This window comes from Hyaena hyaena, unplaced genomic scaffold, assembly GCF_003009895.1.
Source record: "Hyaena hyaena isolate Hyena2069 unplaced genomic scaffold, ASM300989v1 scaffold_27, whole genome shotgun sequence".
NCBI lineage: Eukaryota > Metazoa > Chordata > Mammalia > Carnivora > Hyaenidae > Hyaena > Hyaena hyaena.
In genome coordinates this window covers 370,649-433,646 of record NW_024080659.1, presented here as the reverse complement: position 1 = coordinate 433,646, position 62,998 = coordinate 370,649, and the positions used below count along the sequence as shown (strand labels likewise).

Here is a 62,998-nt window from a genome sequence, read left to right as displayed (position 1 = left end):
AGCTAAAGAATGGCCTGAAGACCATTCTCCGCCTCAAGAGGGTCTGTCTCCATTCTCTGCCTTCCGCCCGTGGTAGACTAGCTTTCTCGGTGCTTGCCAACGTTCCATCGGTGTCAGGCGGGCCATGTTCCTGGGCTGGGGGCATCAGCCTTCCCCGGAGATCCTTCCCACCCCCGAGCAGTGGAACCCCTCACAGAGGGGGCCCAGGACAGCTTCCTGCCCCCAGCTCCTTCCTACCGCCCGCGGTGGGTTTTCACCTGTATCCCGAGTGTGCCGCTCTTTGCCCAGCTTCGGCTCGTTAGGGAAGAAGAGTCTGGGTGGGGCCGCAGGCCTGCACCTCAGGGGGAGGCTTCCTCTGGTATCCTGCTCTGTGCCCGGAATGTTTGATGAGGTCCAGAGGAAGTCTGTGGACAAGAACGTGCGAGTGGGTGTTGACTCCCCTTGTTTGCAGTTTCCAGAAGTTCTATGCTCCCGTGCTAACCCATACTCGGCCTTCGGCAGTTCTCGAACGCACTGGAAGGACTCCTCTTGCCCACTCGCACGGTGACTCTGCCTTCTTCCCTGTGGCCGCTGGTCATGTCCCCGCTGTCCTCTGAGGCACCTGCCTGCCTTATGCTTCAGGCTACTTGGGTGCCCTGTGGCCATAGCTCACAGATGGGCTCGGAGAAGACACGCTTGGAGGCGGGGGGGAGTGGGCAGTTATCCCACTTTATTATCACTTAGGCAGGAGTGGTCCTCTCTCTGGTTCTCCACTCCCTAGGTGCCCCCGGAATCCAGGACGATCTTTTAAAAACATCACTTATGCCTTTTCACGGCTTTAACCCCTCCAGTCGGTTCTCAACACAAAATCAAAGCTCAGCCTCCTACAAGGACCTTCAAGCCCCATGTGCTCTGGCCCATGGCCTCTTCTCAAACTCCACTCCCACCACACTCCATGGCACCCAGCAGCCTTGAGCCCCACTCGTCCTCGCCCTCAGAGAGGTTTTCCCTTTCTCAGGCCTGCCCTCAGGCCCTGGGCTTTGCTGTTCCCTTTCCCAGGAATGCCCTTCCCTGCATCTTCACTCAGGTTGGAGGGGTGCTCCTATTGTGCGAGCCTCAGCTCAAATGCCCTTTCCCTCTGTAGTTTCCTTTCTCCCCGATTTCCCAAATATGAGAAATCTCCAGATGATTCTGGAACAAAGGAGACACGGGAGGGAGAGAGTTCCTCCGGCTGTGTTTCTCTGGCTCCTGATATTTTACTGGGGCTACTGGCCCCTGCCTCTCAGCCTTGGCTGAACATTAGAATCCCTGGGCAGGTGGCGGTGGGGGGGAATTCTATAAAACATCCCGATGCCTGGGCCACTCCTCAGACCAATTAAGTCAGATTATCAAGAGCTAGGGGACAGGCATCGGGGGGCTTTGTAGGTTCCCAGGTGGTTGTGGGTGGAGAACCAAGTGGTCTGATCCTAAAACAGGCCACATCACCCACCGCCTGACATTCGGTCTCTTTCCAACAGGACAGGTCCCACATCTGCCTCGCAAAATACCTTGCTTCTCCTTCCTAATTTTTGTTGACACGCTCTCATTTATAGACAAATCACAGGAAAAACCCAAAACATATCCGAGGAAAGGGGCATACGGGCTTGTTAGGCATTTTCTTCTGTTGTCAGAAGATGCACCGTAGATCCCAGAGAGCCCTGAGCTTTGCTCTCGGGCTTGGGGCTTTAGAAAAATATATAATTCTTACTATATACCAAGCAGTTTTCCTAGACATGGTGCAATTGTCTTCTACAGAACAATCGTGTGAGAAGATGCTTGCAGTGTCCCCGTTTGTAGGTGAGGCTCATAGTGTAAGTGGCTCACGCAAAGGTACCGGGACCAGGGTTCAGGCTCAGGGGGTCTGGCTCATGCTCTGTCTCTCAATCACTGGACTGCACCACAGACAAGGCAGCGTGCAGCGGCAGGCCCCGGACAGGGCTGAGAAACCGCATGAACCCGTGGGTGTGGAAAGCACGAACAATCCTGGCTGGGGACCAAGTGGAAATTTTCCACCAGCTCCTCGTGAGAACCAGGCCACAATATCGGTCAGAGACGCAGGGGTCGCCCGGCGTGCCTCCGGCAAGCCTCTGAGACTTGGCTTTTAGGATCGAAGGGAAACAACCTGTGTGACCAGGATTCAACAGGAGACCAAAGGGAGCCCACTAAGCTGTGTCCCTGTGAACCTCAGTGTTCCCAACTTTGAGGACACGCCGTTCCTTTTATCTGGAATGTTCTACCTCTGAGAGGCCTGCGCTGTCTCACTTCATTCAGGTCTCTGCCCCGAAGCCGTCTTGACCTGTGTCAACAGCACGCCCACTGCCTGTCTCTCCTACACAGCCTGACACATATGTGCCCCCCACCAGACTGGACCCTCCATGAGAGGACTATGGTTTCTCACTTCCTAGTGTCCAGAACAGTCCATGCCGTTCGCCAAAGAGGGCGTCAAACAGTTGCCAAATGAATGAATTCAGGAGCCCAACAGCATCATTGCTAGCCTTTTCTAGTTTGAACATCCTACAAAGAGGCAACTTATTTACATCTCCTCCTTTTCTCTTAGCTACTGGCATTTACATCCAGTCATGACTGATCGGCTTCACCACCAGGAGAAGCAGGGAGAAAAAAATCTTTAGACCTATCAAATGTCAGGGTTGGGAATATTCCCAACCATCCATTTTAAGCTCCACCTCTTCCCGTCTTAGGGACGAGGTGCCAGGGGGCCCAGGAAGCACTGCCAGACAGCGCGGGGCCCCAGTGAGAATGCTCATCTCTTGTCACCTGAGAAGAGGCTTTCCGGCTACACAAAACTGCTTTTTCCAGAAGGCTGATCTGCTGACCGAGACAGGATTGGGGGGGTGGGGGGGGCGGTCACGGGGACCTCTCCTGGGTCCGTGTTAGTCTTCACAAATTTGTGGCATGAAGAGGCGCCTGGGTGGCTCAGTTGGTTAAGCATCTGACTTTAGCTCAGGTCATGATCTCACAGTTCGTGTGTTCGAGCCCCCCATGTTGGCTCTGTGCTGACAGCTCAGAGCCTGGAGCCTGCTTTGGAATCTGTGTGCCCCACCCCTGCTTGCACTGTCTCTCTCTCAAAAATAAACACAAAAAACTTTTACAAAAGATTTGTGGCATGAAGAGTATTTGTCTGAAACTTAAACAACCCACACATGGAGATAAAGTGCATAAGGTTTCAGGAGGATACATTTCTTCCCATGGGAAAGGTGGAGTCTGCCTCCCTCACTGGCAATAGCTGGGGGGCTGGGGACCTGGACAACTCCAGGGAGGAAACTGTCCTGCCCTGTGAAACTGGTCCAGATTGATGCTTCAGGTCTGCTCTGGATTACACTGGCCATGATGGCTGCTGCGGGAAGGGACCCTGAGCCTGTGCTAATGCATGAATCTGAGAGTCCCAGGAGTCAAAGATGGCACCGAGTGTGGTGGGCACTGTGGTGCCCAAGAACGAAGTGCTCGGTTCCCCCTCTGGAGGGCTGCATGTTGGCGGCTCTAGTAACAGCCCTCTGATCAACGGAGCCCCTCCCCCGCACCACTGCCACCCTGGCCTGCGCAATGTCGCTTCCTCAGCGAGGCTCCCACATGCCCTCCCTGTAAGATTTCCAGAGCTCAGTTACCTGAGCTTGTCCACACATCTCACAGATACTGTGTCATTGCTTATTTCCCTTCCCACAAGTTCTCTGGCGACAGGACCTGGCCCCTTTTTGCTCAGCGTCATATTCCACTTGAGATTTTTTTTTTGTGACCAGAGTCCCATGCTGAGTAGGAGTCATGTATTCCATGAATATTGTGGACCAGGCACTATGTTAAATGCTGTGAATATGAAACGACTAGATCTGGCCCATCCCCATTATTACATATCATTCACTTATTGATGGAGTCCAATACTTTTTTTTTTTTCCAACAACTTGTTCACATAACATGTCCGTCCAGCCACCTACAGGTTCTCCTCCATGTCATCCATTATCCAGGATATTCTGGTTGATGGAGACTCCCTACCTGAACACTGCTGATTGTGGCAGAGGGGGAAAGAGGGCACAGGGAAACATGCACTGGCTCTCAGGGAGTCTGCCCAAAAATTGTACAATGTATTTTTTTAATGGAAATATGTTGGATCCATTCTGTGATTAGCTCCCCAGTTCCTAAGTGTATAGTGTGCACACTTGGCCATTAGCATGATCTCTATATTGACTTTTTATCTGCTGTATGAGGGCTACCGTGGTTGGAAGGATTAGGTGGAATTTCCTCAAACTTCACCCTCCCTACTAGGACCGTAAATCAGGAAGCAGTATGTAATCCTGGGAGGATTTCAAAGAGTAACGACCCCATCAAAGAAATAAAAGATGCAGCAGTGATAATACCTATCACATTCCCACTTAACTCACCTGCACAGCCCATGCAGAAGATGTGAGAGAATGAAGGCACACTACTATAAACCTAACCCAGTGCTGTTAAATTGCAGCCACTGTCACAGAGGTACTGGCATCTTTCCGGGAGCAAATCAACATGGCACCCAGCACTAAGTATGCATCCACTGACCTGAATAACGCATTTTTCTCCCATACCAGTTTGTAAGGACCATGTTAATTCAGCTTTCTGTTCTAAAAGGCTACATACACACTGACCACTTGTTCCATAATTCATTGCTTTGGTCCACTATACTGATAACATTTTGCTGACCGGATGTGATAAGCAGGAAATAGTAAATTCTATAGAACTTTAGTAAGACAAGGGAGCTAAAGCATGAGAAATACACTCCCCAAACCTTAGGGGTCCCCAACTCAATGAAGTTTCTGGGGGTTCAGCAGTCTGAAGCCTATCAAGATAGCTTCCTCAAGGTGAAGGACACATTGTCTCAACTCGCACCACCTGTGCAAAAAGAGGCACAATGGCTGGCAGGTGTTGAGTGTGGGAGGCAGCATACACCAGATCTGTGTTAATTTGATCCATCTACAGAGGCACCATACGGCTCCCAGTGTCAACTAGGACCTAGGTTCAGGCTGTCATACATGTTGTACACAAATCCTGTGATCCAGAAGATCCAACGATATTTAAAGTGTCCGTGGCAAATAGGGATGCTTTCCGGACACTCTAGCACAGAAGGACAACAGGAGAGAAACAGTGAGAGCTCCAGGACGTGGGAGCAACTCCAATCTATGTTCTCTTCTGCAGATACATATTCTGCTTTCTAGAAATAGCTTCTGCTTGTTTCTTGCACTCAGCAGTCATGAGTTGACCATGCAGCCTGGGCCTTCCCTAACGAGAGGAGTGCTGTCTGACCTTGGCCTTAAGGCTGGGTGTGTGCAGCAGCCATCCACCATCTGGCAGAAATGGCAAATGAAAGAGTGAGCTTGGGCATGTCCAGACGGTAAACCGTATGAGTAGGTGACTCAGACTTTCAACGGACACCTGCTGCATGGCATCAAGTGTTTTTTGTGGTCAGATGACTGAGGACACTTAAGGCCTGTGATGAAGGAAAGTCCTCCAAGTGGAACTTTCGTACATCCACCTTGTCTGGAATGAGATGGGGCCAAAAGTAGTGATCTACAATGACTTGTGGTAAGTTGTTAACAGCTTGGCCTGATGGTCAAGTATCTGGAACAGGGTTCAAAGATTACTGACAGGGTCTGGTTGGGGACAGACCTCTCAAAGTGGGCACAGGCTGTTAAGATATATGTGTATCCACGTGTGCCTGCCAGAGAATCCCTATAGGGGATGCTCTTAATGACCAGGGGCACAAAATGTCCTGCCCTGTAGATGTAGTCAGCATTCTGCCCCAGTCACCATGCTTGCTTGATGGACCCATGACCTAAGTGGCCATCAAGACAGGGGTGGTGACTACAGTAGGCTCAACATCTTAGACTTGTCCTGCCCACGGCTCACCGAGGTAACATGCCGAGTGCCTGACCAGCACCCAATCCCCAGGATGGCATTTCCTAGAGGGACCAGCTATAGCAGGTTGACTATACGGGGCTTCCTGTATCACAGAGGAGGCAGAGATTTGAATTCACTCGTATTTGTGTCTAAACTTGTATTCTGAGGACGGACACACCTGCTCTGCCAGCACCACCATCCGCCATCACAACATTCCACCAATTGCTTCTGATCACAGAACCCCATTCACAGCAAAGCACATTCATGAACAGGCTGGCGCCACGGAACTAACTGTTCTTACCACATCACGCACCGCCTGGAAGAAGCTGGGCTTACTGAAGCCTCTGCCACGGCGAAAGGAAAGCCTTCTACCTTCCAGGATGATTGGTATGCATTTAACCGGAGACCATTATCGGGTGTGGACTCCCCCCAGCCCCTGCAGCCAGAACACACACGTTTGAGGACACAAGAAACACACGTGACACAGGATACAAGGAAATGCAGGGTGTGTGGACTCCCCCACAACCAGAACAGTCATCAGACTGGCCCCAAATGAGGTCTGGCCGCAGACCTCGGTGGGGCTCCTGTTGCGAAGGGCTGTGCCCAGGCGTCCACCTAGTGTGGCCACGCATCCGCTTTTCGGCTGCCATCATTAGTAAGAGGAGAGCTGGCCGGTTTTCGGAAGAAAATGTAGCTTTATTATGACATAGGAAAGACTACAAGCCATTCAGATAGAAGAGTCGATAGTTCCTTAAAATGACAGGTAAGAGGGAGGTGTAAACATCTTGGTAATAAAATCCACAGTACAATCACTGGAATCTTTTTCTTACAATTTTCATTTTCAAGGTTATAGTTAATGAAACAGTCACTTGAATTGTCAAAAGAACAGCAATTTTACCCAGGGAGAGCACACACACCAAGCCAAACTACAACAGCACGGGGCGACGTGTCGTGGGGGCGCAGGAAGGAGGCCTCGGACGATCCTTGCCCTGGACAGGAGGCCCGGCCGCTGCCTGCCCGCCCCGCTCTCCCGGTCCGGCCACTGCTCAGCACGCAGGGCAGACTCTGAAGACGGTGAGCCCGTCTCACCGTGAAGGACGTAAATGATTGCCAACATCTCAGAAATACAGGGTGTTTTAAAACCATTGGTGGGAGTGCGGGGCGGGGAGGAGGGGGAGGTCACCCAATGATCCCTTGGTGTCAGACGCACTTGGTAACGACCTGAACATGAATGCATACGGGGGTGGTCACTAGGAGATAAGAAAGCCATTTTCTGGAATTTCAAAGCTGGACTGGGAGGTAAAAGAAAAATTCCCAGGTCCCTCTCAAAGGATTTTGTTCCTAACAAGGTAAATTCACGTGAAAACATTGCCGGCAGGACGTCCCGCGGGCAGCACGGGCAGAGGGCGACCCCCGCGCCAAGAGCTCGGCCAGGTCTTGCAGTCACAGGGGAGCTTCCCCGCACAGGCAGAGCGCGCCAGGGCCAAAGGGAGGAAAGAGAGTTCTTCTGCGTCCACGCATTTACGGTCTACAAAAGATAAATGTGGCCTCACTGCTGTCCCCAGTCCTCTTGTTTTTTTTTTTTTTTTTTAATGTTTTATTTATTTCTGAGAGAGAGAGAGACAGAGACAGAGACAGCTTGAGCAGGGGAGGGTCAGAGAGGGAGACACAGAATCTGAAGCAGGCTCCAGGCTCTGAGCTGTCAGCACAGAGCCCGACGCGGGGCTCGAACCCACGAACCGTGTGATCATGACCTGAGCCGAAGTCGGACGCTTAACCGGCTGAGCCACCCAGGCGTCCCAGTCCTGTTCTTAGAGCAGCCGAGCTCCTGAACACGAGCAGAGACAGATGTGGGAAGCAGGGCTGGCCAGATCACAGGGAACCCGCCGGGAAACCCAGGGCGGCCCAGGGGGGCTAGGCTGCAAGGTGGCAAAGCACATGGCTCAGCAGTCTGCAGGCCGGGTGGGCTGGCTCGCCTGCCTTATCAACATGCAGCGGCTCTCGCCAGAAGTCTTCACAACACAGCACCCCTCCCACTCTCTCTCACTCACACACACACGACTCAGCACGTGGGGCCACTTCCAGAAATCTGCACCCATCTGTATTTCTGATGATGCCTGCTATCTTAGAAGACTTATTCCTAAAATGAGAATGAACTGAGCAGGTGCTTTTAAAAACTGTATCCCTAAGGATTTTGCCATAAATGACGCTGCTGCAGCACATGCTTGCTGTTTCACGTATTCTAGCTCCTTCCACGCTGAGCAATAACTACTCAACTCCTGCTGTTGCTACCACCTCCTAAACTGACCAGCTAATTAGCTAGATGTGGTCCATGGACCGTCTCCACGTGGCCTCCCAACTAAGGAAAGTTTGTACGTTTTTATATAGTGGAAAAAAACCCGCATGACATGTGAAAACTGTCAAATTTCGGCATCTGTGAAAAGTCTCACTGGAATGCAGCCACACTCATCTGTCTATGGATTATCTGAGGCAGAGGCCACTCGGCCCACAAAGCCTGCAGTATGTGCTTCCTGGCTCCTTACACAAAAAGTGTGCTGAGTCTGAAACAGGACTCTCCTCCTCTCCAGGCAAGAACATTCCACACTTCGATGCAGACCGGGCTCCGGGACAAGGACTGCTTGTTTCACAGACTATACAAGAGCACCGTTCCCTGCCCCACACCTCTTGGTTGGTAAGTTCTCAGAAACAGACAATCTAAACTTGGGTTTGGACAGGTGCATGCAAGGTATCTTACAAGGAACAATGCGAAGTGTTTCCATCTCCTCAAGCGGCTCCTCCCTCTCCCCACCAGCTCCGTCACGAAGCTGTTTTCCTACTACAATTCAAACTACACCAAATGTAAAGCAGAGGCGCTGGGCCAGGAAGGCAGGCCCCACTGGGGTCGCTCCCGCTTGAGCCCCACACGGGAGCCGCCAAGCAGCAGCAGGATAGAAAGTATGAGGAAGGGAAACGATGAAACCACTGAGAACACTTCATTTACTCAAAAGATTAATCTGACAGAGACACTTATTAGCTACAGCCTGATTCTCCTCTGCTGCATCCGCTGGTTAAGACCAAGATACGGACACTTCCAGAGGGAAGGGCGGAGGGGAAGCAACAAAATCGGCACCAATTCAGAAGCAAGATTCACTCTCGAAAGAATGAAGGAAAACGACCTAAACTTCAGTATAAATTCAGTAATTCATTCACGTTACTACCATTACGTTTATGAAAGTCACCACTGTGGAAAAAGAGAGAAAAGGGGAGGGGGGATAAGAAAATGCCTATTTCTAAAAAAAACGAAAGAACAAAAAACCAAGAGAGAACACCTGGGCTGACTCTTCCACATGCAGTTTGATGCTAAGTTATCTGCGGAACAGACGTGCCTGGAAACCCCAGTTAGCGTCTCCGGTTCCACAGGCTCTGGGGGGGTTCTTTGTGTCTGCTGACAAGAGGGCGGCTAAGAGTGCCCCCTATATATACTCAATCCTAAGCTCAGAGAGAAAAGTACTCGCGAAGTCCTTTGTCCTTACGCAGTGTCTTTGGCTCCTCCACTTTCCTGCTTCAATGGACCCACGATTTAAAAATAGCCCCCCACCCTGGCCCCCCGCACTTTCTTGAGGAGCACAGGAGACACGCGGGCGACGCGTCCACTCTGCCCCTGCCCACGCGGAGCATGCGGCCTTTAAATTCTCCCTTGGCGAGGTCCCCGGGCCTCCTCCCGAGTGTGACCCCCCCAACACCGCGACCCCGGGCACCCACCCAGGCCACTAACAGGCCTGGGCTGCGGGGGAAGCCGGTGCTGTCGGGGGCACTTCCATGGGGGAGGTGGCGTCACAAAGTCGGGGAGGTTGGGGATCATTCCGTGAGGCTCGGCCAACTCTCGCCTTCGTGTCTCCTGTCCGGCTGCAGATAAGGCTACTCGTATTCTAGGAACTGTTTGTGGTAGAACAGCAGGTACCTGAGGAAGCAAGGACATGAAGCAGGCTTACGATCTAACTCATGAGAAGGCAAAGCAAAGCAAACCCACCCCCCGCCCCCATCTTGCACGGCGGTCCTGGCACCCGCTACCAGTCTGACTGCTTGCTTGGTTGGGTTTTGGTTCTTAGTCCCCAAGGGGGAGGGTCCTCACCCCCACCTAATGCTCGAGCCCTGAGCCCACCCTCCCACATGCCCATCGGGAAGCCGTGAGCCCCTTCAGTCCTGCCTCCCGCACGGCTCCTGAACCCGGCTTCTCTGGGTGAGATCCCGCCATGGCTCCTAGTCCCAATCCACCCCTTTGGGTGGCCTCCTCATGCCCATAATCTGTGCTCTCAAACACAGATTCTACAGATTCTACCAAGGGCCGCCCTGCAAGTAAACACAAAGGGCAGATGCCTCAGAGAGTTCACGGCACCTGAGCCCAGCCCACCCCTGGTGCCAATGATGCCACCGACACTCTCGAGATGAAGAAGAAGGATTTAACGAAGCGAAGGGTGGATGATGATGGGCCCGGGAGGAGTACAGCGGGACAAGAAGACGGGGGCTCCCCAAGGACTGATGTGTCAGCTCACGCCGTGGGTAAAATAAATGACCGCCACCACATGGTCTGAACTAAGGTTCGATCAAGAATGACCAAGAGGTATATCCTCTCCTGGCCAGCAACTGTCCGAGGCTGGCTTTGTGTCCAGAACAAGCCTCAATACTTCAGCGACAAAGGTGGAAATCTCTGCACGGCTGTACACCTGGGACTCAGCTGCTACCCGCACGTACCCCTCGCTGTCCAGCACGTCCTCGATGCTGGCCTTGGTGATGATGGCGTCGTCACATTTGAACCACTGGTCCTTGTGCTGCCGGATGAAGCTGGTGTAGTGGCCGCTCTCCAAGGTCCCTTGGTGGTTAACTACCGCAAACAGAGAGTACCTGGTTTGGGAGCAAGGGCGGGGGGAAGGAGGGTGCAGGGAGAGGGCGAAGTCAGCTCAGCGGGACCACCGCTGGAGACCACTCAAGTCTGACGCGGCTGGAAGCCTGCATGGTGAGTAGCCCACTGACACCAAATGGGAACACCCCAGGAATGAAGGCTGGGGCACAGAGGGAAGGAGCCTGCCCAGCCCCACTGCGCTCTCGGGCCGCTTTGCAGGAACCACCTTTATGGGAGGGGGGATAGCAACCCGGCCTGGCGACACTGGAGCACACTCTGCTTGGTGCTTTCTACCACACCGCCACTGAAAAGGGTGGTGGAGGAAACAACAGAAGCTCCGGGGCGCCTGGGTGGCTTAATCAGTTAAGTGTCTAACTTTGGCTCATGATCTCGTGCTGTGTGTCTGAGCACAGTGTCGGGCTCTGCACTGACAGCTCAGAGCCTGGGGCTTGCTTCAGATTCTGTGTCTCCTCTCTCTCCCTCCCTTCCCTGTTCGTATATGCGCTCTCTCTCAAAAATAATACAAACATTAAAAAAAAAAAAAATGCCAATGAAGGCAGAGGCCAAGAGGCCCAGAATCCAGACACCGGGCCTTCGCTCTAGAAATGCAGGGGCCAGGACAACACTCATGCGGGCACAGAGGCCCGGGGAGACAGGTCAGGCTCCTACATCAGAGAGGCTTACAGTGCAGGTGTGAAGAGTCCTTTCCTAATAGGGCTTACACGTTTTCAATAGGGGCCAGTGGGCAGCAAGACAGGCAGCAGGCCACGGGCCAAGAAACGAGAGCCCTGCCATCACGGGGCCCTCCCTGCAAGGCCTACCGCAGTCCACCCCCCACCCTGCCCTGCTCACCTTGGAGATGCCCAGGGCAACTCCACAAGATGCCACTTACTTATTGTCATTGTTGAGACTATCTGTTGGCTGCTGGTACTGGCCGTTCATCCTACTCTCTTTGCTGCAAGAAACAAGAGCAAGGCTCAGCATCACATAAAGCAATTAACCAAGCAGATGCAGGGCTCAAATGATGGCACCACTGCCACGGGGGTCTCCTACACCACACGTGGCACCAGGTACATGTTAGACGGGCTTTCTAGGTCTTCCTGCAGCTCGCCTTTCCAGGGCAGGCCATCCCTGGATGGAGGTGAGGAGACGGAGGCTTAGGCTGGCAAACAGACCTGCCCAGAGCATCTGCCACGAGGCGCAGGGCCAGCCTGGATAGACCTGCCCACACCTCCCGGCAAGGAACCGAGTCTTGCCCAGGCCCTTCCAAGGATGTGGCGGCTGTGGCAACACCTTGCTGCCTCAAGCCAAGTCTGTGGTCATTTGTCACAGTGGTCTAGGAAACTAACACACGTCTAACAAATTAGCAAGAGGGTTGCCGTTATCTGGAGGATAGATTTTATGTGGCCTAGGATACCAAGGTTTGAAAACAAGACAAACGGAATCTACAACTGCAGAGACCACTGTATTTATCCGTATCCAAAATCAGTTCCGTCAGCGACTGTGCTGCTTTCTCACAGCGATCCCACCTGAACAATCTGCCAAGTGTGAAGGCTGATCAAGGATCACCAGAGAAAACCCAGAGCGGAAGCAGCACATCTGAGGAAACTAAAAGGTGTCTTGGGTTAAGATCAGGATAACAATTCAGTTTTAGCATGAACAGATATAGCAAGGTCTACACCGGCTCATCGGGGACCGGGGCCGATCACGGACCCCATGGAGCCACACCCTCCCCATCACAGCTACAGCTTAACAAACCCTTTTATACCTGGACGCCATGAAGGGGGTCATGTCCAGTTCCAGGGGAAAGGACACGTATGTGGTGATCTTCCTCCTCAGTTTGGCCGAGTGTTCAAATCGCTAGAGATGGGGGAGGGGAGAAAGAGGATGGAGCCTAAGGGTTTCCTCCGATGGTACTTCTCTGTACACTCCCAAAAGTGGGCTTTTCAGCTCCTTTCACAATTGCCCTTTGGCACGTCTAGAGCTTACAGATTCAATAACACGATTATTAACCATACAAATCTAATGTACAGGGTTCAAAAACAAAGTCTTTTTTTTTTAACGTTTTATTTATTTGAGAGAGAGAGAGCGTGAGCAGGGGAGGGTCAGAGAGAGAGGGAGACATAGAATTTGAAACAGGCTCCAGGCTCTGAGCTGGCAGTCAGCACAGAGCCCGACGCGGGGCTCGAACCCACGAACCGTGAGATCATGACCTGAGCCGAAGTCAGATGCTTAACTGACTGAGCCACCCAGGCGCCTCACAACAACAGCCTTAAAAGGATGAGATTCAAAGTGATCAACACCGAGCATACAAAAAGTAATCTTACAACAAACCCAGCAAAGTGCCAGGCGGCAGAACGCAGAAAACCCATAACGTCTGGGAGCAAAAATGAACACACTGTTCCTTCCCCCAGGCACAGACGCTCCTTTGACTAGACTCGGGCCACCAAATCCAGCCAGCAAGCTAGGAATGGTTTGGGTTTTTTATTGAAAGGGTCATAAAGTAAATCAAAGCTTACAAAACAAAGATTCTGTGTGGCCGTGAAACCTATTTACTCTCTGACCCTTCATAGAAAAAGCTGACCCACCCTGGATTTGCTCATAACACTAAAGGTCTTGTTTGCTTTTAAAAAGTAAAAGAAAAAACAAAAAACTCTGGTGTTGAGGAGGGAAGAATCTGGATAGGAGGAGAAGTAAAATTTTAGACCCCCCCCCCGCCCCACTAGAGCAACTCACATACTGTTTTCATTATGAAGTAATTACTTTTGTTCACCACAAGCCTCTCTGGGCAACAGAAGACGGGGAAAGAGTTACAAGTAACTACCCTCTTGTTTCCCCAGAGTTCTTTACGAGTCACTGCAGTCATAGAATGTACTTCTGTCCACCAAACCCAGGCTCTCAGCTGTGCTGGGCAGTAAATACGGAGTCCCCCATTGGAGTCGGTCTTCGAGACAACTTACTTTGAGATGAAAACAGGCTACGATAGGTAGTTTCTTCATGGTGAGCTGTTTAGTGGACTCCTGGTAGCTATGGCAACCACTACATTTGATCTTGGCACTGCTTCCTAAGTGCTCTGGTCTGGTAAATCTACAAGACATTTATGTTTTTAGCAAAAAAACATGGGAGAGGTAAAATAAAGAAAAAGACAGAAAAGAATTATTTTATCACTTTCCATGGGCTACTTTCCCTACTTAAAAATGTGTATAGTTAGGGATGTTTCTAATTTCACAATGAAAAAAACCAAATGGTTTCTTCCTTCATCTTTTCCTCTTATCACTTTCAAAACTATCTTATTTTTTTTTTAAGTCTGGTAAAAGATTAGTTATTTTCTAACCCTAAGACCCAGCAATTCAAATTGCAGAAAAATGAGATCATGTTCATACAAAACTGTACACAAATGTTTTGAGTAGTTTTATTTGTAATAGCCCAAAAAAAAAAAAAAAAAAAAAAAAAACTAAAAAAAGCAAAAAACCCAGAATTCTCCAGTGTACAAATGATCACACGACACAAGGGAAAACTATTAGTCAGGAAGAGAAAGGGACAAACTATGGACACACACAACTGGATGAATCTCCAGAGAATTATGATGGGGGGAGGGGTAAAAGGAGGTCNTGGTAAAAGATTAGTTATTTTCTAACCCTAAGACCCAGCAATTCAAATTGCAGAAAAATGAGATCATGTTCATACAAAACTGTACACAAATGTTTTAAAAAAAAAAAAAAAAAAAAAACACCAAAGAAAGCAAGCAACCCAGAATTCTCCAGTGTACAAATGGTCACACGACACCATGGAATACTATTAGTCAGGAAGAGAAAGGGACAAACTATGGACACACACAACTGGATGAATCTCCAGAGAATTATGATGGGGGGAGGGGTAAAAGGAGGTCCTAAATTACATGTTCTAGAATTCCATTTATATAACATTCTTGGAATACTGAATTTACAGAAATGGAGCACAGATTCCCGCTGCAAGGGTTAAGAGACGGCACTGGTGGGAAGGCAGGAGGCATGGCTGGGAGTCAAGATGCAGGGCTGGGTACCAATGTCAGTATCCTGGTTGTGACCTTGAACTTTGAATTTGAATTTTACAAGAGGTTACCACTGGGGAAAATGGTAAAGGGTACCCAGTTATTTCGTATAAACACACATGAATCTGTATCTCAAAAGTTAAATTTAAAAAATGGGAAAATGATCATTTTCTAGTGGTGGGGACAGATCACAACATAGACTAGAAAGGTTGCACTAAGAAAGTTGGCAAGATTTCCGTCACAGGTGGCGGCTACTAAAGAGAAGAACCCATAGAACAAATGTTTCAATATGACTTAGGCCACATTTTTTATGTTTAAAGCTGAAAAACAAGTAAAATTCATCTTTTCACATTGGGCCTGGAAATCTTTGTTTATCCTTTGGAAATTCTGTGATCTCACTAGGGCCAAGATGCTGTCCTGTTGAGACCAAAGCTGGCCCTGCCTGCCCCGCGAGGTGCTCAGGAGGTGGAAATCTGAGGAGAGCATGTAGATCTTGGGGGAAGGGAAGGACCAAGCAAGGCATCTGTGTTCACTGCAACCTGCAAGAACTAGCCCACAAGTGCATTCAACAAAATCCGGAGTGTGTGTAATCCTGTGGAAAACGAGCTTTTCAGCACAGAAATGGACATGGAAACCAAAGCGTGGGCAGAAGCCTACGGACTGGGAAGGGATCTGTGAAACCGACCAAGCAAATGTAACGTGTGGACCTAGTCTGGATCCTGGTATATAGTTGTTCATAACAATCAGGGTAGTTTGAATACTGGATGCCTGACCGGAGGAGAGAAGACTCTGGATACACCCGAATTGCCACAACACTACCCCATAATCCAATTTTCCAACTCTAGACAGTTTGGCCCCGGCCCAGCCAGCCAGCTCAGGAACACAGCAGGGGCCACCCCCGCTCCCCCAGCATCTCTACACACTTGTCCTGCCAGCACTGGCAATGGCGGGTTCCAGCTTGAGTACTCAGACCGGGTGTCACTACCGGGCAGAGAGCCCTGCGCACTGAGGAAAAAACACTGACTTCTGGATCTGGAAGCCCAATGCCAACCCACAGCTAAAATCAGGCCTCGGACTCTGATGGTCTGCAAACATTCAGAAAGCAAGCGCCCAGGGCAACAAACCTACCAAGCCTGGCTGGCTGCAAAGAACACTTCCTTAATGGAGCCCCCAACCTGCACCATCCTCTCCAGCGAAGGAATGAAGGCCAGACACCCTCTTCTTTAACAGGCTCCAACTCCCTGAAAGGCAGCGTTCTATGGCCTATCAATCAGACTGGGGGTGTAAACATTCCCCCTCTTCTCAAATTCTGATTCACATGCTTTATGCCAATTATATTCACTTTGCTAACTATTCTCAATTAAGCAGCTGACGAATAAGCACACTGCTTCTCACGATGAGACACTTATAAAATGTGCACCAATGGGGGCGTCTGGGGGGCTGTCGGTTAAGGGTCTGATGTCGGCTCAGGTCATGATCTCACAGTTTGTGGGTTTGAGCCCTATGTCGGGCTCTGTGCTGACAGCTCAGAGCCTGGAGCCTGATTCAGATTCTGTGTCTCCCTCTCTCTCTGACCCTGCCCAACTCGTGCTCTGTCTCCCTCTCTCTCAAAAAATAAACATTTTAAAAAATTAGGGAAAAAAAACAGTGCACCAATGCAGTATAAAATACTGAAAAGTCATCTTTTGAGCTTTTCCCATTTTTAGTTCGTCTGCAAGTTCCAGATCAGTTGTCATTTTTCCTTCCACGTGCAGTGCCCCTAGGCTGAAATACGCTTACCCTTAAATCCTTGTCATCTCCGCCAAACAACATGAACTTTCTAATACCAAATATGTCAACCAAACCTGCTTCAACACCAAGGAAATGTACTGAACAAGTCCCACAGTGCCAGACACAAAGGATACTGGGCTTCAAATTCACAGCCGTGAGTGACGAACGGAAGGACAACAGAGCCCAGGTCACAGATCTTGTCAATTATGTATCCCGGCCGCCCTCCACTCATGTTCGGGGAATTTCCAAACCCCGGTGGAAGGCAGGGCCATCTCCGTTCATGGAAGTTTACCACAAGAGCCAGGTAACTGCTTTTCCCACCCACCTACATGGTAGGCGCATGACCTAGGTTTGACCAGCTGGACGCCCGTAATGAGGCCTCTGCATCTGGAAAAATCATTGGAAAGCAGCAAATGCGGTAAGTACCTTCAGGGAGCAGCATCTCAATTGCACCTGAGGGCAGCGGGACCAGCAGCAGGCGGAAGCTACCAGATGATGGTGGCCCAGCCTCTCATGGGTGACCGCCTGTCTGCTGAGCGGGCTCCCCTTTAGCCACCCTGAGGAGTCTGTGGGCTCCCCAGTACCTTTACCCACTTAAGTTCACTAGAGTCCATTTATGCCGTCCGCCACCTCGCAAGCCCTGCGACCTGGCAACCGCAGGCACACACTCCCTGGTGTGTCTACGAGATGCCCGTCACCACGCCCTGAGATGGTGTGAGGCCATGTCCTCCGGACACAGCACACAAATGTAGGAGAACTGAGAGCAATACAGAGAGATGGAGCCCACAGAAAGGGGGAGCGTGGAAACCTAGGAAAGCAGCGGGCCTTGAGGACTACTACCCCGTTCCTGGGACAGCCTCTGTGGTCCCGCCGAGAGTCTACCTCCTCCACAAAGGGTTGAGGGCATACAGAGTGAGCACTCCCTCGGGGCAGCTACAGAGGGGTGACGGTCACCTCACCACGCCCACACCTGTTAAATATCGGGAATGACAAATAGCTCCACTTCCTTCTGCTGCTTCGTGACCTACTCCCATCTACTCCCATCAGCGGGACTTGAAAAGGGACCCTCTGCTGTGGATACAAACTACTTAGCTCCTCGGGCCCTGACCCAGCTCCATGGCACTCTGGCTTCCAAGGGGACAGCTTCCCGTGCCTCTCAGCCCAGCAAGTGCTGCCTCCTTGCCTGCTCTGTGCGCAAATTTTCAGTGTTACTGACATTTACAACTAAGTTCAACGGACCTATAAAGACTTCCTTGAAAAATGGTGAGTTTTTTTGTTGTTTTGAGTGTCCAAATTACAAGTTTAAGGCCCCATTTACATCTGGACCTATCAGTGTGATAAAGCCGATGCATTTAAAAATTCTACACCTGTGCCTTTGAGCCCCCTGACCTCCGCAGCAAGATACACACCAAGAAGCTGTCCCTCTTCAGAAGGAAGACCTCCGCTCATGGACGTATCTGCAGTGACCTTTAATTCAAGTACATAAGATAAAGGTTGCCGAACACCAAACTCAATTACAATGAAACATAGGAAGGGTTTCTAGTCTCTTCACCATATCATATGGGACACCAGCACCCTAAACCTTGACACTTGTCAAAATCGGTGGTGTGGTAAGGGGCACACACACCACCACAAATAGGCTAATAGCCTCCAGGAAGGGCCATGTGCCACAGCGAGGGGCCAGACTCGGGTGCAGGGCATCAGCCCTGGAAGGTGCGGGAACTTCAACTTGTGCTCTATGGCTCCCTAGTAAGGGACACGGGAGGTGTAGGGGCGAGCGGGGAGCAGCTGCACCGCACACAGGCTACAAGCAAAGCTGGTGAACAGAAATCAAACGTGCACACATGTGACAGTCCACGTGAGCCACCTGCAGGCTGTCACATTCTCATTTTCCACATAGGACATGTGAATGAAAATACTACCGGGGCCCTGGGGTGGCCGTAAACTTATCAGGACTTCCTCTGACCAACCACTACCCAGAGAGCTCAAGGCAAGGAGGGCAAGTGCCTGCAAGGGAAGACCATTCTCCTCCCACAACAGCGCAGCGGCCGTCTTACCTCCGCAAGCAGTCCGTGAGTGTAGTGGTTCCCGCTACATGGCTTTCCCCATTCACCACACTGCCCTCGCTGCCGGGGCTCAGGGGCCAGAATGGGGTGGACGAGCCGGGCAGGTCTAAGCTGATGTCCCAGAAGGGGTCTATTGTGGTGGAGACGCCACTAGAAGCAAGAGGTGATAAATGCACAGGTGAGGAGGGACAGCCATGTGGCGTCAGAGGCACCGCTTGGTGGACAGCACCTTGACGCCCTCTCACAGCTCTGCCCTTTCATCCAAAGGGCATCAAAGGTCAGAAGACACACGAGTGCTGCCACCCACAGCGTCCTGGGCCCCCAAGGTGGCCCTACAGAAGAACAAAATGTAAACCACTTAAGGCAAAGCTTGCTTCTAAAGCAACCGTTTCCAAACCCAGAAGATCAGCACAATTATTTTGGGGTTTTTGTGAAAACCAGAAACTCCTGGGGCCACATCCCAAGGTTCTGGATCGATGGATCTGCATCAGCAGCATCTGCGAACTGTAGCACGTGTGCCTGGGAAGTGGAAGCTGCAGGCCTGGGTTAACTGAGGCGTCCAAGCACAGTCCACGTGCCGAGAACACACTGACCAGGCGCGGCCCCACAGCTGGCAAGGCCCCGATGGCTTCCCACGTTCCAGAAGGACACTCGGCGCCACATGGGAAGCCTCGCACTTACTGGCAGTCTTGGCAGGTGACGTCGGACTGCAGCCCGCCGGTGAAGATCTGGTCTATGATGCAGTTGCAATGGTTGGGGTTGTTGGCCTTCTTCCCGTTGTCATCACCTGGGGAAAGACCGCAGCTGTGTGACTTGCAGCTGTGCCCCCAAAGTCCGCACGCTGCCACGGGCCACAGACCCAGGGGGCGAGGCCACTGCCTGCTGAGGCGGCATGAAGCCAGAAGTGCGGACACCTTTGATATAGCACAGGAAGATACTTCTTCCAAGAGGGAGACTTGGAGGGAAGAGTGGAAACAACCCGGCCGGCTTATTCTCACTTTTCTTCTTTTTCTCCACTCCCTACGATCTGCTTGCCTTCTATCTTGGCACCGAAATGTACCTAATGCCCAACAGCTGGGGAGAGTTAGGGGTTCCCTTTCCCACGTACGGAGTAACTGAATGGTTGTGCGGTGGCATGGCCCAGCAGACTGCGCCTGCAGCGAGCCCAGGGAAGCCCCCCGTCCCTGCTCTAGTCCCCCCCGGCGCCCTGACTTCAGGGAGCCCCACACAGCACTCCCGCCCGTCTCTGTTCTTCTCATCAGCTCCTGCTCTCCGGAACCTCAAGAGCAGCTCTGCTTTCTTTCCAATCAGTTGCACTGAGATAAGTACCACTCCTATCCGCTCTACTTCGATTTGTGTGCAGACACAGGGGTACACAGCTTACATGGTGGGGGACGACACACATTAGGAAATACTGTAAATACATACCGTGGGACTTTCATTCAACTAGACCATGGGGCAGGCTGTGTGTGCCTATCTCTATCTACTACACATCAAAAAAATTAAATTATTACATAAGAAGAAAGCATGCCCACTGGGTCTTTTGTCAGCAAGAAGACACAAAGGAAAATAAGCCAACAGATACCTGATGGTCATAAAACCACATATAAGAACACAGTCAAGGGCCATGAACTAGCAAGGCTGACGGAGAATTCTGACGACCATGCTTCCCACGAGAAGAGCCGGACATTTCTTTTGACGTGTGAAAGGGAACAATGTCAGAGGACGGCGTCACAATCACTGCACTGTCTTTTCGTCACACAAACGCGGTTTTAACACCAATGCATTTTCAAGCAGTTGATTTTCAGGGTAGACTAATGCTGGTTATAGAAGTTCCTCAATTATCCTCAAATGCTTGCAATAATAATGTAATAGTCTTACACAGTGGCTCTTTTCTGTCTGTACGTTATACCCTGTGCTGGGAAACCACACCTTACCTGAGCCACGAAGCACTGCTTATTAGGCTCCCCGGGCAAGCACTGAGAGGATCGTGTGTGTGTCTTTCAGGAAAAAAACAAATGAAGCACACAAAAAAGCCAGAACCCAAAGCCATGGCAGCTGATGGTAACAAGCCGCCTTATTTCTGGTTTGGCTTGCCTCTAAGATGTAATGTGAGACAAACAGGGCGTTTGTGAGAGCAGCTCAGTGACAGGAGAGAGGCTGGGAAGGAGCTGTAGAAGGCTGTTCAACCAGACCTGGGAAAAGAAGACGCTGCTCTTTAACAGAATCGATGTAAGAGGAGAGGAGCCGGTCAGGAACCCCTTACCACTACCGTACCAGCCGGAAGGCCACAGGTAACCTGGTGACTTGGTTACCCTGGCACGCTTCAGCTGCACCTGCGAGAATGCACCGGAAAGGCAAACTCCTGACCTCACTCCCGCACCCAGCGAGCCCTCTGGAGCCTGACCCACACTCAGGTTTGAGAATCGCCCGAGCTGATAACTGTGTCTGCACACAGCGAGGAGGGCAGGACGAAGAATCATGAGGGCTTGTTATTCGGTCCTGATCTCCTGCCCACTGTCCCTTTCCAAAAATTCTCAAAACCCACATGCACTTGACACCCCTGGGGAGGCTGTCACTCTCTGGGGCTGGGCTGTGGGACAGAAGCCAAGATCCAGGGCAATCCTGAGAGAGATTTTAAAAAGCCCTTGGCTGGACCCAAAAATGAACATGACTCAGGCTCAGAGAAGCACTGGTGAGTGTGCGGGCCCAGTCTGTATTCTCGGCTCTCTCTGGTACTTTGGAGCAATGACCAGTCCTTCTGGAGACACACAGGGGCAGGGAGCCAGTTTCGATGGCGTCTGGACCATAGTTACCAGACCGACTGCCACGCCGTTCCGCCCCCAGCAAGGTCAGAAGACAACACCCAGAACGTTTCCTCTGCTCTTAAAACCAAACCACGAGGAACCTCTCTGAGGTGTTAATGGCGTTTCTTACTGGGGACAGAACGCCCGTCAGGTCACCAGTGAGCCGGGACAGGCCCCCGCCGCCCCGCAGGCGCCCACCTTTGCAGTGCCGGTGCAGGACGTCCAACGCCGCGATGAGGAATTCATGGGCGTCCTGCTGCTCGTACCCCGCCAGGTGCCGGGCGTGAGTCCACACCAGGTGCAGCAGCTTGTACGGGATGTGGGGGGACCGGTGCCCAGAGTAAAACTGCTCAGAGACACACACAAAGAAGGAAAAGGAAAAAAAAAAATCAGTCAGGAATAAATATACTCTGAACACAAAGCGCACAAAATAAATTTAACAACTGCCTAGTACTTCTTCCAGCTGTTCTGACGAAAAATGGTTCCAGTTTACTCCTCCCCTCCCTTTATTCTGCAAACTGCATTTTTCTCTGAACTCAATGGACTTTCTGAATGTATATAGTGTTTTCTCCCAATCAGCCAAAATGATGAACCAGGAGCGCCCAATATGCAAAGCAGGCAGGTGGCTGCCGAGCAGGAGTGAGATGCTGCAGCAAAGGAACCGACAAAAACAGACAAGGCTCATCAGCCGGCTCCTCTGGCGGACCCTGAAGTACATTCGGGTCCTCCCGGTCACCTAGGGGGCAGTGCCAGCCCTGGTCTCCGGCTGCCACAGCTGAGCTACTTCAGCCCAGACGAGCTTTTTGGCCACTAAGTGCCGAGGATCCAGGCCAAGGATGCCGGAGCGCGGGCCCGGGCCCCGGCACGCCCTACGTGATGGTCAGGGAGACAAGGACAGGCACGAGCTGGAAGCAACCTAGGATCCAAACAGAACAGAAGCCGATGACAGAGACGTCTGGTGCAGCACACTCAGGTCTGGCGAGGGAAGAGAGGGTCCACTCTCCTTGAGAACAAACGAGGGAGCGGTGGGTGCGTCTACGCGAAGGGTGAACTCGCCACCGTATTTGTAGAGTGTCTTCCACCGACCAGGCCCCTTTAAGAAGGGCTTGTTCTCATCCTCCAAGTCAGCAGAGTACCTCTAAGTGATGCCCCCAGGCCCGACCTAACAATTCCCTTGGGAAAACAACATTCCATAGTAAACGCGTATATTAAATACTCACTGTGTAAGGTTTCAGAAATCTGCCTTCCTTCATTATGTCAACCTTCTTTTTTTAAAGGAGAGAACACAAAGGTGACAGAGGTGTTACACTGCCAGAGTCCACCGCGCTCACCTCCTGAAAGAGTGAGGACATCTCGCAGACCAGACACGAGCTGGGGCTCTGCATCTCACACCTGTGCCTGTCGGACAGGAAGAAGTCCCGCAGAAGCGGCGTGTGGGTGAGAGCCTGGACGATGCAGTTCATGAAGCACGTGTTTCCAAGGTTGATGAGCCCCCGCAGACCTGGGCAGGAGGCAGACAGGACAGCGGGGGTGACGGGCACTGAACTCCACGGCCTGCTGAACCCCGATGGCTCTGCTGTGCCTCCCTGTGCACGTACACGCTCATTCTCTTCCACTCATTCAAGAGGCAAAAAGAAATGCAGCATTTTCTAATTTTTATACCACTTTTATGGGAACTATCCTGAGGAATGTTCACCATCACCCCACTGTCACTTCAGCCATTATATTCTGATAGAACTACCCACAGATATTCTAGAACAACAGAACAGGTCAGAAAGGAGCCTGTCTAACAAACAAAACCTATTAAAAAGCTTCTAAAATGTATTCTTGAAGTCTTAGGCCAGAGAACCGTCTCACACACATACATTTCTCTCTGAAGGTTACATACACAGCCTCCACCTGGTCAGAAAAAACTTGAGTCTTTTCATAGGACAGACCATCATGGCCACACAGGGCAGGGACTGTTTCCACCCATCACCATTAGGCACACTAAGCCTACTGCAGCTCCCCACGGAGGACAGACTCTCCAGAAGGAGTTGGGGGCGGGGGGCAACTGATGGAATGAGTTATACACAGGATTAAAGAGAGCTGTACCAGGAAGCCCACCGTTTTACATCTATTGTTACACCCAGGGAAGGAAGCCTCACTGGCAGCGAGAACAGACGACCGACCACTCCAGCACTGTCACCCAGCGCAGGCAGGCACCTACCTATGGTGCAGTTAGAGGTGATCTTTCGCCTCTTCGGGTTGTGTTTCAGCAGTTCGAGCTCCCGTTTGGTTGGTTCCCAAGTTGAGAACTTCTCCCCAACGCCTGAGCAGATGGAAGACAGTTCCAGGTGCCATGAGCTTAATTTTCATCAAGTGTGTTTATAAATAAAAGTGATGGTGATATAATACTTAATCAGGATATATTTCAAAGCAGGGCATCCATAACACGAGGTCTGTCTAGAACTATATTATACTGCAACGGGCTAAAAAGAACACTTAAGAGGAGTTTCTTCTAGAAAATGTGTGGTAAATAAGCAGTTGCCTGTGAGAAGAAAAGCAATACCTCCAGTTAACGCTACTGTCACACTAATGCCAAGATGGATGTTTTCTGCAAAGCCTTTAATCCTTGAATAGAGAGACTGTAGCATCAGCCCCCCTGCGGGGGGGGTGGGGGGGGGACAGGCTGCACTTGGCATGTAGATGAAGGCTCTCCCATGAACGAGTGAGTTGATGGAGAAAATGCACTTGCAGTTTGAAGATATATCTTGTCGAACAGTTGTATCTTTGGGTACAAATGACATACACCAAAGACAACAGTGTAGATGCCAGTAAGTGTCACATTTCATCCTAATACCTGTTCACTCAAAGGTCCTTGGTTCCTTGCGACCTAAAATTCTGCAAAATTCAATGAACTTTACAAGACATAATATCTCATTGATAGATGGAGCTGCAGAATTATTTCATTTAGATGAGTTCGATTTTATTCTGGGACATGCATTTCTTAGCTCCTGTGGGTTACATGTTTTTGCCAAAGAAATAATATATTCAGACTCAGTTGCAATGGTGCTAAATTTTTGAGGGAGAATAGGAAGTTGGTAAGGGACTGTTCTCCAGAAACAATTCCAATCAATGACAGCACCTGGTTCTATTGCTTCACTCTCAAAAAATGGGGCTGTTTTAAAAGCAGAGCAACTGGGGCACCTGGGTGGCTGTCGGTCAAGCGTCTGACTCTTGATGTCATTCCAGGTCATGATCTCAGGGTTTGTGAGACCGAGTCCCACGTCAGGCTCTGCACTGACATTATGGAGCCTCCTTAGTACGCTCTCTCTCTGCTCCTCCCTCACCCACACCCATGCTCTCCCAAATAATAAATTTAAAAAAAAAAAAAAAAAAGCCAAGCAATTAAGGCCCAAACCCGTAAAACAGATACGTTCTCCTTGTGAGCGGCCATAAGAACCATCACTAGCCACCACACTCACCAGCCTCCTGGGGTAAACTACACCTATTACTACTGACACCCACGAGCATCTGCCTAAAAAAAGAAAAATAAGGAAGCCAAAAAGAAATCAATGAACAATAAAGAAAACGGCTGCATGTTTGTGCCCATCCCCGACAAGGCCCCCCTTGAAGACAGCACGCATGAGGACAGGCAATGACAGCACCAGAGGACCCCACGCTGGGGCCGCGGCTACCAGGAGAGCAGAAAACACACATTGGTCTCTGCCCCTGGTTGCTGGCACAGGGCTCCAAAAACCCTGGTAATTTCCTAAGTGATAAGAGCATTAGGAGCATCTTTTGTTCTAATGAGGGGACTCTTGGTGGGTTCCTGGAGGGGGCGGGTTGCCAGAAAGACCGAGCCTCAGTGAGAAGCTTGAAAGGAAGGTCCAGCTCCCCTCCCCGAGTACCTGTCTGGCCAGTCACCTGGCGCGCCTCCCTCGCCTCCTCAGTGGGCGCTTATGGGAGGGAGTGAGCAAACCAGAACCCAACCTGCAGAAAACTAGCTGCTATCCTATCTCCCTACACTTACTTTCTCCCAGTAAGTTCTGCCCTTCAGAGACAGGAGGACTAAGAGACAATCAGGCACATAAATCTAGGCCAAGCCAAACCTTGCAGTTTCCAAGCTTTGCGCTGTTCCTCTTTGGCAATGATTTCCATGTCTTTGTCATATATGTAGTCCTGACACAAAAAGCAGTAGATCCCGCCATACATGAGATCTATGGCTGCAAAGAGAAAGGAGGGAAGAGATCAGATTTAACTGCCAATGTAAAGGTCGTGCTTGAGGTCACAAATGAAACCTCTAAGAGCTTTAGACATTTTACTGTTTATATCATTTCCCTGCTCCTGAATCATAGCACCCACCTGTTGCAAAAGGACTGACCCCTCCCATTCAGGCCTCTATCCCAAGCAGGTGTATTTTCCCCAGAAGCTTCTGTAAAGGGCTGAAGCAGCCAAGAAAGGGAGGGGTGAGCATCCACATCTCACAAAGAACCTAATTCTCAAGCGTCAAGACCTTCTGTCTTTTCTCTGAAAGACTGGGGTTTTGTTTTTAAACACAGAGGACTTTTATTTTTTAATGTTTGTTTCTATTTGAGAGAGTAAGACAGAGCGCATGTGGGGGAGGGGCAGAGAGAGAGGGAGACCGAATCTGAAATAGGGTCCAGGCTCTGAGCTGTCAGCACAGAGCCCGATGCGGGGCTCAAACCTACGAACCATGAGATCATGACCTGAGCCGAAGTTAGATGCTCAACAGACTGAGCCACTCAGGGGCCCTGAAAGAGTGGGATATAAAACAAGGGAAAACTTTCATGGAGTAGGATCAGCTCAAAAGGATTCTTGGCCACCTGACACACATAACAGTTAAACTACATCTACAATTCCAGACAGGATTACAAAAAGGAGCGCACCAGCTACTGGCCTACTCTTACTTCAAAGGCAGCTATAAAATACCCTCTAACCAGACTCTTGACTTCCTGACCCACTGCTGCTCTCATGAATTTTCTCAACCACTTCATCTTAGGCTCTTAATTACCACATTAGAAAGTAAGATAAAGTCCTTTAAGCACCTAGAATAAAGGTACTATCTCCACTCAACAATTAAAAATAATTTTTTCGGGGGGGCCTGGGTGGCTTAGTCGGTTAAGCGTCCGACTTTCACTCAGGTCATGATCTCGCGGTTCGTGGGTTCGAGCCCCACGTCGGGCTCTGTGCTGACTGCCAGCTCAGAGCCTGGAGCCTGTTTCAGAGTCTGTGATTCCCTCTCTCTCTGACCCTCCCCTGCTCATGCTGTCTCTCTCTCTCTCTCTCTCCTAGAAATAAAAACATTAAAAAATTAAAAAATAATAATAATAATAATTTTTTTCGGCTGAGATTCACCAAGATGTTTGACAGGCAATGCAGCATGGAGGAAAGAGCAGAGATTTACAAAAAAATGGGAATTAATCCCAGCTCTGCTATGTACCTTTATGGACCTTTGATAAATTACTCCACTTCTCTGAGCCTCAGTTTCCCCTTTGGTGTAACGGTGATAGTAACAGCACTTAACACCTTCTAGGTTTGTGTGATAAATTTATAACGTCACAGTACACCTAATCATAATCACAGCACTCATCATATCCCACGCCCTAAGTCGCCACGACACAGATCAGTACCACTGCGGTGGATCTCTGAAGTCCTGTGTAGCAGGTGTCCTAAGGCTCAGTTTAAGAACCACGTGTTGGGGCGCCTGGGTGGCTTAGTCGGTTAAGCGTCCGACTTTCGCTCAGGTCATGATCTCACGGTTCGTGGGTTCAAGCCCCGCGTCGGGCTCTGTGCTGACTGCCAGCTCAGAGCCTGGAGCCTGTTTCAGTCTGTGACTCCCTCTCTCTCTGACCCTCCCCTGCTCACGCTGTCTCTCTCTCTCCTAGAAATAAATAAAATAAAACAAAACAAAACAAAACAAAGAACCACATGTCTACTCCTTGCGGCTCCCCACAAACTGACAAATTTCTTGCAAGTTCCTTGAAAGTCCCCCTCAAAGCTTCACCAAGAGCTCGGTTCCTCCTTGGCATTTCATATGCCTTGAATGGGAAAGTTCCTGGTGTGGGGTTACCAAAGCCAGAGACATACTACGATGAGGAGGACAGGAATTTTCAGGGAAGCAGAGGCACAGAAACTATGCCAGGGGCGCCTGGGAGGCTCAGTCAGCTTTGAAGTGCCCAGCTCTTGACTTCAGCTCAGGTCATGATCTCACACTGTTGAGATCAAGCCCCATGTCGGGCTGTGCATATAGACAGCACAGAGCCTGCTTGGGATTCTCTCTCTCCTGTCTCTCCTCTACATGCTCTGTCTCAAAGTAAACAAAAATAAACAAAGTGCCAAGCATGTGGCCAACAGCCCAACTACCAGCCTGGGGAAGGCACATAAATAAATATTTCAGTGTGTGTTCCAGTCTGTCCTAGCCAAGCTCTTCCTCAAAGCACCTTTCCACACTCAGCACTCACTGTGTAAAACTAATGAGGTCAACCAGGGTGCCAGGAGCACTCAGTGGGGGAAGAACAACCTCTTCAACAAACAGTGGTAGGACAATGGGAAATCCAAAAACAAAAGAATGAAGCTCAACCCTTATATCATATACAAAATAGAACTGCAAATGATCAGCAACCTCAGTAAAATGCTACAAGTATAAAACTAGCAGAAGAAAACACAGGGGCTAAGTCTTTATGACCTCAGATCTAGCAATGGACTCTTAGACTTGACAACAAAAACAAGCAACTAAAGAAAAAAAGAGGTAAGTTGTATTTAATCAAAACTAGACTTTCTGCACCAAAGGACGTTATTCAGAAAGTGAAGACAACCCACAGAATAGGAGAAAATGTCTGCAAATCACATATCTGCTAAGGGTTCACTATCCGGAAGATATGAACATATATTTCCAATGTGTGTGTATATATATATTTCCAAAATAAAAAATACATATATCTCAATAAAATAAGAGACAAACAGCTCAACCCAATTAAAAACATGAACAAATGACTTGAATAGACAGTGCTCCAAAGAAGATAAACAAAGGATCAAGAAGCACATGAAAAAAATATTTACCATCACTGGTCATTAAGAAAATGCAAATCAAAGCCACAATTAGACACCACTTCACACCCATCATGGTGGCCCGTTATTAAAAAAGAAAGAAAAGAAGCATCAGTGAGCATGTGCAGAAACGGGAACCGTCATGCACTGCTGGCGGGAACATAAAATGGCGCAGCCACTGCGGGCAAGTTTGGTGGCTCCACAGAAAAGCCAGCACAGAAATACCAGAGGACACTGCCGTTTCACTCTAGGTATACATCTAAAAACATGCAAACCTATGTCCATGTAGAAACTTACACATGAGTGTTTATAACAGCATTATCATAAGAGCCAAAAGGTGAAATCAACTCAAATACCCATTTAATGGACAAAAAGATGAACAAAATGCGGAATATCCACACAATGGAGTGTTACTCAGACATGCAAATGAATGAATTATTGATACACGCTACACCATGGATGAGCCCTGAAAACATGCTGAGAGGCACAAAGCATCATATATTGTACAAATTCCTTTTATGAAATATTCAGAATAGGCAAATCCAGAGACCAAAAGCAGATTAGTGAGTGCCAGGGGTTGGGAGGTGGAAAGAATTAGTTTCTGGACGTGGGTGTTCTTCTGAGAGGGTGAGAAGGTGGTTGCACAATGTGATGAGTGACTAAATGCAGCTGGACTGGATGCGCGTTCAAATGTTTCACTGTACATTATGTGAGTTTCACCTCAACATAAAATTTAAAAGCTCAAAGCAACACCTCTTGTCAAGGTAGCTCCCCTGGAAAATTATTTCATAGTCCAGATGAGGGCACACTGGCTTCCCTGGGAATTCCCAAAGCCATCAGCCCAGAGGCACCGTGCATGCACCATGCAAGATCCTTTTCCCTGTGGTAGCAGGGTACCCTTGGGAATGGAGGGAAAACACTGGCAATTTGTAAGTGAGCTGACACCCTGCACCCACCAACACATGCTCTTTGGGGGCAACTAAAGTAACTCTTTGAAGACACACAGAACAAAGCTAAAGGCATTACTTTTATACCTTTGTGGCTCATACGGAGAAATCGGGAGTCCCCTTGTGACTCAACATAAAAAAAAAAAAAAAAACCTGCATGAAACTAGAAGGTATGAACTCAAACAGCTCCAAGTCTGTCACCTTACTCTACTGCACCAGGCCCCACGCTTAGCGGGAATTCCAGTGCCATTTAGGACACTGACTGGTACAGGTGGAAGTACACCAGCATAGCTGAGCGACTACCCCGAATGAAAGTATGTTCTTTTCCCTTAAGTTGTATTTATTACATTGCATTTTGGCAACTTTATAGGGCAGGACCTCAAACCGCTGTCAGACCCTCCTTGTCGCATGCCATACTCACCTGTCCTTCCACGAGACCTTCAGCAATGACTTTATTCTACTAATACTCTATTTTTAAGTACATCATCCACGATATTCAGACAAGACTCAGTTTAGGCCTCCCAAGCTACTCCAGCTAAAAACTGGATGCCTGATGAAGATTCTCCTAATAATCCACTCCAGGTCCCAACACCGTAACTACCAAATATCCCCTGGGAGGCAGAAGACCTGGACCATACGGAAATCGAGGTTCCTCGCTCCCCATACCACTGCTCAATTACTCTGCCCTTGAACATCCTGAAAAATACTCTGTATAAAAGGATAACCAAAAGATCAGCAGCCTAGAAGGTGCTCTGGAGACAACGGGCGGGAGCAGCAGTGCGATGCACGGGGTGGAGGGCGAGCAGGGGCTCTCCGTAAGTGAGGGAAAACGGAGACCACACCCCCAGGCAGGACCGGGGCTGCACGTCCCGTTTTTCTGCTCCAGCGCTTTTCTACTTCAGCCTCCGTCTCCCGTGCGTGCCACCCTCCTGTCCACCTGGACACAGAAACTCATTCTCGCTTGGTTAAACATGCCGACACATGCAACCTCCAGTATATTCATGGACCTGAATCCAGCAAAGAACTGGATCTTTCTCCATTTCAAGGTTTTGTTTCTGAAAGCAAACCTTCTAAAACTTACTCATTCCACAGAAGTAGAGAACAAGGTTATCAGTCGGTTGATAAAATGAACACATTTCTGAAGTGATTTTTATAGATGATTCTGGTTAACAATGAAATTCTTTAGATAGTTTTTTTTTTAATATATATATATTTTTAATGTTTTATTTATTTCTAGGAGAGAGAGAGAGAGAGACAGCGTGAGCGGGGGAGGGTCAGAGAGAGAGGGAGTCACAGACTGAAACAGGCTCCAGGCTCTGAGCCGGCAGTCAGCACAGAGCCCGATGCGGGGCTCGAACCCACGAACTGCGAGATCATGACCCAAGCGAAAGTCGGACGCTTAACCGACTAAGCCACCCAGGCGCCCCTAGATAGTTTTTTTTAAGGGCACATATAGTTCCAATTCTCCATAACCCTTTAGGCACACAGAATCAGAGCCCAGGCCTAACAGGAGAGCGGCTTAATGGGTCTGGTCTGAGAATCATATAGGGCAGGCACTTCTCATTCATACTGGTGAAAGCAAAGGTCTACATGAAGTGAATCCTGCAGAATTCTCTCCCGTCCACACGGTCCTGACCAGGGTCTTCTGCTTCTGGTTACTCAACGCAAGAGGAGACCACGAAATACCTTGCTCCTCCATGGGCAAAGCTCATGACCAGCAATCTTGGCATGATTAGCTCTCCTTCCAAAAAGGCCAATGAGCTCAATGTCACAACCTAAACTCCTAGCTCCAAGCAGCCTTTTTACTCATGCTCACTCCAAGTTATTAGTTACAAATGAGTCCAGTAGAGAGGACTGAGTCAGTACATTCCATTTCTACTACTTAAAAAGGCCAAAAAATACCTTTAACTGGAATTGCTGAGCTGCCATGAAGCAATAGTCCTTTGGCCTGGACCTTGTGAAAGTGACTTTCCTAAGGACAACCTAAGAGCCTCACCATCACTCAGGAGAAAACATTATACTAAAGTAGAGAGACACTTAACTAACAGGGTCAGAAAATAAAGCCCAGAGCAAAACTCTGCTTCATGTAATTTCCAGAATGTATGACAGCTTGAACCTGCCAAGTATATGAAACAATTTATCTTGATGCCCCAGTGCTGTTAGCCTTTTTATGACTCTATATTATTGAGAACCATGAAAATCCATCATAGGAAGCAATAAAAATCACTCAACTCCATGCAGGCATTAATAACTAACACTGCTGGGCTCCTGGGTGGCTCAGTCGGTTAAGAGTCCAACTCCTGATCTCAGCTCAGGTCATGATCTCACAGTTGGTGGGTTCAAGCCCCACACTGGGCTCTGTGCTGACGGTGTGGAGCCTGCTTGAGATCCTCTCCCTCTCTCTCCCTCCCCCCAGCTCATGTGCACTCTCTCTCTATCAAAATAAATAAACTTAAAAAAGAAAGAAAAAAGAAGTCTTAAAAAAATTACATCACATCTAAGATCTTTCTTTGCGAATTTTTGCCTAATCTAACACTTAACCATGGTTTTAGAGGGAAAAGGACTCTGATTCTCCACCAAAGAACAAGCAGTTTTCAGAGAAACCGCTGAAACAAAGAGCCTTTGGAATCTATCATTTCTTGTGACCTAAGACCTGAACACCCACTTCAGAGCCTCGAGGCAAGTCGAGTGCAGAGCCCCACTGAGTTCCGTGTCTCCTCGCCCCCGGAGTTGCACAAGGACTTCAGACAGGACCCCCGATGAGCCGGGAGCCACGACTCAGGGAACAGCAGGCCGGGGGTGGCCATCCCCGTGCTAGGGACACTCGTCAGAGGGCGCCTTACCCAGGTTGTGCCGCTTGGACTTCGCATGCTCGTGAATATGTTTCTTTGTGAAACAACCAAAGAAGACACAGTGCAGGCAGGAGTGGAGCCTGTTCAGGTGGACGCCACAGACGTGACAAACACACGACTTCGCCTGAAATGGAGAGAAGACAATTAAAAGCAGCACATGGCACGACAGGCTTCCTTAGCAAGAAAGTGGTTCAGCAAAGTGACTAATGTGGGGAAAGGAATTCACAGTCTCACTGGACTAAGATCCTTTGTTAATCCTTTCAACTGCCCCAAAAGGTACTTTAGCTCAACACTAGCTCCGTGTAAGAACGTTCGAATGACCAAAACCCCTAAGCTTCTCAGATGTTTGCCACATAGAGCTTGAGGAGCCATCAAAGTCTTCGTGTTCTCCTCCCGAGTCCCGGCAGGGAGCCCCCACCCTCTCAGCTCCTGTGCCCACCCCAGCCCGGGGGCTCCCAGCCTAACCACCCTTACCATGGGTGTCACTGCCTGTTTGATATTCCAGGTCACAAGGCCACAGCAAAGTTAGAAGCAATCAACCAACCAACACACAGGGACGTGAGTCAAAGCGATAAAGAAAAAGAAACAGTCTGTTGCCAAGAACTAGACCACAGAAACCCAAAACTCTAATCTCAGCCATTTCGAGCTGTGATGATTCTTATACACCCAAACCACCCAAGAATGCCACTGCTTTCTCACACAATATGGCAACTACACCGTAGTAACTATAAACTCCCTGCCAATTATCAAACTCAATTTCCAACCTCTGAGATGACACCACAGAATAGAATTCTCCTCTGTTCTGACGGGTGGGCAGGAAGCAGGGAGATGAAGGAAAGTGGAAAATGAACAGGGTACGGGGCAGGGAAGGTTACAACAGTAACAGGTGCCCACACAAGCCAGGCATACTACCTGCAGCACGCAGTCTAGACACTGGTGCCAGGGGGTTTCAGAGGATTTACCTCATTGAGTCCTCACAACACCCCCCCACCCTCACCCCACCCTGGGGGAAGGCTTTAGGCTCTTCTGACATCCGCAGAAAGTTACTGTATATGCTTGTGACCATGCAGGGTGCAGTACACAGGGAGAACGTGGACCAGGACGTGCCTAAGCCCATCAGCCCCCTCACCCTGGAGGCAGCCCCTCCTAAGCTTTGCTCACTCTGCACACACAAGATCAAGGCCAAGTGCCAAGCCCAGTGGTGACAGGCTGTGCCTTCACGTAGAACAGAGGGTGTGGAGGGAGGGTCAGGTCTGGGGACTAGGCTCAAAACCACATTTACATAAAAGACGAATCATGGTTTTTACTTAAATGGAAATCGTCTTCTGAGGAGCTGCACTGGGGACATGGGGGACATTAATAACCTCGTCCAGCCTCCAGGAGAGGCGGAGCTGGTGCAGGTGAGCTGGGCAGGGAGAGTGCACTGACATAACTCCTTAAAGAGCCTAGTGGCTGAAGCCCGAGGTCAGAAGACAAATCAGATAAGTTACAACTGTACACACACTGTGGCCAGATAACAGACATTTCTATACATCAGGTTCTCGTTTCTACACATCAGGTTCTCGGGACGCCCACCCAGCAGGGAACTGGGGAAAGACCCAGATCCTGGCCAGCAGCGTGGGATGGAGCAAGCCCCGCAAGCCCCAGGGTCATTCTGGTGCTCTCATTCTAGAACCACAGCGCCACACCACTCAGCATGTCACTGCTGATCCATCACCTTTCAACTGCAGGTAGTTTTAGCTCTGGACCTAAATCCAAATCTGATCATTAAAACCGTATTTCTTCTTCACGAATCAATTACTCTCAATGGTTAGTACTTATTTGTTTGTCTGCTTGTTAATACACAAAAGCTACCTCTGAGAACTCTGTAAGGTTTGGTCCCAATGCCAGACATCCCAAAAGCACCAGCAGGGACACGCGGGGCCTGATAATACTTTGCGCGAATGTGGGACGGTGTGGGGTGTTTCCTGCACATCACAGGATGGTCAGCAGCCGCTCTGGCCTCCAGCCACGAGATCACAGGCAGCACCCTCCTGCGGCCTGAGAGCCACCACTCTAAAGCAATGCCACAGGATGCTGAGGTTTACGTGACACACTTTTCTAAAATGCCATAATAACACAGATCGTAGTTATAGCCCCTGTTTATTCTTCCAGTGATAAATCAAAGAGATTAATTCACTATAACTGTTTCCAGGAATACAGAGGACATTTTTAAATTACATACACAGTTATATTTGATGTAAACAAAGGATACTTTCAAGTAACTATAAAGCAACAGATCCCTGGAGATTCTTAGTTAGAACTACAACCTAGAATCTATTTGCTACTCACTACAATTACAGATATAATTACAGAATAGGAAAGATTAAGAGGTATCCTTTATCACTCAGGATATTTTAAAGGCATTATTGTGATTTTTAATAATTGTTCTATGAACTTGAAACAGCAAATCCAATTCTATTTATATAACAAGAAAATTCAACAGTAGCATTACCCTGAAAATATTAAGTTTATCTGATTATATAACTATAACACTAATTTTCCCTTAAAGTACACAAAACCGTTTTAAAACAGATAAAAATTAAGCCCTGATTTTTAAATGTAAAAATATATCACCTGTTGTTTTGCAGAATTTCATGAAAGAACAACCTGCATAAAGAAAAAAGATCTTAGCTGCACAAAAAGAAACAAGCAATTACAAAGAAATAGATCAGCTGCAACTAAAAACATGGTACGGGTGCCTGGGTGACTCAGTCAGTTAAGCCTCTGACTTGTCTCAGGTCATAATCTCATGGTTTGTGGGTTCGGGCCCTGTTTGGGCTCTGTGCTGACAGCTCAGAACATGGAGCCTGCTTCAGATTCTGTCTCTCTCTCTCTCCCCCTCTCTTTCTGCCCCTCCCCTGCTTGTGATCTCTCTCTCTCTCTCAAAAAAACAAAACAAAACAAAAACACCCACAAATAAATAAACATTTAAACACAAAGAAATTGACCATGTCCTGATACCATCAGGTCAGGGAAAAAAAAGCCTAAAATATAAATACATACATGTTTCAATATTCGGCTTAATCCTTTTCATTTAAATAAAGTTTATGCTCAACATTAATTTTTTTTAAGTTTTATTCATTTTGAGAGAGAAAGCATGTGCGTGAGTGGGGGAGGGGCAGAGAGAGAGAGAGAGAGAGAGAGAGAGAGAGAGAATGAATCCCAGGCAGGCTCTGTGCTGTCAGCACCAACTGAGCCTCCCAGGTAATCCGCACCCCCCTCCCACCACCACCACGCTCAATCCTCATTTCAAGGCAACAAATCAGGTTTTATTTAACTGGTGGTCCCCTCACATGTTCACCACTGATGTATGTCACAAATCTATTATCTGTAAACACCAATGACTTGGCACATACCCTGGCCATGAACAATTCTTGAACTGGGTGCTTGAACATAAATGGGCACCTTTTATAAGCCACTGACTCTTAACACCAAGGGGGTCACGTGAGAAAGAATGGGAGCCAGCTTGCGGAATTCCCACTAGGCAATTCCGGTACAATTTGAGTATAATAACGAATAAGAATGGATTATGGGGCACCTGGGTGGCTCAGTCAGTTAAGCATCAGACTCTTGATCTTAGCTTAGGTCGTGATCTCACACTTCGTGAGATGGAGCCCCACGTAGGGGTCTGTGTGACAGGGTAGAGCCTGCTTGAGAGTCTCTCCCTCTCTCTCTGTCCCTCCTCTGCTCTCTCTCTCTCTTAAAATAAATACTTTAAAACAAAAAAAGGAATGGATTATACACTGAATAAAAAAGAATCCCCAAGTCCATTCTGATATTACTACACACATACACACGATCTTAACAGTCTTGTTCACAGGAGAATTCCAACTGATCAATGTGGTAGGAAAGACAAAGATACAATTGCAAAATCTTCATTTTATAATCATCATGGTAATAATGATTCTTGCCTAAATGAGCCATGGATGCTAAAACCACAGAGTAGAAAAATATTGGGTCATTCACAATAGTCAGAAGGAAGAAGAAACAGACCAAATGTCCACTAAAGGATGAATGCATACACAAATTATATCTACACAATGGAATATTATTTGGCCATAAAAGAGAATAAACTTTTTCTACAACATGTATGAATCCTGAAAACATAATGCTAAGTGACAGAAGCCAGACACAAAAGGTCATGTATGCATGATTCCATCAATATGGAATGTTCACAATAGGTAAATCCAAAAAGACAGAACAGAGATTAGAGGTTGCCAGGAGCTGGGGGGGAGAGAGAATGGGGAGCAGATAAAAGTGATTTGAACATTGGTAGAAATAGGATGATGACTGTACAACATTATGAATACACTGAATTGTTCATTTAATTTTTAATTTTTAAAAATTTTATCTTAAAGAGAGCGAGCATAAGCAAGAGAGAGAGAATCCCCAGCAGGCACCATGCTCCGCGTGGAGCCCAATGCAGGGCTCGATCCCATGATCTTGGAGTTATGACCCGAGCTGAAATCAAGAGTCTGATGCTCAGAATGAACCACCCCAGCGCCCGCCTGATGAATTGTTCATTTTAAAGTGGTTACTTCTTAAGTTATGATTTCACCTCAACTTGAAACATACACTGTATACACTGTATGTTAACTAACTTAACAATACATTATGTTTAAAAAAATACACTGAATGACTTACATACCCGTGTACGTATACATGTGTACACACATGTGGATGTATGCACATATGTCTGTATACAGTATACTGGGGCACTGGATATTTAATTTCAAAGTATCACCCCACAGATGACTTGTGTTAATTGAAAAGGTAAAATTAGGTTACCTTTGGAACAGAGAACTCTGGCCAGGAAACACCACCTCATCCAAACCCTACCATCCCCAAATAAACAACCGCTGAATCTAGACAGATGTGTATGATACTCATATCATATGAGTTCGAATTCTTGCTATTTCTGTAGGTTTCAGTTTTTAAAATAAATCAAGGAAAAACAACTATTAAATAATACCCTGAAACTCAGTAATTCCATTCCTAAGTTTACATATAACATAAATAGGACCTTATGTATGACAGAAACGCATATATCAAGGACACCAAAAGACACATAAAAGAATATCGTAACTGTAGTACCCCAGACGTGAAAATAAATAAAATATTCATCTGTAGCATAAAGAATAAACTGCGGTGGTACAGCCTCTGGACGGGTGCCAGAGCAACCACAAGGAGCTCACGGTGCATCAGCAGCAGGAAGGACCTCACAACAGAGCACAGAGGAGGCTGTCCATGGAAATGTGGAGACGGCATGCTACTATCATACAGAGTCCCAGAGCTGGCAAAGGTAATTTCATGGTCACGTATGGGTGGATCATACACTCTGCTGAGGGAGGACCGGGAAGGGGCTCAAAGGAGATGCCTGGAGCGTTGGGTGTCCGCTCTCCTCTGTGCGGCCAGGACATGAGCATGTTCACCTCAAATGAACTCACTTCACCAAGGAGTACGCTTCCATAAAAGGAGGGATAAAAAGCCATAATACAAAATAATAAACACAGAGACAGTACATATGATTCAGCTGAGAAACCCAAACACTATGAAATTTACAAGGCAAACCACATCAGATGAATGAGCACTGGGGAAGTCAGGAAAGTCTGTATACAAGAGCAGAAAGCTCAAAATCTATGGAATTCTACAGAACAAATGTTTCTTACAAGGGGTAGGACCTCAATTCATATGGAATCAAGAGAATCAACTGAAAGTGGAAAGCCTTGTCATCACTAAGAACAAGGAGGAAAACCATTTCATCATGGACCAAATTTCTTCCTCTGGGTGACCGTGTTCATGTGTGTAAAACCTAGGACAGTCAACTGCAGGTGGCTGAGCACCTGTCAGTGAAGGCCTTTTACTGAGTTGATGGATTCAACAACTAAGAGACAAGTTCCCAGGGCACCTGGGTGCCTCAGTCTGTTGAGTGTCCAACTTCGGCTCAGGTCATGATCTCACCGTTCGTGAGCTTGAGCCCCTCATCTGGCTCTCTTCTGTCAGCGCAGAGCCCACTTGGGATCCTCTGTCTCCCACCTCCTCAGAAATGAACAAGCATTAAAAAAAAGAGAGAGAGACCAGTTCTCTAACATTAATCAAGCAGCCAGTCAAGAGACTGGCTAAATACAGACACTAAATACAGAAAACGGAAATCTACCTTTGATGTTGTGCTTCATACTGTTATTTCTCAGTATCAGCACTGTCCAAAAAACATTCTATGACGTTGGAAATGTTATGTGTCTGCGCTGTCTGTTATAATAGTCATTAGCTACATGTGACTAGAGCAACCAAGAAACTCGATTTTAGATTTTATTTCCTATTAATTATAAAGAGCGCACATGCTAGTGACTACAGAGCTGCACAGCACAGTTCTAGATCCTGATATGAGCGATCACTAACTCACACAGAGTTCGTACTATCGGTCTCCTGCGGTCACCTATCACAGAGGCTGAAGCACGGAAACTAGTGCAGCTCGAATTAACTTTGGATAACGTATAAAGCAGTACACATAGTACTGACATTTGTAGGTTTGAAACCCAAACTCAGGATTTTTTTAATTTTTAGGAAAGCACAGGTGGGGGAGGCACTGAGAGGGGGGACAGAGGATCTGAAGCGGGCTCTGCACTGACAGCAACAAGCCTGACATGGGGCTTGAATTCAGAATCTGCGAGATCATGACCTGAGACGAAGTCAGACCCTCAACCAGCTGAGCCACCTAGGGACCCGGCAAACTCAGGATGTTTAAACAAAGGCAAGTGATGAGTCCTGTCAACTACTGGTGAAAATAATGAGATACATGTGAATGACTTATTCAAAGCCAGCTGCAGACTTCTAGCTAATTCTTTACAATCTTGCATTCATTTGCAGCTAGTCTGGTGAAGCACTCAACTTCCTTCACAGGGCATGTGAGTGGGTTCAGTTCCTGTTTCCACCACTTTTCCTGTGAGACACTGAACAAGTCGAACAATTCTTTGCCTCAGTTTCTTCACTTTTAAAATGTGGACACGGGGCGCCTGGGTGGCTTAGTCGGTTGAGCGTCCGACTTTCGCTTAGGTCATGATCTAGCGGTTCGTGGGTTCGAGCCCTGCGTCGGGCTCTGTGCTGACTGCCAGCTCAGAGCCTGGAGCCTGTTTCAGTCTGTGACTCCCTCTCTCTCTGACCCTCCCCTGCTCACGCTGTCTCTCTCTCTCTCCTAGAAATAAATAAAACATTTAGAAAAAAGAAAGAAAGAAAGAAAGAAAGAAAGAAAGAAAGAAAGAAAGAAAGAAAGAAAGAAAGAAAGAAAGAAAGAGAAAGAAAACGTGGACACAATTCAGGGCATTTGGGTGGCTCAGTCAGGTAAGGGTCTGACTTCGGCTCAGGTCACAATCTCCCAGTTTATGAGTTTAAGCCCTGCATCTGGCTCTGCATGCTCAAAGTGCTGAGCCTGGTTTGGATTCTCTTTCTCTCAAAATAAATAAAACTAAACTGTGGACACGTTTCTACCCATACAGCCATTACAAGGATTAAACAATTCGATGCTTTTCATGGACTGAGGACACTGCCTATAGGATTCGTAGGGCTAACAGGGGGTCCCTAAAAGGTCTGTCCCTGTCTTAATCTCCAGAACCTGTGAATGCTACCTTATTCCAAAAAAGTATTTTGCATATTTATTTAAGGGTCTTGAGATGAGATTATACCTTATTTGGGATGGCCCTAAATGCCATCCTGAGTGTCCTTGAAGAAAGGCAGAACACCCCAGACACAGGAATGGAGGCAAGGTGAAAGAGGAGGCTGCAAACGGGAGGGGGTGTGGCTTGAGCTGCCACAGGCCAGGAAGGGTTCCCCTGCCCTGCCCGGGGAGCCTCTGGAGAGCCGTGGTCCTGCCAACACCAGATTCTGGGCGTCTAGCCTCCAGAACTCGTTCTCAAGCACCCAGTTTGTGGTCACTTGTGAGAGCAGCTGCAGGAAATACTACAGAGTTATGTTCACTATTATTATTCTAACTCCCTTCCATGGACACTGCAAAGGTTAGAAAACTACCTCCCCAGACACCCCTGCACCACACACTGGCGGTCTGAGTAGGCCGGGGAGAGGTGCAGGGGGACGGGGTTCCAGATCAGCTGCCTCACAGCTTCCTGCCAGGGAGGCAGCCCCGCCCATGGTCCTGCATCTGCCGAGGCATTCCCGAGGCTGGGGGCGGATCCAGGAGACCCAGCCTGGAATCTACTGCCCTTGGAGCCCTCACGGTGACTTTTGTATTAAATCCCTTTCTCCTATGGAGTAACTCAAGTAGATGCAGGAGCCTGCAAGCAAATCCTGAAACACAACTGGGATTTTTTACTGACAGGAAAAGCAGACAGGGACCAATGATTTAACAGTTCTGTTTGTTATTACAGGGATGGAGTAGAAAGGATTATGCGAGGCAAAATAAGTACAGAAAAACAAATACCATAGGATTTCACTCACATGCTGAATTTAAGGAACGAAACAAATGGAGCAAAGGGGGGAAAAAAGATAGAGACAGAAGCAAACCAAGAAACAGACTCCAAACTATACAGAACTGATGGTTCCCAGAGCAAAGGTGGGTGAGGGTATGTTAAATGGGTGATGGGGGCAGGGATCGGCATGCCAGGATGGCTCAGTTGGTTAAGCGTCCAACTTTGTCCAACTTCGGCTGAGGTCATGATCTCACAGGTCATGAGTTTGAGCCCTGAGTCAGGCTCTGTGCTGACAGCTCGGAGCCTAGAGCCTGCTTCAGATTCTATGTCCAGAGCCTAGAGCCTGCTTCGGATTCTATGTCACCCTCACTCTCTGCCCCTCCCCCGCTCATACTTTATGTCTCTCTCTCTCTCTCTCAAAAATGAGCATTAAAAAAAAAATTTAATAAGGGGTGCTTGGGTAGCTCAGTAGATTAAGCGTCTGACTTCGACTCAGGTCACGATCTCGCAGTTTGTGGGTTCAAGCCCCGCAATGGCTCTGTGCTGACCGCTAGCTCAGAGCCTGGAGCCTGTTTCGGATTTTGTGTCTTCCTCTCTCTCTGACCCTCCCCCTGCTCACACTGTCTCTCTCTAAGAAATAAATAAAACATTAAAAGAAATTTTTTTTTAATTTTTTAATAAAAAAATAGGTGCCAGTGAGCACTGGGTGATGTACAGAAGTATTGAATCACTATATTTTACACCTGAAACTACTATTACAGTGTATGTTAATTAACTGGAATTTAAATAAAACCTTAAAGCATCTCGGTGGCTCGGTCAGTTGAGCATCCAACTTCAGCTCAGGTCTGATCTCATCATTTGCAGGTTGGAGCCCTGCATCAGGCTCTGTGCTGACAGCTCAGAGCCTGGAGCCTGCTTCGGATTCTGTGTCTCCCTGTCTCTGATCCTCCGCCGCTCACACTCTCACTCAAAAATAAATAAACATTTAAAAAAATAAAAACTTAAAAAAACAGTTTTGAGCTTACACTTACACAGTACAAGAAATGCACTGAAAGTCTATTCATTTGGCCCCAAGATTAACAATATTCCTTTGGATATCTTCATTTCTATTATCTCCTTTCTCACACTCTCTTCACCACCCAAAGAACGATGATGATCAATCAAGTGGGGACAGAAGGCACACAGCCTTTGAAGTTCCCAAATACGTGTGGACTCACCCCATAGGATGACTCAGGCGTAGGTGAATTTTGAGTAGAGCTTAAAGAAAACTACAAACAGGAGACAGCACCTTAAGAACTAATGCACGTTTCGGGGCGCCCGGGTGGCTTAGTCGGTTAAGCGTCCGACTTTCGCTCAGGTCATGATCTCGCGGTTCGTGGGTTCGAGTCCTGCGTCGGGCTCTGTGCTGACTGCCAGCTCAGAGCCTGGAGCCTGTTTCAGTCTGTGACTCCCTCTCTCTCTGACCCTCCCCTGCTCATGCTGTCTCTCTCTCTCTCTCTCTCTCCTAGAAATAAATAAAATTAAAAAAAAAAAAAAAGAACTAATGCACGTTTCATTTATAACCCATGACTTCCCACTATTACTGGTCTATTACTGACAATTGTACGAAGGTATGTTTAATTGTTATGCATTCTCTTCAATGACTTTTTCGAGGGCTCAAAATACTTTTCTACCATCATAGACTCTGGATATAAGCAAAAGGAAAGGAATAAACTCCATCTTCTACATAAACTGAGGCACTAAAAGGCAAAGACTTAAATTCTAAGCACAAAGCTCCTAAACCCCTTGGAATTTAAGTGATGAGACTGGAAAGGGTGTCTTTTGTTATTCAAACAAGTCCCTTTCAACCAGTCTGTTATCTTACTGAGGGGATAGAGCTTGGGAGAGCCTTAGGGTGGGGTCTGGAAGTTAGGGAGCCAACCCTGTGCTCAGAAGGGGGAACTTTCAGTCCGACCCCAACCTCCACCAAGGATTTGATCAATCAAGCCTGTGCGATGATTTTATCAATGCCTGCTGAATCAATCACACCTATGTAATGAAGCCTTCATAAAAATGCTAACAGACAGGGTTCGGAGGGCATGTGTTGGCTGACGCACCCCTGCACGGGGAGACACCCTCCCCTGAGACAAAGCTTCGTGTGCCCAGGACCCTCCTGGACCTCATCTTAAGGACCTCTTCCTCTGCACCCTTTAGAATATCTTTTAGAATAATTTGGTAAACGTGAATAAATGTCTCCCTGAGTTTTGTGAACCATTTTAACAAATTACCGACCTCGAAGAAGGGGTCCCAATCAGTTGCAAACACAGGTGACAACGTGGGCTTGTGACCAGTGTCTAAAGTAGAAGCAGTGCTGCGGGACTGCACCCCTAACCTGTGGGATCTTCCATCTCCAGCAAGTGTCAGAATTGAGTCCAACTGGTGGGGCATCAGGTCCATGTTTGCTGAGAGTAGAGTATTACTTGGTAATACTGGAAAAGATCCCAGGATAAATTAAGGGGGAATAGGAACTCCAGACTCAAACTCACCTAATTGGAAGGCTCAGACTTAATGTTCACTATCAGTGCCCTTGGATAGATTAGGAGACATACCTGCCAAGCCTACCTAAAAAAATGTATCATAAGGGGAAAAGAAAAAAAAAAGGTTTATCACAAGTAACAAAACCAGAATGAACTTATGTATGAAAAATGCTTTACAAACTATAAAATGCTACTAAATTTAAAGTAATATTATCATATATGAGAAATGAGTGACTCAAGAGAGATTTGGAGACCTGTCCACATACTTTTGGGCAGAAGCAAGGGCAAGATCCAATGGTACTGACTGCCTTGGGCTATTTTTTTTTTTTTTTAGGAGAGAGTCGGAGAGGGTCCAAGTGAGTGACGGCAGAGAGCAAGAGAGAGGGAGGGAAAGGGAGAGAGAGAGGGAAAGAGGGAGAGGAAGAGAGGGGGAGAGGGAGGGAGGGAGGTAGAAGGAGGGAGAAAGGGAGGGAGGGAAGAGGAGGGAGGGAAGAGGAGGGAGGGAAGAGGAGGGGGAGGGGGAGGGGGGAGGGAGGGAGAGAGAGAGAAGCAGGGCTCACCCAGGGCTCATGCTTTTACCTGAAGCCACGAGCTCCCCACATGTGGGACTCCCCAGTGTGAGATCACGACTTGAGCCAGAAGTCTGTTGCTTAACAACTAAGCCACTGCCTTGGGCTATTCTGAATTTAAATTCTAGATCACCTCCCAACTGCCAAGTCTAAGTGTGTTTAGGGAGTGATCAGATTATCCTAAACCCTCATTTCAACCTGCTATTCCCACTTTATTCCCCAGTCTTTTACCAGAGATATTAACAAGTAATAATAGAAGTTACTGATTCTGTTTTAATTTCACTCTCTGAGGCAGGTACTGACCAATAGAACATCAGAAGCAAGAATCAAACTTCAAACATCCGTACAGTAGGTCATTTCAGTCCTTGAAAGCTGAGTTTACTTACTTCCTACTTAATCATCTAAACTTTTACAGCAGTTATGCAGTCAGAGGATGCCAGGATGGAATGCAGCTATGACGGAATAATCTGATTCGACTACAAATAACTGTATGCTAGAACTCCAAGGTAACGGGTGTGGGACAAGTTGCCTACGTGACCTGGAAATGAGTGGAGACTGTAAAACCAAAGCCTTTTTTGTTGTTGTTGTTTACTGTTGGGTAAAGGAGCCATACCTAACCTAGGTGAAAACACTGCTTCCCGAGGTGGGGGACAAATTAACAATTCTGAAACCACTGTTAAAGGTGAAAAATTTTCCTCTACCATTTAAGATTCTTCCAGCTGGTCTAAGATTTAAATTGACACGAGACATATTAACAGGAGAAAAAAAAAGTTTAATTATGTGCACACAGAGACCCAGTACTGAAATTAAGACTGAAAGAAATTACATAGGCTGGTAGTTTTTATACTTTTTAGACAAAAAGGCAATAAATCTGAGAGGAATTGACAGGACAAAAACTTATGTTCAGGAGCTTCAATTAAGAAGGAATTCTACACAAATTTGGGCTGGGGTAGTAAATTGGTAAAAAGTAACAAAGGTTATTCAGCCTTTTTTGTTCTAAATTTCTGATCTCTGATGATAAGGATGTCTCTTTAGCTCCCGGTAAAAAGAGGGAACTTTTGACTTGGAAGATTTATTTATTTCCTTTCTGGAGACAAAGGAGGATCAGAGTGTTCTAGCACAGGTGGTTTTTATGGAACTTTTAATTAAAAATAAACAATATGCGAAAGTGTCACATTTAGGGGTGGCCTCCCCTTGTCCCCATACCACTATACACGTATACTAAAATTAAACAAGTAAGTACATGGATGGTTGATAAGTTTCTACGTTGGACAGAGAAGTTATAGGTAAGTAAAAGAAGACTAGAATGATCCATGTAGTGCAAGATTAGAGTTGGGAGACACCACTACGAACCCAGGTATAGTTTAATAAGGGTGGAGATGAAGAACCATCGACTTGTGTGTACACGAATGAGTATACGCTAATTCAGACAGAGCTGTTTCTTAGCTCTGTCCCCCAAGGGCTGAGAAGCCACAACACTGGTACCAAAAGGCACAGCCACTGCCCAAACCATACATTCCAACACAAGGAACCAGGACTCCTTGGAGAAACGGCAGATTCTAAAACCGGGACAGGAAATTTACAATATAAGCCTAGAAACTCTAATGGTACCAGAAAATCAGGACATCCTCAAAAACAACAACCAACCAACAACTGGTACGGGTATGTCGAAGTGACAGAAGACAACCGGAAGAACTCTCACTGGCTAAAGCTGGAATAGTCTGAGCACCAAAACAAGAGTACTGGATTATAACCCACAGTATAAAATATCCCTAAGTCCATACTGATATACATGATTGAATAAACACTAAATGAGTGAGAAAGGACAAATATTTCCTATATAAAAATTCCACCTAATTTCTATAGATACTCTGGCCTCAAGGAGGTGGCCTATCACTGTCCACTCCTCAAGTGGACCTGCGCAGAGTGACTCTGCTCCAAAGAGGACATAGGGAGAGGAAAAGTCTCACCTCACAGAAAAGCAGCCTGACAGTCCTGTGGTCAAGTTCACCCCCAACAGTGTTATGTTGACCGCATCACTCTTGCTGGTCTTCCCCAAACCTGAGACCACAATTCCTATAAAACACCTGAGCAATACACCCCAAAACTGCTAAGGTCATCAAAAACAAGGACGGTGAGAAGATGTGACAAGCCAGAGGAGCCTAAGGACACATGACAACCACATGTACTGTAGGATCCTGGGTGGGATTCTGAGAAAGAAAAAGATTAGGGAGAAACTAATAAGATCTGAATACAATATGACTTCCAGTTAGTAACAACGTATCAGGCTTGGTCATTAGTTGTGACAAAATGTACCACGACAACATAAGATGTTAACAATCAGGCACATGAGGGGGGAGATCTGAATAAAATAGGTGGACTATATCACAGATGGACTATATCAATGTTCACATCCTGGTTGTTAATATTTTATTACAGTTTGCAAGATGTTACCTCTGGGGGAAACTGGATAAAGGGTACAGGGACCTCTCTCTATTATTTTTCATAACAGCATGTCAATCTACAAGTATCTCGAAGAAAAATTTTTTCCACTTTGGACCTTTTACTTGCAATGACCTGTCCACTGCTTTGTATGAATTGTACAGTGTCTTGTAAGGATTTGAAAGATCCAAGGCTTCAATAAATAAAGCAAAAATGAATTCTTCAAGCAATAAAGTTTGAAAAGAAAAAAGTTTACCTTAAAAAAAAAAGACATATCCAAAAAATGAATTGAACTTAATAAGTTCAAAAACAAAAAAACAAAACTCAGAGAGGGCTCAGCAGCTTTCTCATCATGTTTAAGTGCCTGGCTGAGTTACTGGTGGGGCCGGCGCCGGGTTTATGAGCTACCAGTGTGTCCTGTCACTCCATGTATTCGAAGCTAGTAACAGCAGAACTGTTACTCCCCAATGATGAGTTCTACTAAAAAGTTCAAATACAAGAGATTCATTCAGATCTCAAGGGACAGATCTCACACTCCAGCACTGATAGAGAGATGACAGGTGCAGATTCCTATGATACATCGTTTTCTAAAACAACGTGGCAAAGTACCACTGGCTCAAGGTAAGTAAGACCATTTCCCACCTCCTAGGCCACACTTCTGCAACACTGACTGTAAGAGCTTCTCTCATGGTAAACAAGTGTCCACAGGCTAACAATCTATATTGTTGCTCTGTAAAGATTCAAAATGAAAGCGTATTCCACTTGTACTCTAAGAAATACTACCCTAAACTTTGGTTTCACATTCAGTTTTTATGTCTCTTCTTAGCTACTTCCCTCCCCCTTTTTTCCATAAATAAAAGTGCACTTTTTATTTATTTTTTAAAAGATTTTTAATGTTTATTTTTGAGAGAGACAGAGACAGCATGAGCAGGGGAGGAACACAGAAAGAGGGAGGCACAGAATCTGAAGCAGGCTCCAGGCTGAGCTGTCAGCACAGAGCCCGACGGGGGCCTCAAACTCACAAACCGTGAGACCATGACCTGAGCCAAAGTCAGTTGCCTAACTGACTGAGCCACCCAGGCGCCCTAAAAGTGCACTTTTTACAGGCATCTCAGGTTTGCTGTCAAATAGACAAATCACATTTCAGTATCTCAGCAAACAAAAACATTAAAATGTCTTGCCTAAGATTATTCCTTCTTTAAACTGATTACCAGGTTTAAGTTTTACAAGTTCTTAGTAAAACCTCCAAACTGACAGCTTGAACAAAAGGGGAAAGTACACAACGGTGTTTCCATTCAATGGAATATTAACTGCACAGCTCAAGAGATCTATATAAATGGGCGACAAGTGAAAAAAGGAAACAAGGTACACAGCATATATATTTACATCAATAAAAACACATAGCTTCGCTTTATATGCACACGTGTATTTACAATTTTTAAAAAATCAGAAAGACCCAGGCAGCAAACATGGTTGTCTGGAGCCAGAAAAACTTCACTTTATACATTCAATGAGCCTGTAAGGTGTTTTATTTTTACAAATTAAGAACATGTTCACATTGTCACTTCTCTAATTGTTTTTTTTTTAATACACAGATTCATGAATTTTAACCTTCCTCAGTAAAACTTACCAACAATTAGGCATCTAGAATTATTTATGCATTCTTTTATGTATGTTCAGGCTCTAATTATGCCATGTGTAGGAATTATCATTAGGCATCTACAAATACTCTAAAATTTAGAGCAGATATTTATTATCTTACTATGTGACACTATTTAATGGCCTTTTGACAATTCTGATTTCAATTCCTCAAGCCAGAAACCCAGGGCTCAGAGTTGACTCTGGACTGAAGAGAAAATGAGAGATCTAAAAAATTAGGGAAATCATTCCACTTTCTTCCAAAGGGTACCTACTCCAAATTTAAATCATGGTGTGAAAGACGACAAATGTAGAAACAGAACAAAAGATAGGTGTTATCATTTGCCAGGTAACTTCCCTTTTCTCCAGCCCCTTTCTCAAACAAGATACTTCCCTAAGAATTTCTGCCCAAAAGGTTGCCTTAAGCCCCAAACTGTGTGCCTCAGAAGCCTTCAGAAGCAGTTTCCTATCCTCCACATTACTTACCAAATTAAACCAAAATCCATAATAATTCAAAATATTCACAGTATGCTTGACAACACTTCTTCACTTGTGGCAAAGTATATTTGGTAAAAGTATTTACTACATTTAGCTACAAAGAGGGCTGTGTTTTGAGCACAAGCTGCTGGAAAACTTTAAACTCAGAGAAATCATTCAAAAAAGAGAGGAGTGATTATTTTTAAAATATTACCTGTTCTCCCAAGGGTCTATATATTCAAAATGTAACACAGACTGCGTTAAGTCATAATAACGAGTAGGACTATAAATTCTTGCTGTTTTTATTGCTAGCTTCTTTTTCACATACGAAAACCCTATGGGTAAGACATGTGCTATATTCAACACACGCCAGAAATGCAGTCCACTGGGGTAGCACTGGGTCCTAAACGGTGGGAATAGTTTTACATTCAGTAGTACGTAAGTTTTACTCCAATCCACGCCAAAACTGGACAGAAAGTTATCAAATTTGATCATGTTCTTCTCACTCTGTGCCTATTAAACAAATCAAAGTTGAATACAAAAACCATTAATGTTTCTACTTAGATTAAGCTCCAACTTTCTTTTCATCCAGGGCTGTGTTTCTATGGTTACTCTGTAGCTGTGACTTCAACCTCAAAAGGCACTTTTGTTTATTACAAATATTATAACAAATTGAAATATTTTCGTAGGAAACTTCATATTGTTAAAACCAAAAATATACTAAGCCTACAGATCTGCTGAGAATCCCACACAAACAGTTAACTGTGTACTGTTCGTTCCTAATCATCTGGGTTAAAGGATTTGTCAAACCAACTCTTCCTCGGCTGGGCCACTAGAGAGTGCTAGAAATGCAGTTATATAGGACCCAAGTGATACATAATACCACCCTCCCGCCCAAATCTGGAGCATAAAAGATGAAGGACATTAAGTTTCCTAACTGGTACACTACCAAAAGGTACTGCAACACTGACAGATCTGCAGTTTGAAGGAAGTATGTATCACCACCTCTTATCTGTCTGTAGCTCGAGTTCTTATTAGTGAATAACAGAGATGTACTTCAACAGTTTTCAAACTAAGCAACTGACATTAAACGTTAATCCAAAACACAGCGCGTGCGCACACACACCAAATGGGATTCCTTCCTTTAGGAAAGGAGACAAAGTTAATGAGGTGTTAAACTGGACTCTTTCAGCTTTGTTAAAAAATTACAGGGGGAGAGGAGAGAGAAGAAAAAAGCAGGGGATTCCTTACTTAACCCAATATGGAGGAGAATCTTACAGATTACAGATCATATAAACCTCAACCAATAAACTAATACGGAGCAGTAACAATATTATCGCCTGAAGACCGACGGGTTCAACCAGGCTATTTTTTAGGAGCACATAATTCCATTAGAAAGAATCTCACTCTGATCCTAATAGAAATCATTTCCGATTTTAGTTCACTCTAAGAGGTAATGCTTCCCAACACTATTGATAAAAAGAAAGAAAACTGGTGCTTAACCTTCCCAATAATCTCAGGGGATGTTAGTCCCGCTCTCCCCCAAACACACTAAAAAGCTATCCAAGGTGGACGCCGCCTAATACACCTCTCAACCGCGCTAATACGCAAAATCGCCTCACGTAGTACCAAGGTTTATTCAGATAAGAATACTGTTATTTTCCGATTTCCAAATCATGAATAAGCCTAACAGAATATATTATCTAAAAAATATAACACTAAAAATGTAATTTCTCCAACATGTCGCGGAGACGATCAGTTTCTTACTAAAGCCTCCTAATGCAGAAAGCACACCACTCTCCCACCTTCCAACCAGAAAGATCTTTTCTTGTAAATCCACTCCTAAATAGCTGCAAGCGATTCTCCAAACCACCACCGTGCTGATAACGAAATGGCTCCCCCGGATATAGGTCGGAACACTGGCTTGACTTGCTCCATTCCCAACTGTCACCCTCCCTCCACTCACGTCCAAATCTGAAATGAGGGGGGGGCGATTCCATCTCCCTACAGTCGTTCCTGCGGACACTGGAGCCGGTGCGGGGTTTTGCCCCAGGACTACACAATTGTAGCTTCGCCCTAACAACTCCCGATCCCGACACGCGCTTCCGTTTCCCTAACCCAGGTAAGCTTTGATGCACATTCCATCCAGAGCTCAATATGGTGGCAAGGGGCTGCGATCACCCAACAGGCCCCGGAGTCTTTGTCCCTTCTAGTTTTCCGTCTTACGTTTTCTCATTGACCCCATCCCCCACCCCGAACCCTGCCCCGCCCTGGAGGGTTCGCGGGTGAGGCCCAGCGCTGGAACGTGGGACACCTTCCCCCTCGGTACCAGGCTTCCACCGCAAACCTGGAGGAGAAAACCGCCCCCTTCCCAGGTCTACACTCGTCCACCCCCGGAACTGGACACGCCCCAAACCCCGCCCCTGCTCCGACCCCACCCGCGCAGCAAAGCGGAGGGGCGGAGGAAGGTGGGGGAGGAGAAAAGAGGGCGAGGGAGGGCGAGGGAGGGCGAGGGAGGGCGGGGGCGGAGAGGATGGGGAGAAGGGGGAGGAAATTGGAAAGGAGAAGCACCCTCTCGCCCCCCCAACCCGCTTGCGAGCACAGCCCCAGGGGGTGGCGGGGTCGGCAAGAGGCTAATAAATCCTCCTTTCTCCTCGCTCCCAACAGGGCCCAGAAGCCCCACCACAACCGGCTCGCCGGGCAGCGCTGCAGCAAAAGGGGTCTCCTCCGGCCCCCAGCGCAGCCCGCAGGTTTCCGGGGGGAAAGGGGGGGGTCTCACCTTGCGCTTGCGGGCCTCCGCTGTGCCGCTCCACACGAAGCACTGGTAGATGGCCCGCAGGTTCTGCTTCCAGTTGTCCACCTTGAAGCTGCTCAGGTGCGAACAGCCCGGAGGCGTCACCACCAGCTCCGCGTCCATGGCCTCGCTCTCCGGCTCCGGCCGGGAGACCATGGGGGGCAAGGCCCGGCCGCGCGCGGGGGGCGGCGAGGGGGACGAGGACGACGCCAGCGCCGTGCTGGGGGCTGTTCGGCGGCGCGCCCCGGCCGGCCGGGGGACGGGCGCCGGGAACAAAGCGCGGGCGGCCGCGGGGCCGGCGGACAAAGACCGGGCTGCGCGTACGCCAACGGGGAGGCGGCGGCCAGCCAGGCGCCGCCCGCGCTGCGCTCGCCGGGTTCGCGGAGCGCGGCGCGGGGCGGGGCGCGGAGGCCGCGGGCGGAGGTTACGTCATCCCCTGCCGGCCTTGGGCGCCGCACTGCGCAGGCTCCGGCCGCTCCCGGGCCCGCCCCGCCACCCCTCCGCCTCTCGAGCCCGAGACCGCAGGCTCCGGGACCGTCCGCGCCAGAGTGGACGGCGGGGCCGCGGAGCCCACGAGGGTCCGGCCCCGGGCCTCAGCGCCAGTGGTGCTATCGTTAGCTGTCAGTTCAGGCCGCCTGGCTCAGCTGCCTCTGGCCAAGCTGAGTGCCACTTGTCAGTCCTGATCTCCCAAGGAGAACGGGGGAGGCTGGAGCGAGCGGAGGACTGGGTGCTGCGCGATGTCCGTCGGGGCACTGAGCCGGTTTGCACCGGCCTGAGCTCTGCCGCAAAGAGGCGGAGCCACGGGCTGGGCCTTGCAAATCCATGCAGTCTCCGCTGGCCTCCGTCTCCGTGCTGAACCCCCAGCCTGGGCTTCCCCCCCCCCCCAAGGCGGTACGTCCCTGGTTCGCTGTCAGTTTTGTTAGCAAAAGGAGTCCCTCATCTGGGACTCCGCGGGGCCTCTCCCATCTTTGTAGCTGGTAGCTGCTGGGTATTGAAGTGATTAAGATCATATCCTACTTTGATAATCTCACAATGGATGCTATATGATTTCACTTATGCGGAATTGAAGAAACAAAACAAATGAACAAGCAAAGGAAAAAAGAAACATATAAAACCCATCCTCTGAGAAACAACAAACTGGTGGCTGCCTGACGGGGGTGGGGGGTCATGGATGAAATAAAAGGGATTAGGAGTACACTTATATTGATAAGCGCTGAGAAACTGCTGTAGCACTTTATGTTAATTACACTTCAGTAAGAAAGAAAAATCCCGCAGTAGTATGTAAATTGATGCAGCCACTGTGGAAAACATTAAAACGTTAAAACATTAGAAAGAGAAATACTACATGAGCCAGCAAATCCACAACTGGGTATTTACCCAAAGAAAATAACACTAACTCGAGAATATCTGCACCCACAACTGGGTATTTACCGAAAGAAGATAACACTAACTCAAGAATATCTGCACCCCTCTGCTTATTGTACCGTTATTTGTGATAGACAAGATATGGAAGCAACCCAAGTGTCAATTGGTATATGAATGGATAAAGATGTGGTATCCATTCATGCATACATACATACATACACAATACAGTATTATTCGGCCATAGAAAAGAGTAAGAGCTTGCCATTTGGAATAACATGCATGGACCTCGAGAGTATTATGCTAAGTGATGTAAATCAGACAAATATCATGATTTCACTTATATGTGAAATCTAGAAAACAAACCGAACAAACAAAGCAGAAACAAACCCATGAATACAGAGAACCATCTTGTGTTTGCCAGAAGGAAGTGGGAGATGGTGGGATGGGCAAAAAGGATGAAGGGGAACAGGAGGTACAGCTTCCAGTTATGAAATGAATAGGTCACAGGGATGAAGGTACAGCATAGGGAATACAGTCAATGGTATTGTAATAGGGCTGCATAGTGACTGATGGTAGCTACCCGTGGTGAGCATAGCATAATGTATAGAGTTGTAGAATTACTGTGCTGTACACCTGTAGCTGCTGTAAAACATTGTGTGTCAACTATAGTTAAATTTTAAGAAAGGAATCCCACAATGTAATGGGATAAATAGCAACATTAGCAGGCAATTACAATAATATGAAATTGCAGAGATAAAGGAAAGTCCAGGTAATAGGAAAACACTCCAAGACACCTCTCACCCTAATCCCATTCAGGCAGTCATAGTGGAGAGAATCCAGAAATGTTTCGTATGCCTTGCATAAGCATAGAAGGAAGGGTAGGAGTTGGCCAGTTTTTAGAAATAAACGACATGTTGAAAAAAAAGGAGGGGAGCCGTGTGGCTCAGTCAGTTAAGCGTCCCACTTCGGCTCAGGCCATGATCTAACCGTCTGTAAGTTCAAGCCCTGTGTCAGGCTCTGTGCTGACAGCTCAGAGCCTGGAGCTGCTTCACATTCTGTGTCTTCCTCTCTCTCTCTGCCCCTCCATCACTCATGCTCTGTCTCTCTCTTTCAAAAACAAATAAACATTAAAAAAATAAAATAAAATAAATGACATGTTGAGAGATTTGCCTTCAACAGTATTGCCCACTATCTATGAGACTAACATGGTCTAAAATGTTATTTTCTATATGTGTGTTTTTTTTCTAATTTCTGTTTTCAAATTTAAAACACCCATGGAGAGGCGCCTGGATGGCTCAGTCGGTTAAGCGTCCAACTTCAGCTCAGGTCATGATCTCACGGTTCATGGGTTCGAGCCCCGCGTCAGACTCTGTGCTAACAGCTAGCTCAGAACCTGGAGCCTGTTTCAGATTCTGTATCTCCCTCTGCTCACGCTGTCTCTCTCTCTGATAAATAAAACATTAAAAAATTTTTAAATAAATAAATAAAAATAAAACACCCATGGATATATGCTTCCAAGATGATCTAACTGTCCCTTAGATGGCAGCTGTGATCTCTGGACAGAATACAAAAACAGACACCTGAAAGCATTGGAGAGTCAACCAAAGTGAGAGATTTGGGACCTGCACGAAGGAAGTAACCTGGTTTTTATGGCTTATACATTGAGGACAGGCTACACTTGAGGAACCCAAACAGGGAGGCTGAAACTCTGATAGAAGACTCCCCCTTTCTGGATTGAGGAAGCAAAGAACAGAGTACAAACCAACCAAACCACTGAAAAGTGAGGAGAGAGAGAGAGAGAGATAAGGGGAGCCTCAGAGTCTGTGTGTAAACTGTCTAAATATCTAGTTGACCACTTAGCCATTCATGGTTAAGTGAGGCAAATTCCAAACAGCCCAAGTAGAACAAAAAAAGCAAGCCGAGATTTAAGCTGCCACCTAAGAAATAAATTCTAAATTAGTGCCAGCTGAAACAAAAATATCTACTCTCTTTGGAGATATACAACGAAATCCATACTTAAAACAATATAACATTCATAACATTCAGGATACAATCCAAAACGATCTGACATATGAAGAAAAATATGAAAATACAATTCATTTTCAAGAGATAAGACAAAGTTGAGCCACCCTATGATGTATGAGATGGTAAAATTAGCATATGAGGATTTCAAAGTGGTTATGATAACTGTGCTTGGTGAAGTAAAGGACAGTATCCTTGAAATGAATGAAAGGATAGGAAATAACCCCAGGAAATACAAACTGTATAAAACCAAATGGAAGTCCTAGAACTGAAGTATACAGTTATCTTCAATAAAAAGGTCACCAAGAGGGCTTAAGACCAGAATAGAAATGACAGAGGAAAGTAAGGAAACTTGGAGATAGATCAAAGGACGGGCGCCTCTGTGCAGACGAACAGAGCCTCACAGACTTGTGAGACAGTATCAAAAGGCCTAACATATGTGTAATTCAAGTCCCAGAATGAGTGAGGAGAGAATATGAGAATGAAAATATATTTCATGAGATAATGGCAGAAGTGTTCCCCAGTTCGGTGAAGGACATAAATATACAGATTCTAAACTGCCATTGAATCCCACGTAGAATAAGTGTGAAGAAAACACGTCTAGGCACAACACAGTTTACTAAAAATAAATAACGAAGAGCAAATCTTTTTTATTAAGTTTATTTATTTATTTTGAGAGACAGAGTGTGAGCAGGGGAGAGGCAGAGGGAGAGAATCCCAAGCAAGCTCTGAGCCAACAGCACAGAGCCCAACGCAGGGCTCAAACCCACAATTGTAAGATCATGACCTGAGCGCAAATCAAGAGTTGGACGGTTAACCAACTGAGCCACCCAGGCGCCCCAAGAGCAAATCTTGATAGCAGCTAGAGAAAAACAAGACATTATATATGGAGAACAATGGAACAATGTTTTGAAAGTACTGAAAGATACTTAGATATTGCAAATGACAGGATTTCTTTCTTATAGTGAATAACATTCCATTGTACTTCTATAGATACAACACATTTTCTCTACTGTGGTCAATGGAATATTATTTAGTCATAAAAAAGGAGATGCGTAACATGGATGGACTCTGAGGGCATTATGCTATGTGAAAGAAATCAGAAAAGACAAATATCATATAATCTCACTTATATGTGGAATTAAAAAAAAAATAAAGAAAGAAAACAGGGGTGTCTGGGTGGCTCAGTCGGTTAAGTGTCAGACTTGGACTGAGGTCGTGATCTCCCGGTTTATGAGTTTGAGCCCTGTGCCAGGCTTTCTGCACTGATAGCACACAGCCTGCTTTGGATTCTCTGTCTCCCTCTCTGCCCTTCCCCTGCTTGTGCTCTCTCTCTCTCTTTTTCTCTCTCTCTCTCAAAAATAATAAACATTTTTTTAAAAATCTATGCTAAGATTTAAAAAAAAAAAAACAGAAAACAAAAAACCCCAAACTCATTGATACAGAAATTAGATTGGTATTGCCAGAGATGGGGATGGATGATAGGCAAATTTGTATGGTGAAGGATATTAATGAAACATATTATTGTAATCACTCTGCAATATATACATACATCAAATGATTATGTTGTACACCAAACACTAATATAATGCTATATGTCAATTTTATCTCAATTTAACAACAACAAAAATAGCAATGCCAAAGTTTTATTTAACTTATTAACAAGGAAACAACAGGAAGATATAGACAGGTCAAAAGATCATATGAGAAAATGGTATTTTGATAATCAGTGGGAAAAAAAGGGAATGATGAAATAAGATTTTCTAATTATTGCTTTAAAACTTGGTCACTGTCCTACAGCAATGTTTCTCAAACTAGAGGGTATAACAGAGGAAGCTTGGATCCTGGGCTTCACCCCTGGAGTTTGTGATTTCATAGGTCCAGAGTGGAGCCGGAGAAACTTCATTTCTTATCCACTCCCAGCAGATGCTGATGCCACTGGTCCGGGAGCCACACCCTGAGAACCACTGTTCTCTAAGAAAATGCAACTGTAAGCTTTGGGGTAGTCTTTTCTACTGGCCATAAAAGAAAATCATCATACCTTCCAACTGTCTATCATTAATTTTTAAGTTTAGAGAATTGTAAAATGTCTGGTTCCTAATTGATTAAATAGTAGGTTAAGCAGAGCTACATTTCCTCAGAGAACGGATAATGTCTAGCACATTCAAAGTCACGTAGCCATCTTTTATTCGGTTTCTAAGCTTTGGATAATATTTCTAAATAGCCGTACTGATTACACAAATGTATTATTAGATAATTTCTTTTGCACCGAGTCACCCAGATTGCCAAATTAGAGATTGCCTTAATCCCCTGGGATAATATTTTCCAGTAACAGGAAAAACAGCGGGGAAGAAAAATATTACCATCCTTATGTGTCATCCTTTATAGATTTCAAGAGGATAATACACGTATCATCTTATTTGACCTTCGTCATAGCCCTATGAGGAAAGTGGTTTGATCTCATTTTTTAGGAATAAGTAAACTGAGCCTCAAGGAACTTAAGTCACCTACTCAAGGTCACAGTGAATGTGGAGTGTGTCCTTTGCATGGAAGGAAATGTGAATGGACTCCTGCAATCCATGAGAATGTGGCTCTGGCCACAGCCCTGCAGCCTCATTGCCCCTTGTCATTCTGTTGTTTTGTTGCTAATTCGGTTTTACAAAATGAAAATCTTGCTGGTTTGCCCTAGCAAACGGGGCCTCTGGAAATAGCTTGGCTATTAAAATCCCCCCTGTAGAGAAGAAAGGGGAGAAGAAAGATTTGTCTAAAGTAGCTAGGAGTATACCTCTCTAAAAGGGGCAAAATATGACATTCTGTGTCAGAAATTGCAACCCCCTCTTAAGAATCTGATGAATGTTTTATTAGTGGGAAATACTTTTTTGACCACTATGTTCTGTCACTTACCAACCTGCTAAGGGGGCTGCCCCTGGCTGGTCTCTAGGCTCTGGTGATGGGACCACCCCATGCTGTGTCTTGAGCTGCCTTTGACCAGGAAGGCGACCCCTTTAGCAATCTGAACACGTAGCAAGCGAGCTGGGCTGAATGCTCCGGAGCCTAACAGTGTCCATTGTCAAGGGATAATGGCTCTTCCTTTTCAAAGCCACCAACTCCTCCTCTTTCTCTCTCTCTCTCCTCCCTGCCTTTCTCTCTGCTATTTTGTACTCCCGTCTCCATGTCATCTCTGTAGTCCCTGACAAGGCGTTTCTGCCTGTCTTTGGCAGCAGGGAAAACTGATGAGGCATTGCACTCGGGAGGGAAGGGGCTGCCCACATATTGTCCCCTAAGTGCCTTGGCGCCCCCGCCCTCTTCCAAGGAAGGAGATATACGTGTGTGTGAGCGCACATCAAGGCACGTATACAGGTCACCGCGTGCTTGACCCAGGCAACCTTTGTCTCATTTACTGGCCCCATCGCCTCGGTGCCTACCCTCTGGGCTTCCCTTCCAACCTTTTTTTGTCCCCACTTCTCTTTCTCTCCTGGGCAGACACAGCAGAGCACAGAGGGTAAGAGCAGAGGCCTGGGACCACACCACCTGGGTTCAAACCTATGGCATGTGACTTCCAGCAAATTAATCGTGCCTTAGTTTCCCTATTTGTAACATAGGGGTGACAATTGCATCCACCTCAAGGGCCTGTCGTGAGGATGAAATGAATGAGTTACACTGAGCAAAGAATTTAGGACAATGCCCAGCACGTGGTAAATTTGAGTCATGCATTTGTCCCAACCATCCTACTTACTGCACAATTTGGAAGTACAGAGATACAGACCAGATGGGATCACACAAAAGTAAATATCAACAGCACTAAAGCATTGATTATATCCCTACTGTGTGTCGGGCATCATACTGGTCATGTGAGGGCCAGTATCCTGAAGGGTGGTGTTATTAACCCTTCTGTAGAGGTGAAGGGACTGGGACTAGACAAGTCTCACCACCTGCTCAGGGTCACATGCCGTCCAATCCCCTAGGCCAAAGTCTTCCCATTGTGCCCTGCTGCTCTGCCTGTGTAGCGGGCCAGAAATGAGCCCCCCTCTGGTTTTCATACTTCCTGTTAATCCCATTATTGTCCCACAATAAAACAAATATAGACTGCCTTCAGTAAGCTAAACCCATCAGCTTCTGGGAAGACAGAGAGGAGGAATGAGTGGCTGTCTGCCCAGTCCATGAGTGGGGAGGGCTAAAAGGAAGACTGTGTCTATCAAGGCCAAATTCAGCAAATCTCACCCTTTCCTGGACTCTGGCACCGAATTGTCCACACTTAGCGGCAACTGGGCAAGAGATCATTTCTCTGGAAACTTCCAGCCCCCCATTCCCTGCAGTCCTTTTCAGGGAGCCCTTGACACTTGTATAGTGGGACACCGAGAAGTCTTGCTCAGCATGAAGCAGGATCCAGCCATCATGTGACTACTTTGTGTGCTGGGCTCATAAGTTTTGCCAAGGGACAAGTGAGCTAGGATGTGCCTATGGAATGGGAAGACCGCTCTTTACTCACTTCTGCAGGGAGCCATAAAGGTAGAGCCTTATGTGGGGTGCCTTCCCTTCTGGTATCGGGATGCCTGAGGCTGAAGGACGAAGAGAGCTAAACTGAGCAGACTGCAAAAATGAGCCCCATGATGGCTGGGATGTGATGGGTCATCTTAGTCCAAGTGGCAGCGGGGGAGCCGCCAAGTGTTTGCAGAGCACGGCCGGAGAAGGGCCCCCCGTGGCCACCCCTTCCCACTCACTCAAGTGATTCAGCCCTGGGATGGGGACTGGAGCCCAAGGCTCTTATTTCTATCCTCCAGATGTGCTTTTCATCCCCAGAGTTGTCTTGTTCAGATGATAAACGGTTCTGTTTTCCATTTGTCCTCCGCTGCTCCTACTGCACGAAGAAGACCTCCCCTCCACACCCAGGTGGCATTCCGGCATGGCAGAGACCTGGAAAGACAGCAAGCAAAGCTGGCCACAGAAGGAGGGCTCACAGAGTGTGAGAGGGCTTGTCTGCACGGTGCCCACCCCACCCTCCATTCCCCTTCCCTTTGTGGCTCCCAGACCGCTGTGTCCAGACCGCTGAAGGAGGGCTGGCCAGCACCTCCACCCTGGACCAGTCCGCCACCATCTCTTCCTTGGGTGATTGCTCTGAACCCCAGCAGGCCTCCCTCCCTGCGCGCCCTCCTGCTGCAGGCGGGGGTTGCTGTCCGAACGGGCACCAGGTCCCGTCCTCTGCAGTGTCCAACACCTCCCCCAGAATCAAAACTTGCTCCTTGAAACGACCCAGAGTCCATCAACAGAGGAACGGTGCAGTCAAAACAGGGTGCATCTATCCAATGGCCCATTACTCAGCTCTAAAAAGGCGTGAAGTTCTGACACACGCTAAAACATGGATGAAGCCTGAAACCTTGTGCTAAGGGGAAAAGGCAAGAAGCCAAAGACCACATATTGTATAATTCCATTTCTGTGCAATGTCCAAAATAGGCAAATCCATAGAGATAGGAGGCAGATTCGTGGTTGCCAGGAGCTGCAAGGAGGGAAAAGTGGGGAGCAACTGCTTAACGGGAGTGAGGTTTCCGTTTGGTATGATGAAAGTGTTCTGGAACTAGACAGAGGTGATGGCGGTACGCCAGTTTGAATGCACTTAATGCTGCTGAATTGTGCACTTTAAAATGGTTAACTTTATGTTACATGAATTTCATCTCAATGAAAGATGTTTTAAAGTATTGCATTAAAATAATAAGAGTGGCTAAAGTGATAAATACTATCTTTTGTATATTTTACCACACAGGCAAGAAAACAAGTTAAGTCTTTTCCATGCGCCATCCCTCTACAGCTCTCTCATCCTGCGGTCTTCTCGCTCTTCCACTCTAGCCACAATCAACTCCTTCCAGGCCCTCTAATGCACCACGAATACTTCTGCCTCAGGGCCTTTGCACCTGCTGTTTGAGGTCTGGATAGCTCTTCCCTAGATATAGCTTACTCCCTCACCAACTCTTGCTCAGTGAGCAGCTCCTGATCATTCTGTTTAAAATCGCAAACATCTTGGGGCACCTTGGTGGCTCAGTCAGTTAAGCATCCGACTTCAGCTTAGGTTGTGATCTTGGGGTCCATGAGTTCAAACCCCCGAGGAGCCCACCCTGTGCCTTCATGGGATTCTTCCTTTTTGCCCATCACTAAGCCGTCTCATTCTTCCCTCAAAGAAAATCTGCTTTCTCCCCTTCCACATCCGTTATCTAGTCCTGAGTCTTCCATGGCCAGTGACCCAGCCTTGTTTCTTGGTCCCATTAACCCAGAGCAATCTTATATAAGCACAGATCAGACCACGTCTCTCCATTAGTTCCCGTTGCCCTTGGAATAAAATCCAAATTCCTCGCCCTGCCCTTTGGGGTCCCGAGTGACCCCTGGCCTCCCCACTCTCAGCTCAAGGGAGTGGCACTAGCTCTCCGCTTGATTTTTGCTGTCACTCAGCTGCGCACTCAGCAGTCAGACGTCAAACGGCTCTCTGTGACCTCCTCAGAAACGTCCCTGCATCCAGCAGGCACCCCGCCTGGTGTCCTGATTCATTTCCAGCAAGACACCAAACCTTCTCTCACGGACCGTCTCCCCTGCCCCGAGGATCAGAGAGCATGGAGTGGATGTCTGGTGCAGGCCAGCAGTCTGCAGACCCTGATGCTCTTCAAGATCATCAGGGAACTTTTTTTTCCTTTTCAAATTTTTATTTAAATTCTAGTTAGTTAAATATAGTGTAATATCGGTTTCAGGAGTAGAGTTGAGTGATTTGTCACTTACATATAACACCCAGAGCTCATCTTGCAAATGACATTTCTGATAAAGAGTTAGTGTCCAAAATCCATAAAGAACTTATCAAACTCAACACCCAAAAAGCAAATAATCTATTTAAGAAACGGGCAAGAAACATGAATAGACATTTTTCCAAAGAAGACATCCAGATAGCTAACAGACACATGAGAAGATGCTCAGCATCACTCATCATCAGGGAAATGCTAATCAAAACCACCGTGAGGTACCACCTCACCCCTATCAGAATGGCTGAAATCAACCACGCAGGAAACAACAGATGTAGGTGAGGTTGCGGAGAAAGGGAAATCCTCTTGCACTGTTGGTGGGAATGCAAACTGGTGCAGCCACTGTGGAAAAGAGTATGGAGGCTCCTCAAAAAGTTAAAAATAAACCACCCCACCACCCAGCAATTGCACCACCACATGGTTGAAGCTAGAGAGTATGATGCTAAGTGAAATGAGTCAGTCAGAGAAAGACAAATACCATATAATTTCACCTATATGTGAAATTTAAGAAACAAAGCAAATGAGCAAAGGAAAAAAAAGATAGAGAGACAAACCAGGAAACAGACTCTTAGCTATAGAGAACAAACTGGTGGTTAGCAGAGGGGAGGTTGGTGGGAGGACTGGGAAGTAGGTGGTGGGGATTAAAGAGTAAACATAACAGAATGAGTGCTGAGTAATGTGTAAAGTTATTCAATCGCTATATTGTGTGCTGGAAACTAACAAACTACTGTATGTTATCTGTAGAATTAAAATTTTAAAACTTAATAAAAAACGTGTGCCTAAAAAAATAAAAGCAATGGGGTGCCTGGGTGGCTTAGTCGGTTAAGCGTCCGACTTTCGCTCAGGTCATGATCTCGCGGTTCGTGGGTTCTGGCCCCGCGGTCGGGCTCTGTGCTGACGGCCAGCTCGGAGCCTGGAGCCTGTTTCAGAGTCTGTGACTCTCTCTCTCTCTGACCCTCCCCTGCTCACGCGGTCTCTCTCTCTCTCTCCTAGAAATAAATAAAACATTTAAAAAAAAAATAATGAAAATAAAAGCAATCAAAAAAAAAAAAAAACCAAAAGAATGAAAAAAGTCATGCAACCATTCAACAAACATTATTCAATGTCTATGAAATAGCAGGAACAGGTGCTTTCAACCATAGTGACACATTAGAATGATTTGAGGAGCTGAAAAATATATACATTGATGCCTCTTTTTTTTTTTATTTTTTAATGTTTTATTTATTTCTAGGAGAGAGAGAGAGACAGCGTGAGCAGGGGAGGGTCAGAGAGAGAGGGAGTCACAGACTCTGAAACAGGCTCCAGGCTCTGAGCTGGCAGTCAGCACAGAGCCCGACGCGGGGCTCGAACCCACAAACCGTGAGATCATGACCTAAGCGAAAGTCGGACGCTTAACCGACTAAGCCACCCAGGCGCCCCCATTGATGCCTCTTTCTTGCCCCAGAATGATTAAAAGGAGTTTGAAGGCCATGCGGTATGGGCATTAGTCCTTCATTAAAACGTGAGAAATGTTCTTGGTGTTTTTGATAAGAATTGCATTGAATATGCTGCTTGTTTTGTGTAATACAGACATGATAACAATATTTGTTCTTCCAATCCATGAGCATGGAATGT

General features: G+C 47.2%; 1 protein-coding gene across 1 annotated transcript; it reads right to left on the bottom strand.

Annotated features, from left to right (window-relative positions):
- Positions 1–7,626: 7,626 nt before the first annotated feature.
- Positions 7,627–51,607, bottom strand: USP22 (ubiquitin specific peptidase 22). Its single transcript, XM_039227288.1, has 13 exons — positions 51,207–51,607; positions 32,315–32,447; positions 25,566–25,679; positions 23,681–23,782; positions 22,803–22,972; positions 21,670–21,817; positions 19,346–19,451; positions 18,656–18,814; positions 13,759–13,885; positions 12,567–12,658; positions 11,691–11,753; positions 10,651–10,800; positions 7,627–9,859 (listed from the first exon to the last, which is right to left on the bottom strand). The coding sequence occupies exons 1-13, from the start codon at positions 51,375–51,377 to the stop codon at positions 9,817–9,819; spliced, it is 1,578 nt and encodes a 525-aa protein (XP_039083219.1). The 5' UTR covers positions 51,378–51,607; the 3' UTR covers positions 7,627–9,816.
- Between the last annotated feature and the right edge of the window lie 11,391 nt (positions 51,608–62,998).

Coding starts and splice junctions, on each gene's coding strand:
- USP22 (XM_039227288.1), bottom strand. CDS start 51,377: ATGGTCTCCCGGCCGGAGCCGGAGAGCGAGGCCATGGACGCGGAGCTG. Junction 22,973..23,680: donor CACCTCTAACTGCACCATAG/GTAGGTGCCTGC, acceptor CCTCCTGCCCAG/GTCTGCGGGGGCTCATCAAC. Junction 9,860..10,650: donor GACGTGCTGGACAGCGAGGG/GTACGTGCGGGT, acceptor TTGCTTCCTCAG/GTACCTGCTGTTCTACCACA.